Source organism: Arachis ipaensis, chromosome B7 (genome assembly GCF_059453495.1).
Source record: "Arachis ipaensis isolate K30076 ecotype BB chromosome B7, ASM5945349v1, whole genome shotgun sequence".
NCBI classification, from domain to species: Eukaryota; Viridiplantae; Streptophyta; class Magnoliopsida; order Fabales; family Fabaceae; genus Arachis; species Arachis ipaensis.
Genome location: NC_142442.1, coordinates 125,711,169 through 125,783,257, shown reverse-complemented (window position 1 = coordinate 125,783,257; position 72,089 = coordinate 125,711,169). Strand labels below are relative to the sequence as shown.

Genomic DNA, 72,089 nt, shown 5'->3' with positions numbered 1-72,089 from the left:
TTAACTTTGCCACTATGATTAAAACTCAGTTTTCTAAGGTCATTAAGGTTTTTCGACGCGATAATACTATGGAATACCGTGATTCCAAACTTTTAACCTTTCTTGCAGAAAAGGTACTTTGTTTGAGTTTTCTTGTCCTGGTACATCTCAACAAAATGGACGAGCTGAACGCAAATACCGTCACATTCTTGACTCTATTCGTGCAATGCTTCTTTCTTCTTCGTGTCCTGAGTGTACTTGGGGTGAAGTTGTTCTTACTAATGTTCATGTTATCAATAAACTTCCTTCTTCTGTTCTTAGTAACGTTACTCCCTTTGAGCATCTTTATCATACCTTTCCAGATTATAGTTCTCTTCAAGATTTTGGTTGTGTCTGTTTTGTTCTTCTTTAGCCTCATGAACATAGTAAACTTGAACCTCGGACTCGTATGTGTTGTTTCCTTGGTTATGGCACTGAATACAACGGTTATCGTTGTTGGGATCCTCTCTCTAAATGTATTCGTATATCTCGTCATGTTGTCTTCTGGGAGCATAACATGTTTTCTCGGTTCTCCTCCTTTGAGTCCATTCCTCCTACTCAATCACCTTTTTTCACTAACCTCAATGTTTATCTTTTTCCTAGTGATGATTCTACAGGTTCTATCTTGAGTCACCCCTACAGCCTCCTGTTCTTCTGCTTTTTCCATCTCCCGATGATTCCAGACCGAACGACGATCCTACTTCTACCGTCATGGCTCCTCCTTCCACTCGTTCTACTAGGGTAAGAAATCTACATCCTCATCTTCTTGATTATCATTGTTTTTCTACTATTCTTCATCAACATGAACCTAAGTCATTCAAAGAAGCCTCCACAAATTCACACTTGGAATTTTGTTGATGCTCCTTCTAATCAGGAAGTTGTGGGCAGTAGATGGGTATACAAGATTAAGACTCGCTCTGATAGTTCTATTGACCGTTATAAGGCATGATTGGTTGCTCAAGGTTGTACGCAAGAGTATGGTATTGACTATGAAGAGACTTTTGCTCCTGTTGCTCGTTTCATATCTGTTCGAGCTCCTCTTGCCATTGCTGGGGTCAAAAAATGGTCTTTCAATTAGATGGACGTGAAGAATACATTTCTTAATGGAGATTTGAAAAAGAAGGTCTATATGAAACCCCCCTTTGAGTTATCCTTGGCCTTCTAGCAAAGTATGTCTCCTTCGCAAGGTACTTTATGGTCTTAAGCAAACTCCTCGTGAATGATTTGACAAGTTCAGCACCATTATATGCAATCTCAATTTCACTTGCAATCCTCATGAGAATGCTCTCTTTATTCGTAAAAGTGAACGTGGAGTTGCTCTTCCGCTTTTGTATGTTGATGACATGATCATTACTGGAGATGATGTTGATGGTATCTCTGATCTCAAAGCCTCTATTCACCGTATTTTTGAGATGAAAGATCTTGGTTCTCTCAGTTATGTTCTTAGTCTCAAGGTCATATCCACAGATGATGGTATCTATCTCTCTCAAGATAAATATGCTTCGGATCTTCTTGCTTGAGCCGGTATTACAGATAGTCGCACTGAGTCTACTCCTCTTGAGCCTAATGTTTGTTTTACTCCTATGGATGGCACTATTTTGGATAATCCTACTCTTTATCGATAGTTAGTTGGAGGACTAGTATACTTAACTGTTACCCGACTTGACATTGCCTATCCGGTTCATATTCTTAGCTAGTTCTTGTCAGCTCCTCGTACTACTCATTATGCGGCAGTTCTTCGCGTTCTTTGCTACATCAAAGGCACCCTATTTCATGGCCTTTATTTTTCTGCCCATTCATCTTTATCCCTTCAGGTGTACTCAAATGCTGATTGGGCTAGTTATCCCACTGATCGTCATTCTACTACTGGTTATTGTTTGTTTCTTGGTGACTTTCTCATTTCCTGGTGAGCTAAAAAGCAAATGTTCGCTGCTTAACCAAGCACGGAAGCTAAATATTGTACTCTCACTGACACCACTGCTGAGGTTGTCTCGATTTGTTGGCTTCTTGAAGACTTGGGTGCACCGCAGTCATCCTCAACTGATGTTTTTTGTGACAACCATAGTGCTATTCAGATTGCCAATAATGATGTGTGTCATGAACGCACCAACACATTGAGATTAATTGTCACTTTGTTTGGCAATACATCCTTATTGATGCTGTTCGTTTCATCATTGTTGGAACATTGGATCAGACTGCTGATATCTTCACGAAGGCTCATCATCCAACTCGTTTTCGGACTCTAGTATCCAAACTCAAGATGGTATCCTTAGCTCCCACTTGAGCTTGAAGGGGGGGATGTTAGAGAATAAATTAGAATCAATATTAGATCAATTAGTATCATTTATATTTATATAGCATATCTGTATATTAATTATAGGATTGTATACTTTTATTACTCTGTTTCTTCTAACACACATATATACCCCTTATACATTGTACTTTTCTACAAACTGAATAATACACAAACACACTTTCTTCATATTACTCTCTTATTCGTAACATGGTATCAGAACCATGATATCCTCCTTGAAGAGGGTAGATTGCTTTTTTCCTAGGAAAATCATCATCGTATTTTTCATACTTTTCCTCTGTGTCATTTTTCCCTCTCTTTTGTCAATACTTTGATGCTTTCTCACCTCACCGATTAGCTCATTTACTACTTACTTATCCTCATAAAGAAACCATATATTTTTCATCACCTTCTAATAGTTTGCCATCTCTTTGCACTTGGTCACTTTTCAACAGTTTTCCGGCAGTTCGCCATCTTTTCAGGAGTTTTTCAGTAGTTGGCCACTCTTGTGGCAGTTTGGTTTGGGTTTTCTTGTGGTAGTTCCGTCTACATCTCCATATGCGTTTCTTTGTGGCATTTTCGTCTATGTTTTCTTGTGGAAGTTCTGTCTGTACTTCCTTGTGGCAGTTCCGTCTGCACTTTCTTCTGGAAGTTTCGTCTGCACTTTCTTCCGACAATTTCGTCTGCACCCGTTCTACCAGTTTATGCATTTTTTTATTTCGTTGTTTTAAATAAGTTTCAAACTCAAGTTGTCGATTGAGTTTGAGGGGGGTGTTAGAGTATAATTAGGATCAATTAGATCCATTAGCATTATTTAGCATATTTGAATATTTATTGTAGAATATTACGTCTTTTATTATTTCGAATCTTTTAGCACCTATAAATACTCTTCTATATTGTATAATTTTATACAATTTGAATAGACACAAATTTTTTCTCTACTACTTTCTCTTACCCTTTCTAACACAAACTACAAAAGAGATATGATTATCATTCGCAAAACAACTTGAATGCATCATAAAAGTTCACCAAAACACCGGTAATACAACTAGATATTAGTTGTCAAAAAACTATTATTTTATTAAGAAGTTTTGTCTATATAAAAATTTTATATGTACGTTATTGATTATCTCCTTAAATATGAAAAATGTATTGAAGTATTAGAAATTCTCTCTTCTATGTTTGAGTATTATTATAGAGGAGTGCTAGAGGGTCAGCAGAATTTGTGATGTTTAGCCATCAATTAGCCATCATCAATATTTTTAATGGTGTGAGATGACATCTAATAGTGTAAGATTAATCATTTTTCTTTTAATGGTTAAATGCTAGTCAGATTTCAACAAAAGTGCTGGCCCCTAGACTTTTTCATTAGTGAATTTGAGAACCAAAAATATAATAGTGTCATTACGTGAATTAGTGATCTGGGATCAATTCAACCGTAGATTTATAATTATATTTTTTTAATAATTTTAGATTGATATCATATTCTAATCCCACAACCCACAAAATGTATGTTAAAAATTAAGTTGGTGGTTAGATCACTAATTCACTTAAATAAGTATTAGAGGTTTGAATTTTGCATTAATTCGTTGACCAATAACAAATTTTTAAATAAAATTCTAATCTACAATAAATTAATCTTTAATCTATCAGATTAGGAGATACTGTACAAATCTAAAAAAAATTATCTTATAAAAAAATATCATCTTCTCACTCATCTTCTACCTTAAGTGTCTTCTCCATTACACTTTATCAGAAATAAAAAAAAATCATCATTGGCCAAATTTAAATCATACTAATTAAAGACTTCAAATTATATTAGTGCTAGATTTTCTAACAACTATTAAGTCTATAAGATTTTCATTTATTGCAAAAGGCAAAGCCAAAGGAGAGGTTGCCATTATTGCTTTGGTATTGCTATGTTTGTCTTGGTTGAACTTGCAGATGGTATAGGTTTAGATTTAGCTTTCTTAGCTACAGTCGAACAAAAAATTTAAAGTATGAACCAAAAGAAAAAAAATGATCACATGAAAGATAAAATCTTTTTCATTTTATTCGGTCTTCTACTTCAAGTGGTCTCTCTCTCTCAACACAGAGGCTTTGCAACACTAAATTATGAGTAAATGATCAAATTAGTTCTTAAAACATTATTCGTTCTTTAAATTAGTTCTCGAAAGTTTTTTTAATTATATTCGTCCTTTAAGAATTTTAAATTAGTCATGTTAGTCATTCCGTCACTTTCTTTTGCATTGGCCAGATCGTCGAAGTATACCAACGGGTCAGCAACTTTCATCAAGACAAAGGCTAGGCTAGTATGTAACTTGTTTCATTTTGTTATTAAATCCGTTTTGTCTTTGACATTTAATATCATTATTACTTGATTTAACATATTGTTTTAATATGTGTGGTCCAAGTCGTTGGATCGTGATACGACGATGGCAAAGACCTTCAAATATACTCATACCTTGAAGGATAACAAGTTGAGATTTGCTTATCAGCATTTTGCGGATCATTATGTGAGTAAACATCATGTGATATAAAATTTTCAATCAACTATCGGTACTAATAATAACATTGCTATATAGAAGTCCTATACGCAGAGACTGGAGGCCGCAACCCAAAAATCTCAGCATACTAGAGAGGATGGCAATAACTCCGCAGATTCAGTCGTCGATCTTGACATGGTTTGGCATGAGACCACATCTGAGCCGTACAAGAATCACGTCTATGGGTTGGGATCATTCGTCGCCAACAACCTTCACACCTCCACATTGAAGGCTTCATCCGCCTCTTCCACTAGCACTATTGAAGCCGAAGATAGCATCGATTTGAGGGCGTAGATGCAGAATCTCACCCAAAACTTTCACCAACAGGCTCAACAACTACAGCAGTCTGAGGAGAGGTATAAGGAGATCATCGCACGTGTGTCAGACACATATTCTTTCAGGATGAAGCTTAGCATGCAGGAACTGGAGCAGATTCAGCGAATGCAACAATAGATAACGATGTACCACGAGCAGATACGCACTGGTGGCAACAGCGCTTCTGGAAGGGCACCGACATCACCGCCTAGTCCGTCGACTTAGCAAGACCAGGGGATGACAACGAGAATATCAGGATCCATAGTGATTAGGATTTTGTTCTAGACTATTTGATTATATTTTATTTATTTGACTTTTTATTCTATACGTACACTTAATATTTAATAAAATTATTATTTGGTTTCTATTATTTAGAATTTGACTACTAATTGTGTTAAAAAAATTAAAAAACAAAAAAATTTATTGGGAGAAAAATCCGACGATAAGTCGGCGCAAAATAATATAGTGTGGTGCCAAAATTACTAGCAAAAATTTTCCGCCAATAACCAAATAGAATTTCGGCAAATTATTCGCCGTAAAAATCGATGGTAATTGGTTATCGGTGAGGGTTATACCATCGGATTGTTTTCGGCGATAAATCCAACGATAATATGTTTACTAGCAGATTATTTTTGTTATTCTACCGGTAAATCCGATGGTATTCAACGTTTTTCTTTTAGTGTTTGCGGCAGACTCTAACAGATGATAAAATCTAGCCACATCTGGGTTAGGCTCTTCTCGACACTTTCCGTAACTTGAACTCCAACTGTATCGAAGAGCATCTTATTGTATCTCTCCTGGTTACCCTCCCAATTCACATCTTCCATAGTTGCTTCTCTAACTAAGTTACCCCTCCTTGACTGGCCTTCGGCCCAATTGACAATAGGTGTAGACCGATTGATTTCCTGTTCATCAATTTCTCCGTGTTCAGCCCATACCCACTACCCATCCTTAAACCCATTACAATAAAAGTGCAGGGTTATATCAGAAGCTTCTAACCACTTAGTCAGTCGACATTTATAACATGAAGACCTAGGTACTCCTTGAGATCTATAAGGTTCTACATTGAACACATACACTACGAAATTGATCAACTCACTCAAAGAACTCAGGTTTTATCCCCCCATTACCCGTTATCCATATCGTACATCCACAAACGATGGTTTGGAATCATTTTGCCACAAACAACCTAGGATTCAACCAATAACAAAACTTAATTATTAAAATTTTTAAAAATTTTGCCAGAGTTTTTTCTCAATTTAGAGACCTCCACCAAAATAATGATTAGTTTTCACATTTTAAACAATCGCAATCATGTATTAAACAAACAATCAACACATCCTTGTTAAAATATTTAGAAGTTTTTGCAGAATTTCGCCTATTACTACTGACCTCCTCTCAATATAATTTTTAACTTTTATAAACCAAAGAATGTCTTTAAACAAATTTAACAAAAATCGGCAGAATTTTTTCTTAATTTAGAGACCTCTACCAAATTTTTTTTTTACAGTTTTCAAATGAATACAATTGCAACCATATATTAAAACAAAAAATATTCAAGCAAACATATAATTCTAGCTGTTCTTGTGCGCAATCCCTTATTACTCTATAATTTTTCAACAAACAAGGGTTTCGAGAAGGCGCCACTAGGCAACCTTCTCCCACTTTCGTCCTAAAACTGTACCTTAGAAAAGTTTGTCCAATATAAAACATAAACAATTTAACAAGTTAATAAAAATCCAATTTTAGCGCTGCACGAACAATCCAAGTATATAAGCAGCACAAAAAACCCACGATAATGTTATACAACATTAAACAAAAAAAGAAAATTCTAAAACAGAGACAAAGTTAATTAGTAAAAGTTAAAACTTAACAAAAAAAATTAATAAAAATTCTAATTAACCCTAAATAAACTTACTTTACCTAAATTCAACCTCATTTAATAAAGAATTTAATAACAATTTGGATAAAACTCTAAGTTAATAAAAATTGAAAAAAAAACAATTTATCTAATTAATTAACTTAATTTAAAACTTACCCAACCTAAATCCTAACCACACATTTTATACAATAATTAAATTTTAATTAGACAAAATTAATCTAAAAAATATCATATTAAAACCCTAACCACACATTTCAAAAAAAATAAATAAAAATTTAATAAAAATTATAATAATACCTTAACTTAACAAAAAATTATGTAAAAAAAGTTGAAAGAAAATATCTCTAATAATGGTGGTGCAATGGTGATGGGGTAGGGTAGAATCTGTTTAAGTAAAATAAGATTTAGGATTTCTCTTTTCTTGCAAAAAATAAGAAAAATAGAGAAACTGCTTACCTCTAGCGCGATGGACCTCGACAACGCAATGGAGACCTCCAATGGAGATGGCATAGTGGCAGTGGCGTGGGAGGAGATGCCATAGAGCTTGTGGTGGCAACAGAGGAGAACTTGCGGGAGGAACCTTCCACAATGCATTGGCAATTGAGCCAACGACAATGGAGGAGGGTGGCATCAGTGGCGATGAATGAGATGTGAAGGAGAGAGAATAGAGAGGAGATAGAAGAAAGAAGAGGATAAGAAGAAGAGAGGAGGGTGGCAATGGTGGCCACAGAGAGAAGAAATAAGAGAGAAGAGGAGAAGAGAGAGAGGGGGTTCTAAGAATGAGGGAGAAGGAGCTCACATTTTAAATTTACGCCAAAGTTACCATCGGATTTACCAACGAAAAAATCTGACGGTAAAGATCTGTCGATTACCAAAACGGCGCATTTTATTATTGTTGAGTCTTACCTTCGAAATTTTTCACCGGTAACTTTGGTGTCGTTAAATTGCTTATTCGCGCCAAAATTTACTATCGTATTTTGGGGCAAAATGCCAAATCCGATGGTAGCTTTTTGGCCAGACAAAATATGATGACAGTCTCATGTAAAATCCGACGGTAAATCTGTCGATAATGTCTCTTGAAAAATCCGACAGTAATCAGCAAATTTCTTATAGTGTACAGCACGTAGCATTTGGGGATATGTGTGGATATTTTTCTATATTCATGTTGTAGAAATTTTCTTAAAAAATTGTATAAAGAAAATACCAAATTTACAAAAAAAAAAAGAGAAAATACCAAATAAACCAACTTAGGGTACATCTAACTGGTATCAAACTTGTGGATTTGGATTCTCTAAATTTTGAATTTCACTGTAGAAGGGTAAAGAATGATCATACTTTTCAAAGGTGGGACCAAGAAAAAATATGAAAAAGAAACTATTTAAAGGTGAGAGATCATACTTTACTCTCTAAAGTGAAAATTCAAAATTTAGAGGTAGGTTTTAAGTTGGAGACCAGTTGTATTAAGTTATTGAGTAAATATCCAAAATCGTTCCTGAAAGATACCCCGATCTCCATTTTGGTCCTCGAAAGATAAAGTTAATCGAAATCGTCCCCGAAAGATACACGATTGGTCACGTTAGTCCTTCCGTCAGTTGAATGATGATGTGTCACGTTAAGTGCCACATGGCATGATGACGTGGGGGCTAATGCCATGTGTCAGGTAAGTGACACGTGGCATGCCACGTGTTAGATCAGTGACACGTGGCATGCCACGTGGCACTTGACATGTAAAAAAGTTATTTATAATCAAAATAGTCTTTGAAAGTTCAGACGTAAGTCATTTTCATCCCTGAAATTTTAAAAATTAATCAAATTAGTCCTTATATAATTTTTTTATTTTTCTTGATAATATTAAATTTAAAATATTTTTTGATACTACTAATTTTAATAGAAATATAATTGACAATAAAAAAATTAGTAATTGTATCTTTTCTTCTTAAAAATTTTTTCAATAAAATTATCTCTCTCCTTTAATTCTTGTCAAAAGCTCTCTTAAATTTTGATTTTATATTCCAGCAAAATGTAATAATGTAAGAAAAAGGTTTTAGAATAGAAAAGAATAAGAGAGATTTTGACAAGAATTAAAGGAGAGATAATTTTATTGAAAAAATTTTTAAGAAGAAAAGATACAATTACTAATTTTTTGATTGTCAATTACATTTCTATTAAAATTAGTAGTATCAAAAAATATTTTAAATTTAATATTATTAAAAAAAATAAAAAAATTATATAAGGACTAATTTAATTAATTTTAAAAATTTCAGGAATGAAAATGACTTACATCTGAACTTTCAAGAACTATTTTGATTATAAATAACTTTTTACATGTCAAGTGCCACGTGGCACGCCACGTGTCACTGACCTGACACGTGAACCAATCATCTTGTAACACGTGGCATTAGCCCCACGTCATCATCCAACTGACGGAAGGACTAACGTGACTAATCGTGTATCTTTTAGAAACAATTTCGATTAATTTTATCTTTCAAGGACCAAAATAGATATTAGAGTATTTTTCAGGGACGATTTTGACTATTTACTCGTTAAGTTATTCCTGCTGAAAATCTCACCTACCACAACCAAGTGCTGAAGTGCATGACCTGGGTTGGATTTGGGTTTGTCGGAGCAAAACTCCGGATACCAAGCGGGCAGCGAAAAAAAAGGGAAAAAAAGCCCAATTGCATAATGATTAATAAAACCCTCTTATACATTCCAATGATGATGACCATGATGTTGTTTGTATAAAATTATATATATATAAAATATGCATAAAAATATATGCATAAAAATATAAAAAAAATAAAAAATATATGCATAAAAATAGGTAAATACTATTATATCCTTTCTAAAATAACATGTAAATTACTTTTTCTGATGTATCGTATCTTAATAGGTGTTTATTTATTTTAAATTTTTAGTAAAATTTGTTGGATGACTAATTTATCTAATAAAATAAGAAATAAGAAATTGATTTCAGGTCATTGAAATTTGTTGAAAATTTAACAAAATATTTAAAAAATAATATTATATATTACTATTTTATTTTTCACACAAAATCTCTACTTTCTAATAAAATTAAATAAAAATCTAGACCTTCATAAAAAATAATTACAAACTAGCTACATTAATTTTTAAAAAACAAAATATAAAGTGTTTCAATTTCTTTTTTATCATATAATTCGAAACCAAATTGTATAGAATAAATTTTCAAATTTAAAGATCTACTTGACACGATAAATTTTTTAAATTAAAAATTTTTACGGTAACACTAATTTGTGTTTCTATTTTTAATTTGTCACATCAATATTTTAGTTTAGAATTTAGTTAATGGTGTTTGCTACGATATGATGATAAATTCATACGTACCGATATGTTTAAAATATGGACAAATAATAACAATCCACGTGTGATTTATTTTTCACATCAATATTTAATTTTTGTTTTTTTAAATATATATTATATCACCACTTTTACTAATACACCTATTTAATTAAATAAAAATAAAAAAATATTTTTTATTTAATTTTATAAAAAATCTTAAACATCTTTTTTTTATTTGATTAGACAAAAATATCCTTTTAAATTAACAAAATTTTAAAATTTAATTAATTATAATTTTATAGTTTCAAATAATTTAAACAACAAAACAAAAAATATTAAAAAAACAAAAAATTAAAATTTCTTCGCCTTCTCCAATTTCTCTAATCATTCGTACCCCCTCTAAGCAAAACATATCAAAGAAACAAAAAATCAATCGTTCTTCATCTTCTCCAATTACCTCTCTAAAACAAAGCAGTGAAAATCTCAAACCAAAACCCTAAGTTCTTTGCCGCTGCCCTGAAAATGTCCAACCAAAATCCCTTGGCCCAAATGGGTTACAAGCAGAGTGGTCTCTATCTTCTCCTTCAAGAAGAAAAGCCCGCCAATACCAATCTTGATCCTGAAGATTCACGAAATACTTTCCATCAAGCCTTATCTCTGACTCAGTCCTCTTCTCTCCACCGAACAGTAGATAAAGAAGGATGTTACCGAGAACCTCGATTCCCGCCTCCGCCGCTCTCACTGCCACGTGGTGAACTATGTTTCCACCTGAACTGTCACCCGCCATGTATACATAAACTTTTGATTCCGATTCGGATCTTCCGCTCCGGAGCCATTTTCTCGATCTGACCCACTCCAGAGCGGTCCAGCCGTCCTCGTAGGTGCAGGGAAAGCGGTGCTCCAGTGAACGGCGGTAGTTGACAGAGACGACGACGGAATTGCTTACATTGACGAGACCGTGGCGACAAAGAACCTAAGATTTTGGTTTGGGACTTTCACTGATTTGCTTCATAGGGGGTAATGGGAGAAGATGAAAAATGATCAACTTTTTGTTTCTTTGATATGTTTTGCTTAAAGGGGACACGAATGATTAGAGAAATTGGAGAAGATGAAGAAATTTTGATTTTTTATTTTTTAATATGTTTTTATTTTGTTGTTTAAATTATTTGAAACTATAAAATTAGGATTAATTGAATTCTAAAATTTTGTTAATTTAAAATGATATTTTTGTCTAATCAAATAAAAAAAGGATGTTTAAGACTTTTTATAAAATTAAATAAAAATATTTTTTTATATATTTTTATTTAATTAAATGGGTGTATTAGTAAAAATGGTGATATAATATATATTTAGAAAAACAAAAATTAAATGTTGATGTGGAAAATAAATTTCACGTGGCTTGTTATTATTTGTCCATATTTTAAATGTATCGGTACGTATGAATTTATTATCGTACCGTAGCAAATACCTTAGTTAATATAAGAAAATTTTTAAATTAATATTTTAATAAATATATAACAAATGTATTAAAATAAACATCGAATTAGAATATAACACATCAAAGAGAGTAATTACATATTATTTTAGAGAGAGTATAGTAGCATTTCATGTATATAACATTTAAATAAAAGTCTTTCATTACTTAAAGAACAATAATAATTCAGATAAAGCATAATTACATGAGTAATGTCACATGACTAATAAAATTTATTATATTTAGTCAATATTTAATTTAAAATTTAAAATTAAATTTTAAACCTTAAATATAAAATTTTCACTTCTCTAAAATAAGATGCTAATATAAAATATTAATTAATATTAATAAAAAATTTTCTCTCGTTAACATTTTTCTAGTTATATAAAGGGAAGTGGCATGAATAATGATGTTTGCACATTCCGTAGTTGGTAGTTGATAAAATGCTCTGACTCCCAAGAATGGCTTAGCTTGTAGTAGTATATTAGTATATAAATTATTTGTAGTCAACTTGTACATACACGAGAAAATTAATTCCCGTACTCCTGTTAACATAATAAGTAGTTTACTTTGGAAACTATACATCATCACATCGCATTATGACATATTACGTTTAAATTGCAATTAATATAACCAATAATCCACTGAATTTGTTAATGGCCTAATTGGAGTCACGGCATGCTTCATCTTGTATGTCAGTTTAGTCCTATTTGCATTCTATAAATTGCTTCACCGTTATGTCCATCTTGTACAACATTATTCAATTGTAATTTCTAAACACTACTAAACCATGAATATCTCATTTCAGTTAACCATTGTTGCTATTCTGTTATCATTTATATGCTACGCATTTTTGAGCAAGAGAAAGAACAAAGAAAGCGGCAAAGAGGCTCCTGTCCCGAATGGTGCATGGCCAATAATTGGCCATCTACACCTTCTAGGCAGCCACGACCAGCTACTTTACAGAACGCTCGGCAGAATGGCAGATCAATACGGGCCAGCCTTTAATATCTGGCTTGGCAGTCGTCGAGCATTCGTGGTGAGTAGCTGGGAAGTAGCAAAAGAATGCTTCACAACAAATGACAAAGCACTTGCCTCACGTCCCACCACGGTGGCCGCAAAACACATGGGATACAACTATGCAGTGTTCGGTTTTGCGCCTTACAGCGCCTTCTGGCGCGAGATGAGAAAGATTGCGACTCTTGAACTTCTCTCCAACCGCAGGCTTGAAATGCTCAAGCACGTTAGAATCTCCGAGCTCAACATAGGAATAAGGGACCTTTACAACTCTTGGGTTCAGAACAATTCAAATCCTGTGGTTGTTGAACTTAACCGATGGCTGGAGGATTTGTCTCTAAACACGGTGGTTAGAATGGTGGCGGGGAAACGCTACTTTGGCGCCTCTGCTAAGTGTGGTGATGACGAGGCAAGGCGATGCCAGAAAGCTATTAACCAATTCTTTCATCTGATAGGGATATTTGTTGTTTCAGATGCTGTTCCATTTCTGCGTTGGTTGGATGTGCAGGGGCATGAGAAAGCAATGAAGAAGACGGCTAAGGAGTTAGATGAGATACTTGATGGGTGGTTGCAGGAGCATCGAAAGAGTAGGGTTCATGGAGAAGAAGATGATCGAGACTTCATTGATGTCATGTTGTCCCTCCAAGAAGGTGGTCACCTTTCAAATTTCCAATACGATTCCGACACAAGTATCAAATCAACTTGCCTTGTAAGTTGAACACGATGACCACTCACATAAAATCCTTCCTACTAAATTGTTAGTTAAAAATGATTAGATAATTTAATATAGAGGAATGTTAGGGTCAGCAAGTTTTGTAATTTGTAGCTATCAATTAGTTATTATTAGTGTTTTTAATGGTACGAAATTATATCTATATTATATTATGTATGGCAGGCACTTATACTTGGAGGGAGTGATACCACAGCTGGGACACTTACCTGGGCAATCTCTTTGCTTCTCAATAATCCTGACGCATTAAGAAAGGCACAAGAAGAATTGGACCTGCATGTTGGTAAGGAAAGGCAAGTTGAGGACTCAGATATTAGAAATCTTAGATATATTGAAGCCATTATTAAGGAAACCCTGAGGCTCTACCCAGCTGGTCCACTCCTAGGACCAAGAGAAGCCCAAGAAGATTGCACCGTTGCTGGTTATCATGTGCCAGCTGGCACACGGTTGGTGGTTAACTTGTGGAAGATTCATAGGGATCCAAGGGTTTGGAAAGACCCTTGTTCATTTCAACCGGAGAGGTTTCTCACAAGCCATCATGCAGCTATTGATGTTAGAGGTCAAAACTTTGAACTTATTCCTTTTGGATCTGGGAGAAGATCATGTCCTGGCATGTCGTTTGCGCTCCAAGTTCTTCACTTGACGCTTGCTCGTCTGCTTCATGCATTTGATTTTGCAACTATCTCCAACGAGCCAGTTGATATGACTGAGAGTCCAGGTTTAACCATTCCTAAGGCAACTCCACTGGAGATTCTCATTACTCCCCGTCTTCAACCACAACTATATGGCTAGCTACTCATTATAATAATTAAATTCCTCAAGTTTGCAGTAGAATTTCTAGATTAAGCATTGTTCTTGAATAAGGAATTGATAAAATTCTAGTTGTTTGATGTTACAGGCCACTAATCACCGTTACTATGGTAAGAGAATAAAAAAATGTTATTTGTATACTAAAATTAGCTACGAAAATTAGCTTGTATGTATTTTTATATAAATACATGTGTAGTTTAATTCATTTTAATATGTATTTTATATTTTAATGTATATTTTATATTAATAACTAATTTTATTGACTAATTTTAATATATTTCTAACCTAGTTAAAAAAAAAATACTACATAATTATAATTTATTATTTTTTTCAATAATTAACTAATAATATTTAAAACGGGTATAACTATAAATATAGCACTGAACTATTGGGCTAAAACGGTGAGTTACTAGCTAAAGTGTTAGCTAATATAAATTAAAATTATTAGTTCTTAAATTTTAATTTCTCATAAAAAAAAACATTAAAGTGTTTTGAGATTAATGCTTTTGAAATATAAAATATATTTGTAAGGTATATCTAAGATTATGAAAATCTAATAGATAATTGAACCATTTTAGTTATTAGTTCATTAATTTAAATCTTTAAATATAATTTTTAATTGAAATAATTATTTTATAATAAAATAATAAGAATGGAAATTGTCACTTCAATTTTGATCATGACACTTTTTTTTATAAATTCATCCAACATACAATGTAAAAAAAATTATATATGAAGTGATATTATAAAAATTGGAAGTGGAATTATTGTTTCTCTAAAATAATATATAAAAATAAATAAATGCACACAAAATCATAAATATATTATAATGTAAATTTTAAAAATATATAAGTAACTAAGAGTATAACATGAACTAAAGCCTCGTAAGCTCATCAGGGGCAGTGCGGTTTGGTTCGGTTTTTGAAGAAAAAGCCATCCGATCCGATCGTTTAATTAAGCTGCGGTTCGGTTTGGTTCGGTTTTTTTTCAAAGTCATCCGAACCAAACCAAACCAATTAAAATCGGTTTGGTTTGGTTCGGTTTGTTCGATTTTTTCAATCAAAAAAAAATTCTACCATACTATTATGCAAAGTCATAACATTGAAATCGACAAACCGAAATACACAATAGCTAACAAAGTCTTGATCTAATGAAACATAACGACAACAGAATTCAAATACGACAATTAAAGAAGTTTAATAGTTCAACAGTCAACACAACTGAAAATAAAAATAAATTATCATTAAACTGATAGCAAAGTTATGGTGTCTTCTCTAACAAAATAGCTAAACTTCATAATGCAAACGAACCTGAAATAAAAAAAAAACAGTTACATAATAAGAACAACAAGAACAACAACAACAATAATAATTATAATAATAATAATAATATAAGGAAAACAATTATTACCATAACAACTTAACAAGATGTACTTTAATCAGACTCAACACCAGAATCTTCTTCATTGGGATCACGAGTCGGTGCAACTTCTACAAAATATATAAAATAAGAAACAATCATAACAAATAATATATATTAATAAAAACTAGATTAAAATAAAGAAAATTATAAGTAGAAACTTAACCATACCTAATTCCAACTTCTCCAATTCCTCGATGAGTTCCTCAGGGACAAGTTTTGGAGAGTTTCGGAGCCAATTTTGGGTATAAATTAACGCTTCAACTGTCATTGGAGCTAGAGAACTCCTATAATTATTCAACACCCTTTCTCCAGTACTAAATGCCGATTCTGAAACAACTGTAGAAACTGGCATGGCTAAGACGTCTCTTGTAATATGCCCAAGAATTGAAAATTTAGTGGAATTCACTTTCCACCAATTTAGTATAAACAAATACAATAAAGCAAGGACAGAAACCAGCAATAAACAAGCAATAAACAAAACTGAACAAAATTTGATAATCTAAACAAGCAATAAACAAAACCAGCAATAAACAAGCAATAAATAAAACTGAACAAAATTTGATAATCTAAACAAGCAATAAACAAAACCAGCAATAAACAACCAATAAACTAGCAATAAACCAGCAATAAACAAGCAATAACCAGCAATAAAAAAGCAATAAACAAGCAATAAACAAAACTGAACAAAACCTGATAATCTAAACAAGCAATAAACAAAACCAGTAATAAACAAGCAATAAACAAGCAATAAACTAGCAATAAACCAGCAATAAACAAGCAATAACCAGCAATAAACAAGCAATAAACTGAACAAAACCTGATAATCTGAAAATTAAATCAAGGACAGAAACCAGCAACTGAAGTTTAAATCAATAACCAGCAATAAACAAGCAATAAACTTAACAAAACCTGATAATCTGAAAATTAAATCAAGGACAGAAACCAGCAACTGAAGTTCAAATCAATAACCAGCAATAAACAAGCAATAAACTGAACAAAATCTGATAATCTGAAAATTAAATCAAGGACAGAAACTAGCAACTGAAGTTTAAATCAATAAACAAGCAATAAACTGAACAAAACCTGATAATCTGAAAATTAAATCAAGGACAGAAACCAGGAACTGAAGTTTAAACCACTAACCAACAATGCATCAATAAAGTTTACCTGAATAGATGGCTCGGGCTCCATATGCACTTGAATCGGTGGCTGGGTGGGAGACTATGAGGGGCTGTCTTGATCGTGGGTGACCCTACAAAACCCAGAAACGCTGCTAGGTGGAGGCGGCGAGGTCGGAGGTGGCGAGGTCAGAGGTCCTGTGTTGATCGTCACCCGTCGGTGCTGCCTGCTATGCTACCCTGTGGCTTTTGGGTCAGTGGATGACTGGGTGGTGGCGAGCCAGGCGAGGTGCTGTGTTGAGGGATCTTCGTCATCATGGTGCACCGGCGTAGGGGATCTGCTATGTTCGACGGTGGGATTTGGAGGAAGGCTTCGAGTCTCAAGGAGGTGGGTGGCTCAGGCTGGCTCTATGGCTGGGTCTGGGTGAGTGGGTGTGCACTGTGCAGGCCGCAGAGGGCGAGATGTGGTGGCTCAGGCAGGCTAGCTCCGATCTGGGATTTAGGGGTTAGGTACTTAGGTTTCCATGGGGAATTTGGGGAGGGACTCGCGCAGCAGTAAGGAAGGTAATGCGTTTGGGGGGGTGGGGGTCTGGGGGGGTGGGGTAGGTAGTTTTTAATTTTTAGGGTTTTAGGAAGAACCGGTTCGATTCGGTTTGGTTAGGGTTTTGGTGGCAAGAATTGAAAATCGAACTGAACTGCAAAAAATAGCAAAACATCGCTTTTTTTGGTTTTTGATTTTCGGTTTTTTCGGTTCGGTTTATCGATTTAGTTCGGTCCGGATCGGTTTTGAACACCCCTAAGCTCATGTACGTTGGAAACAGGTAGTACGACATCAAAATTAAATAAATTAACAATTCAACTAACAATTAATTCAATAAATAACTATCTGTTTACAAAATTTCGACTGATTGAGATTTCGACATGATATAGCAGAATACTCACTATAGTGTGAGTCAAGTCGAAAATGACATAGGTTGGAATTTGATAATTGCACATGGTTTTATCTGGTAGCACTATACAGGACGTGAGACTTGGAGACTAGAATAAAAATCAAGATGTGAAGTCCACTTTAGAAAACAAGTTCCTTCGCAGTTAAGGTAAGGTTGTGAATTGTGAAAATATGAGAAAAGAGAAGTTAGATTGTGGAAAGAGAAGCATTATATAGTCCATTCTTATGATCCTATAAATAAGAAAAGCTTGGAAGAGCTAAGAGATTTCAATTTAAATACTTCACCAAAACACAAATCTCTACAAACACTACAAGAAAATACCTCAATTATCACGCTTTCAAAGCGTGGCGATAACTTTTTGCCACGCTTTTTGAGCTACCGCTATGCTTTTGAAAAGGTCATATCTGCTAGCGTGGCGGTTGTTCTATCGCCACGCTTTTGGTGGCCTATCACCACATTTTTTTGCCACGTTTTTTACATATTACCATACTTAAAAGCGTGACTGTATGTGGAAAATATAGCCACGCTTTTAAAGCGTAGCTATATGTGAGACATGGCCTTACTTTTGAAACATGCCAATAGAGATATGGCCACACTTTAAAAGCGTGCCAATAGAGAGAGATATGGCCACGCTTTTAAAGCATGGCGATAGCGAGATATGACCATGCTTTTAAAATGTGGCAATAGCGAGAGATACGGCCACACTTTAAAAGTGTGGCAATAGTCTTATCAAATTATAAAAAAAATTATTTTTCTGACTTTACCTTCATCGCTGCACAATGTAAATTTTCAATCCTTTTTTATTACCAAACCTATAAATATAATATGCAATTTTTATTACAAGACAAATCAAATAATAATTAGTGACATATAATTTTTGCTATAATTATTGTATATATTAAAAAACTAATATTCAAATACAAAATAAATCTCGAGTTCAAATAACAATACAAATGAATACAAGCTCTATTCAAACCAAACACATAGCCGTGCAAAAAAAACAAAAAAAAAATAAAAAATATAAAGAATTAATTTTTTACAAACTAGTTATATTTATCTCCGCCGTCAACGTCTTCTTATAGTAGGGCCTATGTACTGCCCTCTCTTAGGGTGTGTTTGTGAAACACGTTAGAGAGGATAAAGGTGCGTTTCAATGCTTTGAATGCTGTTCTTTAATGTTTGGCAATTTTTCTTCTCTGAACGTCAACGTGATTCTGCATCCCAAAAGCTGGTTTACTAGAAGTAAAAAATTATAGCTTCAGCGTTTACTCAACTTACGTTTAGGTTTGTTGCTAGTTATTATTGATTTTTTTTATAATTTTTTCTAAATAAATACTAAGAATATTAAAATAATTATTCTAATTTTTGTGCACTGTTTACTATTTTAATTTTTTATAATATATATTATTGTTCCTATTAGAAATGATAAATTAAATAAAAAATTAATTATAAATAATAATAAAAATATAACTTCTAAAAAATTAGAACCTAAAATAATAATAAAAATAAGATTATTAAGAGTACTAAAATATGTTATTTTATATATTTTTTAATTTAATAAATAAATATTAATTTTTACTATAAAAAATATTTAAAAAGTTATTAATTTTTATATGTTATTTTTAATTTCATAAATAAATATTAATTTTTATTATAATAAAAAATTATAATATACTAAAATAGAATACTATATAAAAAATACTAAAAAATATAAAAAATTAAATATACTTAAAAAATAATATTATAATTTAATATTATATTTTTTTAGTAATTAATTAATTATTTATCTAGAATTGATTTTAACTAATATTATCCAAATAATATTTATTTTATTAAGATCAATTTTAGTAAAAATTGCCAAACATAAATCATGTTGGCACAAACTAACTTCTACTCAAAATCAATTCTACAAAATCACTTTTATTCAAACTCCAGTTTGTCCAACCTAAATCCAAACACACACTTAATCATCAAGTTCTCTAGCAGTTGAGTCTCCTCTAACCATGTCACTTCAGATGCTTTATCTACCTCAACACCTTTTTTATTTAAAAATTAACACATGTTAGGATTTGGCTTTTTCCATTAGGCTTATTATTATTAGGACAAGGAGGTAAGAGAAGTACTTGAAAGATCTTTGATAGGAAGAGACCTTCGAAAATTGGAGCAGTGTGTCACGGCCTTGGACACACTCCAACGCTACCGTGCCGGCACTCGGACTTACTCAACCTCTTGAGTTAAGACCAAGTCAGCCTAACCCTCAATACTTAGCAAGAAAGCTAAGAATACAAGCGAACACAAGAGAAAGGAAGCTTTGGTGGAAGAACACTTTATTGCTCAAGTGTGGTTACAAATGATTCACACACACCCAAACTCTAACTCTCACCCCTATTTATAGCCATCCACCTCCTCAATGGATGGTTAGGATTAAATCTAATCAACGGTCCAGATTAATCATCCAGAACCTTCTTTACAAATATCTATTCTACCACAAATCTCTAAATGTTTCTAGATTATTCCATACCACTCTTTATACTTCTATATACATCTACACTCTTCTAGAATACTCTATGACCTTCCAGAGTCTTCTAGAACCTTCTAGGGTATTTCGGGACCTTCTAGGACATTCTAGAATGTTCCGGAACCATCTAGAGTATTCTCAAACATTCCAGAAAACTATACAAACACTGTTAAATCTAACTTTCTAAAATTTACCGTGACATTTTCCCCCACCTAATGCGCAGACGTCCTCGTCGCGTTCTGTTCATGATAGCGCTCTAGATGTTCTTGAAATTGCCATAGATCTTCGTGAGTTTCCCAGCTAGCTTCGGTTATCGAGAGCCCTTTCCACTTGATCAAATATTGGATACTCGGTGGCACCCCTCTTCGTCGCACGATGCGATTAGCTAAGATCTCTTCGATTTCTTTATCAAAGGATCTAATTACCACGGGCGGAGCGCGACTTGAGTCACCTCTACTCGGTTCGTCTTGGTCTCCATGATATGGTTTAAGCATACTCACATGGAAGACCGGGTGGATCTTCATAGAGGGAGGGAGTTGTACTTTGTAAGCAACCTCCCCAACACGTCCAATGATCTCAAATGGCCCTTCGTATTTGCGGATTAAGCCCTTATGAACCTTGCGAAAGGCTTTGAATTGTTGTGGAAGAAGTTTGATCATTACCTTGTCTCCCACTTGATAGCTTGCATGCCTCCTCTTCTTATCTGCCCATTTCTTCATCCTCTTGGCAGCTTTGTCGAGGTAAGAACGAGTGACATTTGCTTGTTCTTCCCATGAATTAATTATATGATAAGCTCCAGGGCTCTTCCCTGAGTAAGAGGAAGAAAGAGAGTGAGGTGTAAGCGGCTGTTGTCTAGTCACAATCTCGAATGGGCTCTTCCCTGTAGACTCACTCCTTTGCAGATTGTATGAGAATTGAGCAATGTCTAGGAGTTTTGTCCAATCCTTCTGATTAGCGCTTACAAAATGCCTCAAGTAACACTCAAGTAAGGCATTCACTCTCTCAGTATGCCCATCGGTTTGAGGATGGAAGCTTGTTGAGAAATGAAGCTCCGACCCAAGGAGTTTGAACAACTCTGTCCATAGTCGTCCTGTGAAGCGTGGATCTCGATCACTAATGATGCTCTTAGGCAATCCCCGGTACTTCACCACATTCTTGAAGAATAGTCGTGCTGGTTCCTCTGCAGTGCAGTCATTAGGGGCAGGTATAAAGGTAGCATACTTCGAAAATCGATCCACTACCACGAGAATAGATCCAAACCCCTCGGACTTCAGTAAGACAGAGATGAAATCTAGAGAGACACTTTCCCACGGTCGCTCTGATGGAGGCAGAGGTTCCAACAACCCGCTTGGTGTCTTGTTTTCAATCTTATCTTGTTGGCACACAAGACAAGTCTTCACCTAGCTCTCCACTTCATCTCTCATTTGAGGCCAATAATAAGAAGATTCAATGAGTGCCAAGGTCCTTCGCTGACCTTGGTGACCAGCCCACTTAGTGTCGTGGCATTCCCTCACTAATTTTCTTCTTAGATTTTCCCATTTAGGGACGTATAGTCTTCTCCCTTTAGTGTAGAGAAGGTCATTTTCTAACCAAAATCTTTTGGTCTTACCTTCTCTAGCCAATTCCACCAACTTCTTGGCTAATGGATCGTGATGCAACCCTTCCTTGATGATATGCATAATATCTCCTTCAACCATAGAAATGGCCGCTAACTCAGCCTTGCGACTCAGCGCATCTGCTACCACATTAGTCTTGCCTGACTTGTATTCGAATTCAAAATCAAACTCAACCAAGAAGTCTTGCCACCTAGCTTGTTTGGGGCTTAACTTCTTTTGAGTTTGGAAGTAGCTTGTAGCCACATTGTCTGTCTTGACGATGAAGTGTGAACCAAGCAAGTAGTGATGCCAAGTTCTCAGACAATGCACCACCGCGGTCATCTCCTTCTCTTGGACAGTGTATCGCCTCTCTGTATCATTCAACTTGCGACTCTCAAAGGCAATAGGATGTCCTTCTTGCATCAGAGCTCCTCCAATAGCGTAGTCAGAAGCATCAGTGTGGACTTCAAACACCTTTGAGTAGTCGGGTAGTGCTAGTACTGGTCCTTCTGTGATAGCAGCCTTCAACTCATCAAAAGCCTTTTGACACTCCTTTGACCATTCCCAAGAGTGGTTCTTCTTGAGAAGATCAGTTAATGGTGCAGCCTTGGTGGAGTATCCCTTGATAAATCTCTGATAGTAATTAGCCAACCCAAGGAATGACCTCAATTCAGATACCTTGTTTGGAGGTTCCCACTCTTTGATAGCCTTCACTTTTCCTTGATCCATGCAGAGAGTTCCATCTTTAATGATGTGTCCCAAGAAGAGGACTTCGTCCCTTGCAAAGGAACACTTTTCCTTCTTCACATATAGGTTATTCTCTCGCAAGATCTTGAACACGGTTCGTAAGTGTTCTACATGTTCCTCCAAAGTATTGCTATAGACAACAATGTCATCCAAGTAGACCACTACAAACCGATCAAGGTAAGGTCGAAAAATCTCGTTCATCAAGGTACAGAAGGTCGCAGGAGCATTGGTCAAGCCAAAAGGCATCACCAACCACTCATACGATCCATACCTCGTGACACACGTGGTCTTAGGTTCATCACCATCGGCAATTCTCACTTGGTGATCCTGACCTCAAATCTAGCTTTGAGAACCACTTAGCTCTACCAAGTTGATCAAACAAATCGGCTATCAAAGGAATGGGGTATTTGTTCTTGATGGTTACCTTGTTAAGTGCTCGATAGTCGATGCATAGTCTCAATGAACCATCATGCTTCTTTTGGAACAAGACTGGTGCGCCATAAGGTGCCTTTGATGGACGGATGAACCCAGCATCTAGCAAATCCTTGATTTGCTTCTTCAACTCATCGAGTTCTGGCGGTGCCATCCTATAAGGTGTTGAGGCGGGCGGCTTTGCTCCTAACTCCAATTCAATCTTGTGGTCTACCTTCCTCCTAGGTGGTAGTTGTTTTGGCAACTCGGGAGGCATCACATCCTTATTTTCTTCAAGGACTTCCTTGATTTTGGGAGGAAGGTCTTTTCTTTCGGATGTTGACTCCTCTTGTAATAGAGCCAAATATGTAGTCTCTCCCTTCTTGAACCCTTTCTTGAATTGCATGGCAGACAGTATCGGTGGTCCGCCAACTTTAGAGACTGTAGGGACCATGCATGGAGACCTTTTCTCCATGACGCATACTACGTCATAGTATGGCATAGGTATTATATTTTCTTTCCTTTGCAAATCGATTCCGATGACAATTTTAAAATCGTCCATGGGTGCTACTGAGAAATCCACAAGGCCCTTCCAAGAACCAAGAGTCATCTCAACCCCTTTTACTACTCCCTTAAGGGGTTCACCCTTGGTATTCACGGGTTTAAACCAACCATTATTTTCGGTGATCTTCAACCCAAGCCTCTTTGCTTCATCAGGCGTGATAAAGTTGTGTGTAGCACCAGTGTCGATCATAGCCATGACGGGTTTTTTATTGATAAAGGCTTTTACATACATCAAGCCTTTTTTTTTCTGTAGTGCTTGCCTCTTTGCCCTTCACAGCATTCATGTGTTGGATAGATCCAACACACTCAGTTACTTGAGTTTGAGCTTCTCGTTCCTCGGCAATAGATGCCAAAGTCCCTAGCTTGGGACAATCCTTCATTTGGTGTGGTCCCTTGCACACGAAGCATCCTCCTTTGGGCACGAAAGCCTTTTTCTTTTCTTCGTACTCTTTCTTTGAAGAGTATTTTCCTTCCTTCTTGGTTGAGAAACTCTTTCCCTTGTCTCCCCCATCTTTAGTAGAACTAGGCTTGGAGGATGACTTGGGTTTAGAGTCTCCCCTATGATACTCAATGAGTGATTCGGCTACCACGATGACCTCATCGACATCCTTAACATTCCTTCTTTGTAGTTCTTGCTTTGTCCAAGGTTGGAGTCCATCAATGAAGAAGAACAATGCATCCTCTGATGCTAAGTTGGGGATTTGAAGCGTGAGAGTAGTGAACTCCTTTACATAGTCGCTAATCGTACTCTTGTGCTTCAACTCCCTCAACTTCTTCCTTGCTTCATAAACCACATTCTCAGGGAAGAATTGTCTTTTCAACTCCCTTTTGAAATCTTCCCATGTGGCTATGTTGTAAGTACCCTTTTCCATATCTACGGACTTTCTCCTCCACCACAAAGTAGCATTATCAGAAAGGTAGAGAGCTGCAATGCGTACCTTTATTGCTTCTTCGACCACCCCTTGGCCTTCGAAGTACCTCTCCATTTGCCATAGGAAGTTCTCCACCTCGTGAGCGTCCCTTACGCCCTTGAACTCCTTTGGCTTGGGGAGATCAATCTTTGTCGTCTCCCTTATAATAGTTGGTCGAGATTTTGCCTCCTCGAACCAAACTCGAACTTCCTCAAATAGCTTTAAGGAATTCTCAAGCTTCTCTTCGATTTGGAGCATGCTTTCTTTGAAAGCATCTAGTTCTCCTAATACGTGAGCCTCGAGGGTCTCTTTATCATGTTCTATCCTTTGGAAATACTCATCCATAGAGGATAGAACATTCTCCAACACAAAAACTCTCTCTTCTAGGAAGTTAGAGTCCTTACCTCTAGGCTCACTTGAAGAACGGACCTTCTTGCCTCCCCATTGAGAAGGAATAGCATTCCTTCCCCTTTGAGACTCAATATGCTCCATGGTGATACTAGAAGCCATACCCACAAATCACTTGTGCTCCTTCTTGAACCTTGCTCGGATACCAAATTGTCACGGCCTTGGACACACTCCAACGCTACCGTGCCGGCACTCGGACTTACTCAACCTCTTGAGTTAAGACCGAGTCAGCCTAACCCTCAATACTTAGCAAGAAAGCTAAGAATACAAAAAAACACAAGAGAAAGGAAGCTTTGATGGAAGAACACTTTATTGCTCAAGTGTGGTTACAAATGATTCACACACACCCAAACTCTAACTCTCACCCCCTATTTATAGCCATCCACCTCCTCAACGGATGGTTAGGATTAAATCTAATCAACAGTCCAGATTAATCATCCAGAACCTTCTTTACAAATATCTATCCTACCACAACTCTCTAAATGTTTCTAGATTATTCCATACCACTCTTTATACTTCTATATACATCTACACTCTTCTAGAATATTCTATGACCTTCCAGAGTCTTCTAGAACCTTCTAGGGTATTTCGGGACCTTCTAGGACATTCTAGAACGTTCCAAAACCATCTAGAGTATTCTCAAACACTCCAAAAAACTATACAAACACTGTTAAATCTAACCTTCTAAAATTTACCGTGACAAGTGTCTTCCATTTTCTGTTGAGTATGGTGGGGAAAGTTCAAAGTGCCAATGGTAAGTTCCCGGTCAACTGATTCGATGACAGTACCCTTCAATGGTAATATTCAGAAACAGATTTTAAGAAATAATTAAAATCAAGAAAAAATCATATCATTAACAAGTATAAATGAAACAAAGGTCTTACAAGGTCTGCAAGTTGATAAGCTTCCCAAATTAAATTTTAACAAGCTTAAAAATAATCCTAAATTAAAATTTACAATTAATGTATATAATAGAATAATTATTTTCTTCATTGATTCATTCTCACAATGCCAAAAATGTCTCCCCGGGTTGACAACCCTTGTCATTCATATCAATTGCAAATGTTTTCTCCTAATTCAAATTCAGAATAATGAACATTTGGTTCTTGGTTTAGACTCATAATTATTTTATCACTGAACTTTATGCACTGATATTATTTTCAATTTAATCACACACCCCCTCAACATCTCTATAGCCCAAAGAAGAGCCACACACCTTATTCTTCACTGAATAAGACCTATGACCATGGCTCTAGTGTCTTTCATGCACATTTTCTACCCATACATCAAAACCTTGATCTACAAGGATAAAGCCCAATGATTGTTCAGGAGTATTTAGATAGATATATAATCACAAAGATAGATATTAACATAAAAAAATACTAAATAAATAATAGATAGATATATAATCACAAAAAAGGAACTAAACTCACCCTATTCTCCAAAAGACTATCCCAGACCTTGACACTAAGAGCACATCAGATTACAAATTTAAGCAAATCAAGAGGCACATAGGTCACTAAACTGTAGAGCCAGATTACAGCAGCCCAATTACAGAAAAATTTTTAGTTAAATAGAAGAAAACTAAGCCAACACATATCTTTACATATTAGGTTACTAAGAGGAGAACAAAAAGAATTAAGATTACCAGCTGAGTAATCATGAAAGAACCTAGTAAAAGAAGACCAGGTCCTTCAACATAGGACTAGCTTCAAGTCCTAGTAAAGAAAATTAGTGCCTGGCTAATAATACTGAATTGTAGGTAAAGGCTGCTATCGTTTCTACAAGGCTGTGTCTCAAAGACCTTATGCATACAACAGTCTTAATTAAAGAAAACTTGCACTATATTAATCACTACAGAAGACAGTATATTAGGCATATGCCATCAATTCTTATATCTACTTGAGTAATTAAGGCCTCACACAGAAGAGCTTCTGATTGAAAAAAGTGGTTCAACGTAAGAAATGACATGTTTTCCCACACAAGTCACAAGGTGTCTCCACACTCAAAAGTGTAGGGCTAAGCTAATCCTTCTGAGGCATCTGACATATTTTGGACTCTGGTAGTCAAATTCAAACCTTGGTTCTGAAAGAACAATTAACGTAACTTCATTTTTATATTGCTTTTAGGTAACTTATATTTAGAAAATTATCATCCTTAATTTTTAACCATTGAATGCATCATCTCTTATCAAGTAAACAGAAATACATTATGAAATGAAAGCTTACTGCCGCCAAATTCCAGCACCAATGCAAAAACATCCACAGTTGTCTTGGGGAAAAATTCCAATATTATTGCACCCTCCAAAGCTTTATGAAGCAGTGCAGTGTATTCTTTGTGGTCTGAACCCTAACTTTGTGAGATTTGAGATATTAAATGCTTAATAGAGCAATATATGAAACAAGGAAAAAACAAATATAAGAAATTCTTTTTTTTTAATACCTGTCCACGAACTGGACTTGTAAATATTGGATACCTAACATTGCAATTTAAACACCCTATATCACAGCACCAGTCCTGAAAACTGCAACATGCAAGCATTTTCCCATTAGGTGTATCAGCTACATTAATATTTTGATGCCCTTGCATCCAATCATAAACAATGCCTCAAATGAGATATCACAAAGCAAGCAAAAGATTCCGAAGATAACATACATTATCAACTTTCAAATTTCCATAAACTAAGTAAATTAAGATCCTGTGTTTTTGGCAAGAAAAAAAATAAAGCAAAAGAGTAATTTGAAACCAAATCAAGAAGAATAAGGGGATGGAATTAGAACCATTTAATGGAGAAAGAAAACTGAACCAAATTGAAAGAGGGCTTTTTTGATAACATTAATCTGAAGCAAGAAGCCTGGAAAAACCTAAGAACGGGACCAGTGTTAGAGGAAGGAGGAGCAGATCGGGGATGAACACAGCAAAGGGAAAGACGTAAGACCTGGAATTGAAGGAGGGGAGCTACACGGCGGCGAGGATTCGTAGAGGTGTGGTTTGCGCCACTATCGAATCAGTCAACAGAATCTCCAAAAAGTGCAGTGACGGTTCTGAAAATGGTTGCCAGTGCTGCCAACAACCTCCGCGCCATGCCAAAAATTCAACACATGCACATTATTCCATAACATTCATTTAAGAATCTCAACACATGCACACAAACATCGTTTCTATCGAAACACAGACCCAATTTGTTCACATTTAATGATAAATTTGAGTTATCAAAAAGATAAATATTAAAGATAAATGCTCAAATTGGTAACTCAGAAAAAATGCTAGACATAAAATGAGTCCTTATCATAAATTCAAGCACTAAATTCATTTCCATATATATCACCGATTTGAGGGCAAATGCAATCTTCCTAAGTTCGTCAGAACATAACATGCATCGTCTTGAGTACAAATTTGAAAATTTTACTCTAAAAACAAGCTGATAGAATCACGAAGCTCCATTTTCATTTTCAATTAACCCTAGCTTTTAAGAAATGTTTTTATTTGGGGGAGAAATAAGTGAAACTTACAGAAAGTGAAGGATTGAGAGAAAGAGCAGAAGAGAGCTTTGGATGAGTAAGGATTTGATTGCAGACAAAGCACCATGATTTGCTAACAAAAGCAGTGGAAGTGAACCAACAAGTCGGGAGCCTTGCCAGAATATTTTGAAGAAGGTCCTCGTTCACCGAACTGAAACTTCCACCATTCCCATTGGCTGAAAAGGCGGTAGAGCAGATAAGAAGAGACGATAGAGGAAGGAGGGCAGAGACTGTCGGTGCGGAAGACGGAAAGGTGACCTCCATTGGCTGACCGACGCGGTGATGAGTAATGAGTGCCGAGGGAGCGCTGGCAGATGAGAGAGTGAAAGTGCTGACAATGAGCTCTGTCTGAGTGTTAGGGTTTTCAGAGCGTTAGTGTAATAGTGTTATAGGGGAGAAGAGTAGAAGTTTGATGAGTTAGTGTAGTGCGTTTGGGACTTGGGGTTTCTTATTTTTTTTAGTGGAAACCTTCTTGCATTGTTTTGATCGTCTGCCATTCTCTCTTCTTCTTGTCTTCTGGCTCTCGCTTTCTTTCTTAATCGAAATAGAGTTAACTCTATCTCAAGATCATACTAGAGAGGAGGTGTGGAATCTCCTCCTTCGTGCATGTAAGACAAGAGTGAAAACAAGATTAAACGTACCTTGTGGAATAAAGAGGAGAAAGAAGTAATTTAAACAGGATAAGGTACTAAAAGAACGTTAAAAGAAAATAGAGGCAAAGAAAAAGAACGTGAAATCTAAGAAAACTAAAGAAAAAGGAATTTGAACCAATCAAAAGAATGCCAATAAATAAGGAAATAAAACATGATCTAAAAACTTTTTTTAAAGGAAGTTAAATGGAATTAAAAAAAGAACAGGAAATTGGGGTGAATGAAAAGAAGATAAAAAGAAAGTAAAAGGAAATACAAAAAGAACATAGAAGAGAAATAAAGAAATTAAAATTTAAATAAAAGAAAAGAAGTAAACAAGATCTAAGTTAGAATTTAACTGGACGTTATATTGTCAATTTCAATTAATCCCCGGCAACAGTGCCAAAAATTTGATGAGCAAAAATTAAAGCTCACAGATACCGACAAGTGCACTAGATCGCTCAAGTAATACCACGGTGAGTGGATGTCATTCTCACGAGGATTAAAGGATTGAAAAAGCAAATATCAGATTAAATACTTAATTAGATTAAAAGAACCTGGAATTGAAGAAGGCAAGATTGTGTCTTGCTGAGAGCTTGAAATCCTTGAGTGCTTGAATGCTTGAATGGTTACGGACAAAAAGCTTGAGTGTTGATTTGAGAGAAGGCAGTGATGGTGAGAGTAAACGGCTTCGGAGATATTTATGCTTTTAGAGAAATCAAACATTGTTTACCTATCTTGGAGTTTGTAAAGATCTTTCACAACAAATCTTTAGTAACTGGTTTCCAATTCCTTAGTTCCTCAGTTTCTCAAGCATTAATTAGTCGTCAATTAATCAATCAAGAGATTAAGCATAAAAACTGGTTTAGTTTTCTAATAAGATTTAAAAGTAGTTCTTAGGTCGAATTATATGTCATATATTCAAGCTAGTCTTGTCTAGTTAAATCTTTAAAAGAAAAACATAATTTTCAAAACTTGTTCTAATCCGAATTATATGTCACTTATTCAAAATTCGAGTAATTGAAAATCATGTATGTATCGCACACTAATTGAACTACTATTCCTAGCCAAATTCAAAGAGTCATGTGAAAGTGTTTTCAAGCTTTAATTTAAATATCAAATTTTTCAATTATAATAAAAGAATTCAAAAGAGATTAGCATACCTTTCGATACCACTAATCCGAATGAAGAACGAATAACTTAATCATGAAATAGATCAATTCAAAACTTCAAAATAAAATAAACGTAGATTAATAACCCATAGAAAACATAAACAGAGCTCTTAACCCTTTAATAAGGATTAGTTACCCATAGAAAAAGAAAGAAAATAATAAAAAGAGATTACAGAGGAGCTGAATATCCTCTTTGTGAACAAGATTCACTTATTTATGTTCTAAATTCTAGAATTCAAACTCAAACTTTTCTAATCTTATCTTTCGGAGAGAAAAATAAGGTAACTACTTACTGATTTCAATTTCAAATTCAAAACAATAATTCAAATCAAATCCTAACAACTAAATCTCTTATATTTCTAGAAAGAATTAATAACTAATCTTCTAGAGTCTTCAATATTTTGGATGTGATTGAGGCTTCTAATGATGTAGATAAATAAGCTTGGGCATTAATCGTCACTTTATGAGAGTGTAATTATGTTTAATATGGGCTTGTATTAGAGAAAATTGGGCAAATATCCCAAAAACACACTTCCAAGATGTGCACGTACGTCGGGCGTGGGGCCTAGGCCGCCGAGCGTGGAGTGAAGGCCGTTGGTCGTAAGTGCAGTCCGCCAGGCATGGGGTCTTCCGCCGGGCATGGAGCTGGTCTGCCACGTGTGCTCTATTTCCTTACACCATACTTTTGCTGTCTTTATGTTTTCTTTATGAAAAAGCTTTCATTCTTGCTTGTTTTAGAGCCGAAAACTCCTGAAACATAAACACTAGCCTAACTCTAAATATTTGATTATTTATTAAATATTCTTAGAAACATAAAAAATTTGATTAAAACCTAAGAAAATAAATGAAATAGAAATAGAAAAATTGGTTAAGATGATGTATCATCGGGTACAAAATCAATATTGATAGTGGATCGTTGAAAGTGACTAATGGTGCTCATGTGATCCTGAAGGCAAAACGATTAACAACCAAACTATACTTGCTTTTTGGAGATATAGTTTGAGATACAGAGGCATCGGTAGCATCTGCAAATCAAGAAGACACAATGGTGTTGTGGCATCATAAATTAGACCACATGTCAGAACGTGGTCTACAGGTTCTTTAACGAAAGAAAAATGTCGATAAAGATTTTTACAAAAATATCACGTTGCAAGTATAGTTCTAAACCGACAATTAAACCTCAATCAACGTTTAGATTGTTTGTCACTTAAGCAAACTCGATAAAATTAACCGAAGTATTTAAACCTTGAGTCATCTCTCAAGAAATTGCAGGGAAGTATGGTTATTATTGGCTATGGAAAAGTATATTCTTGGATTTTGTAATAAGAAACAAGAAAGTAAAATGCAGAAAATAAACTAATAACTAAGAAAGCTCTTAGCAAGGAAAGAGAATTAGAAGTCCTATCCTCATTATCATTGTCAATTGTGATGGTAAATGTGAATTGCCTTCACTTAGTTAACCTCTAACCAATGGAGGAAGGTCAAGCGCATACAATCAGCTTGAGTGCGCAAATCCTAGTCAACTCATAGTGAGAGGCTAGATTTTGTGAAGTTCAAGCTAACCAGCGATCTTCAATTACCATTCAACAAGAGACTTTGACAATTCAATAGTCTCTAATTAATCAATCCAAGTTAAGAACATAAAAATCTAATTTAAAATCCACCCAAGCATTTTATCAAACACTTGAAAAGCACAAAATAAAAGCATAGAAAAGTAATGAGAGAATGTAGAATCTAAGACTAACAATTGCAAAGAAATAACAATAGCAAAGCAATTGAATAATAAGAAACATGAAACATAAATTGCATTAATATGGATTAAAGGAAACAAGAGGAATTCATAAACTAAATTGGCAACATAAAGGAATCAACAAGAGAAGTAGATAAACTAAAGTATTAGAACAAATAAAAGTAGAAGAAACCTAAATTAAAATAAGGTAGAAATCTGAATTTGAGAAGGAACAAGACTAAAAACCTTAAAACCTAGAGAGAGGAGAGAGCCTCTCTCCCTAGAAACCTACATTTAAACCTAACTAATGTGAACGAATGAAAAGTGAATGATTTTTGATTGATTCTGCTCCACTCCCAACCTCTAATCTGCATTTTTCGGGTCTGAAACTGGGTCAAAAATAGCCCAAAAATCGCCCCCAGTGTTTTCTGTTAATTGCAGCATGTAGCGCTCTGTCACACGTACGCGTCGCTGAAGAAATTCCTAGTCATGCGTACGCTTCGCCCACGTGTACGCGTAGCTTGCCTGCTGCACCGGTCACGCCTATGCGTCGCTGCCAACTTCCCAAAACTTCAATTTCTTGTGTTCTTTCCACTTTTGCATGCTTCCTTTCCATCCTCTAAGTCATTCCTGCCCTAGAAAATCTAAAATCACTTAACGCACATATCACGGCATCGATGGTAATAAGAGAGGATTAAAAATTAGCAAATTTAAGGTCAAAGAAGCATGTTTTTAATCATAGCACAAATTAGGAAGGAAAATGTAAAACATGCGAATTCTATGAATAAGTGTAAGAATAGTTGATAAAATCCACTCAATTTAGTACAAAATAAATCATAAAATAGTGGCTCATCATTCTTTTAGAACGTAATCTCCTTCCAAGAATCAAAATAGTGCATTTATCTTTTTGTGAGCACTGTGTAACAAACAAGCAGCATAGATTGAAGTTTGAAAGATTAACTGCTAAAAGAAAGCACATACTAGACTTGATTCATTTTGATGTGTGAAAAGCACTTGAATTAACACTATGAGGATCAAAATACTTTGTTTTCTTCATAGATGATTACTCATAAAGAGTGTGAGTATTCCCCCCATTAAGAAGAAGTCAGGTGTATTTTCAATATTCAAGGAGTTTAAAGTACGAATAGAGCTTGAAATTGGAAAAAAAATAAAGTGCTTGAAGACAGACAATGAAAGAGAATACAATGATGGCAATTTTATTCCATTTTGCAAGCACGAGGGTATTTGGAAGGCAATTCACAATTTTATATACACCTTAGAAAAATGGTGTCACAGAGTGAATATACAGAACTCTTCTGTAAAGAACTCGAGCTATGTTTCGGACTACAAGATTAAAGTCTTTTTTGGCAGAAGTAGTCAAAATAGCCTACCACATGATTAACAAATCACCATCAACTACAATTAGGTTGAAAACACCAATAGAGATGTGGCAATGTAAGCCACCTGATTATTCTTCTCTACATATATTTCGATGTCCAGTTTATGTGATGTTCAATTTTCAAGAAAGAACAAAACTTGATCCTAAATTAAGGAAGTGTATCTTCTTGGGATATGCTAACAATATAAAGGGGTATCGTTTGTGGGACCCCACTGCTCACAAAATTATTGTCAATAGAGATGTTATAATTGCTAAAAATGAGTTGTAAAAGGAGCGAGAAAACAACAATAGCACTGAAGAAATACTACAATATACATGCACGACAAGTCTGGAGAAAAAGACTCTTTTGAAGCAGAATCAGAGCAAGTTGAACAATGTCCAGTTGAAGCTCACAAAACAACACGTGGAATAAGAAGGCCATGATGGCATGCCGACTATGTCATGACTTGCCATGATGCATATTGTTTTGTTACCGAAGATGGAGAGCCATCAACTTTTTAAGAGGTCGTAGAAATTCCGGATTCTTCTTTATGAATGACAGTCATGCAAGAAGAAATGGAAGCACTACACAGAAACAAGACATAGGACAATGTCAGTTCGAACATTCTCCCCAACCTATTCTGACTGGGTTGTCTGAGTTTGATGTCGAAGGTTTGTCATTGAGACGGGATGACGATTTAGAAGAACCAACCACTGATGCCATCGATAATTGCGAAGAGGCTGCCTATGTATAGATGTATTTAGATACTAATTTAGGACATGTTGACTATTATTCTGTGTATAGTCCTGTTGAGGGTTATAAACTTGCATAATTATTAATTAGCAACTAGCATATAATAGAAATTAGAACATGGAAAAACTTGATGTATATTGCTCATTAGTTACAATTGTTCCGCCTGGAGAATCTGATTTTATTTAATTATTTTGTCCTCAAGTTATCTAATTTAGTAACATGTTAGTATACTGTAATTGACGTTATATATTGACTGACAAGATCGGACTTACCAGGAAAATTGGAAGAGAGGGACCTCTTTCTTTGTGCCTCTAGCATCTTATTTTGCAAGGCGATGGAAGAGGCCTCCACGTTCTCTTCGCTGGAACACGCAACATCATTCGCAAGAGACCAGTGGTTCAACACGTTGCCAATTCAGTCATGGCTGGATACATTCTCAGCACAGAGGCACAAAGGTGATGCTATTACTATTGCGCATGGAGATATTAGGACGGTACGTTGTCATATGTCTGCTCGTAAAAAGGCTGTTTGGCTATATTTCAACCTGCCATAGTCAATCCAGATGTTTTATTGTCTGTAATTAAAATGCACTTTCGAAAGGCCTAACATGTTTGAAACCCTGAACATTGCAGGGATTGCTTCAATTCACAACAAAGTACCGCAAGAAATTCGGCTTCGGGTTCGTCATTATCACAAACCTGTTTCTTTCGCAACAAATACTAGAGGAGGTGCAGGTAAAGTTTGGATTTTTTGTGATTTATTTAGCCATCTAGTTGGGTATAATTGTTTAACTCAATGGTGATATATATGGCCAGTTGCTAACCTGTATTTTGTGAAATGAGGTACTGAATGGGTAAGTAAATAAATATATGCATGTTCCTAGAGTAAATGTTGAATAATTGACTCTCAAATATGAGCAGGCACGAGAGCATGTTATAGTAAATTGTTATTTAGTCCAATAGGATCATAGCAATTTAAGTTAGTATACCTCAAGTCATTCCCTTTTCCTCTTAGTTTGTTCTTTTTTTTTCTTTTTACTTCCTAAGGATATTTTTTGGAAAAAGAAAGTTGAAAACCAAGAACTGGATGTGTGGTGCAGAATTTATAACCACAAACTAACCGGCAAGTACACCGGGTCATTCCAAGTAATACCTCAGGTGAGTGAGGGTCGATTCCATGAGGATTGATAGATCAAGCAACAATGACTGAGTGATTGGCTTAGTCAGACAAACAAAAAGTGATGTTTGAGAGTTTAAAAGTATTAAACAATAAATTCAGAAAATCAGAAAGTAAGCAGTAAACAAGTTGTGAATAATATATGGAGAAACAGTTAAGGCTTCAGAGTTGTCTATTTTTCGGATTGACTTTTCTTACTAACTATTTTAATCATGCAAGATTTAATTCATGGCAACTATATGTGACTAAACCCTAATTTCTTAGACCTTTTTAGTCTCCTCTAACTCTCATCAACCTCCAATTCCTTGGTCACTTGATTCCAATTAGAGGGTGAAGTTCAATTCTAGTTATATGCCACAGAAATCCTAATTAACCAAATATAAGAGGGTTATATGTCACGTATCCCGTTAAGTCCAGATAATTAGAAATTTAGGAGAATATGTTTTCAAGCTGTTGTTCAAGTAAAGCGCTTTTCCAAGTTATACAAGAACTCAATTAGAACAAGGGTCATACTTCTGTTCCACCCAAATTCATAAGATAAAGAACGAAAATAATTCTTGAATTATAAATCAGTACATGAATTAAAATAGAAAAATAATAGTATCAATCCATACAATAGACAGAACTCCTAACCTTAACAGTGGAGGTTTAGTTGCTCATGGTTCAGAGAGAAAAATAAGGATTCAGGTAAACCGTAAAGTGCGGAATGAGGTAAGAGAGAAGAGATTTCGAAGGGCTGATTCTTTTTCCTTTTATATTTAATCCTAATTAATGTAAAATATATTTTCTAAAACTAAATAATATCTTTTCCTATTTTAAAATAAAAATTAAAGTTTAATTAAAAAATAAATCAATATCTCGTGCAAGCCTTGAGGGCGGATGGGGACCACTTGTCTCTTTAATATTGGCACCTTACTTAGAAGGGGGTTGTGCCTTACTTGAAGATTGCAGTGAGTATTGGCATGGAATGCTTGCTTAGGCGCCTAACTTGAGTGGGTAGTGCGCCTAACTTGAATGGTGGAGCATCACTTGCGTGTTGTTGTTGTGCCTTGCGCCTAACTTGAAATTTCTCAAGTTAGGCGCAACCTTGGCAGACTTAGTGGAGAAGAAGTATGGACTATTATACATCGTTGGAAAGCTCTGAAAGTTAGCTTTCCAACGCCACTCAAATCACGTCCATTGGATTTCTGTAACTTGAGTTATTCAGGTTTGAGTGCAGAGAGGTCAAGGTTGACAGCATCATTCGCCTTCTTCTCTTTTTTTGCGGAAACTCTATCAAATCCAGCCGAATGCTACCTAAAATAAATAGAATTGCACACTGATGAGCGGATAATTTATACGCTTTTTGACATTGTTTTTAGTATGTTTTTAGTAGGATCTAGTTACTTTTAGGGATGTTTTCATTAGTTTTTATGTTAAATTTACATTTCTGGACTTTACTATGAGTTTGTGTGTTTTTCTGTGATTTCAGGTATTTTCTGGCTGAAATTGAGGGACTTGAGCAGAAATCAGATTCAGAGGTTGAAAAAGGACTGCTGATGCTGTTGGATTCTGACCTCTCTGCACTCAAAGAGGATTTTCTGGAGCTACAGAACTCGAAATGGCGCGCTTCCAATTGCGTTGGAAAGTAGACATCCAGGGCTTTCCAGCAATATATAATAGTCCATACTTTGGCCAAGAATAGACGACGTAAACTGGCGTTCAACGCCAGCCTTCTGCCCAAATCTGGCGTCCAGCGCCAGAAAAGGATCCAAAACCAGAGTTGAACGCCCAAACTGGCACAGAAACTGGCGTTCAACTCCACAAATGGCCTCTGCACGTGCTACACTTAAGCTCAGCCCAAACACACACCAAGTGGGCCCCGGAAGTGGATTTATGCATCAATTACTTACTCATGTAAACCCTAGTGACTAGTTTATTATAAATAGGACCTCTTACTAGTCTTTTTGACCATCTTTGGTCTCAGTTTTATTCCATTGTTTATCTTAGGAGACTATTGATCACGTTTTAGGGGGCTGGCCATCTCGGCCATGCCTGGACCTTCACTTATGTATTTTCAACGGTAGAGTTTCTACACTCCATAGATTAAGGTGTGGAGCTCTGCTGTTCCTCAAAGATTAATGCAAAGTACTACTGTTTTCTATTCAATTCTTCTTATTTCTCTTCTAAGATATCCATTCGCACCCAAGAGCGTGATGAAGGTGATGATTATGTGTGACGCTCATCATCCTTCTCCCTTAGGAACGCGTGCCTGACAAACACTTCTGTTCTACATGAATTAAGCTAGAATGAGTATCTCTTAGATCTCCTAACCAGAATCTTCGTGGCGTAAGCTAGAATGATGGCGGCATTCAAGAGAATTCGGAAGGTCTAAACCTTGTCTGTGGTATTCCGAGTAGGATTCAATGATTGAATGACTGTGACGAGCTCCGAACTCGCGATTGCAGGGCGTTAGTGACAGACGCAAAAGGATAGTAAATCCTATTCCGGCATGATCGAGAACCGACAGATGAATAGCCATGCCGTGACAGGGTGCGTGAGCATATTATTCACTGAGAGGATAAGATGAAGCCATTGACAAGGGTGATGCCTCTAGACGATTAGCCGTGCCGTGACAGGGCATTGGATCATTTTCCCGTGAGATGACCGAAAGTAGCCATTGACAATGGTGATGTATCACATAAAGCCAGCCATGGAAAGGAATGAGACTGATTGGATGAAGATAGCAGGAAAGCAGAGGTTCAGAGGAACGAAAAGCATCTCCATTCGCTTATCTGAAATTTCTACCAATGATTTACATAAGTATCTTTATCCCTATTCTATTATTTATTATTCGAAAACTCCATGATTATTTTATATCCGCCTGACTGAGATTTACAAGGTGACCATAGCTTGCTTCATACCAACAATCTCCGTGGGATTCGACCCTTACTCACGTAAGGTATTACTTGGACGACCCAGTGCACTTGCTGGTTAGTTGTATCGAAGTTGTGACAATTATGAATTAAGATCAAAGCACCAAGCTTTGGAGCCATTACCAGGGATTGTTCGAGCCTGGACATCACAATTTCGTGCACCAAGTTTTTGGCGCCGTTGCCGGGGATTGTTTGAGTTTGGACAACTGACGGTTCATCTTGTTGCTCAGATTAGGTAATTTTCTTTTTGTTTCTTTTCAAAAATTTTTCAAAAATATTTCTAAAATTTTCTCATCTGTTTTCGAAAAAAAAAATATAAAAATGTTTTCAAAAATAAAATTTATTCAAAATTTTTAAGGATGAATTCTAGTGTTTCATGAAGCATGTTGAAGCCTGGCTGGCTGTAAAGCCATGTCTAAATTCTTGGACTGAGGCTTCCAAACCATCAGCATAGAGGCAAGTTACTTTGATAAGTAATGAGCAGTATATTCTCTTATGTTGCATGCTGAAGCTTGGCTGGCCATTGGCCATGTCTAGTGTTTTGGACTGGAGCTTTCATTGAAAGCTTGGCTAGCTAGTGAGCCATGTCTAATTCCTGGACTGAAGCTTTAGACTAATATGGCAAGATTCCTGGAATTCATATTAAAAATTTTGGAATCCTTATTTTTCTTTTTCATATAATTTTCGAAAAATATAACATAAAAATCCAAAAAAATTAGAAAATCATAAAAATCAAAAATATTTTTGTTTCTTGTTTGAGTCTTGAGTCATATCATAAGTTTGGTGTCAATTGCATATGCATCTTACATTTTTTTTTCGAAAATATCATGCATTCATAGTGTTCTTCATGATCTTCAAGTTGTTCTTGGTAAGTCTTCTTGTTTGATCTTGATGATTTTTTGTTTTGTGTCTTTTCATGTTTTTCATATGCATTCTTGAATTCTTAGTGCGTAAGCATTAAAGAATTCTAAGTTTGGTGTCTTGCATGTGTTCTTTGCATTAAAAATTTTTTCAAAAATATGTTCTTGATGTTCATCATGATCTTCATAGTGTTCTTGGTGTTCATCTTGACATTCATAGCATTCATGCATGCATTCATTGTTTTGATCTAAAAATTTCATGCATTGCATAATTTTCATGTTTTTCATAAAAATTTCAAAAATCAAAAAAATATCTTTCCCTTTTTCTCTCATCAAATCCGAAAATTTGGATTGACTTTTTCAAAAATTTTTAAAATCTAGTTGTTCTTATGAGTCAAATCAAATTTTCAATTTGAAAATCTTATCTTTTTCAAAATCTTTTTCAAAAATCAAATCTTTTTCAAAATTCATGGTTATTTTCGAAAATTCCAAAAATAATTTTCAAAAATTTTTTTCTTATTTTATGTCATAATTTTCGAAAATAACATAAACAATTAATGTTTTGATTCAAAAATTTGAAGTTTGTTACTTGCTTGTTAAGAAAGATTCAAACTTTAAGTTCTAGAATCATATCTTGTGATTTCTTATGAATCAAGTCATTAATTGAGATTTTAAAAATCAAATCTTTTTCAAAACTAATTTCTATCATATCTTTTCAAAAAATATCTTCTTATCTTATCTTTTTCAAAAATATCTTTTAAAAATATCTTTCCTAACCTCCTAACTACTTATCTTTTCAAAATTGGTTTTCAAAATTTGTTTCAACTAACTAACTAACTTTTTGTTTGTTTCTTAACTTTTTCAAAACCACCTAACTAATTCTTCCTTTCTAATTTTCGAAAATATCTCCCCCTTTTTCAAAAATTTCTTTTTAATTAACTAATTATTTTTTATTTCAAAAAAAAATTTTCGAAAAAAAAAATACTAAATATTTTTCAAAAACCATTTTCGAAAATCACTAACTCTTTTTCAAAATAATTTTCGAAAATTATCCCTCCCCCATCTCATTCTATTTATTCATATCCTAACATCTCATCTCACATCTCTTCCATCCGTACAGTTGTGTTTCTTCCTTTACATCACATCCTTTATCTCCCCCTCTTCTTCTACTCACACAGGGATCCCTATACTGTGATATAAAGGATCTCTATTATTATTATTATTTTTTTCTGTGCCCTCTTCTTTGTCATATGAGCAGGAGCAAGGATAAGAACATTCTTGTGGAAGCAGATCCAGAACCTGAAAGGACTCTGAAGAAAAAATTAAGAGAAGCTAAAATACAACAATCCAGAGATAACCTTTCAGAAATTTTCGAACAGGCAGAAGAGATGGCAGCCGAAAATAATAATAATGTAAGGAAGATGCTTGGTGACTTTACTGCACCTAATTCCAATTTACATGGAAGAAGCATCTCCATTCCTGCCATTGGAGCAGACAACTTTGAGCTGAAACCTCAATTAGTTTCTCTGATGCAGCAGAACTGCAAGTTTCATGGACTTCCATCTGAAGATCCTTTTCAGTTCTTAACTGAATTCTTGCAGATATGTGATACTGTTAAGACTAATGGAGTAGATCCTGAAGTCTACAGGCTCATGCTTTTCCCTTTTGCTGTAAGAGACAGAGCTAGATTATGGTTGGATTCTCAACCCAAAGACAGCCTGAACTCTTAGGATAAGCTGGTCACGACTTTCTTAGCCAAGTACTTTCCTCCTCAAAAGCTGAGCAAGCTAAGAGCTGATGTTCAAACCTTCAGACAGAAAGAAGGTGAATCTCTCTATGAAGCTTGGGAAAGATACAAACAGTTGACCAAAAAGTGTCCTTCTGACATGCTTTCAGAATGGACCATCCTGGATATATTCTATGATGGTTTATCTGAGCTATCAAAGATGTCACTGGACACTTCTGCAGGTGGATCCATTCACCTAAAGAAAACGCCTGCAGAAGCTCAAGAACTCATTGACATGGTTGCTAATAACCAGTTCATGTACACTTCTGAAAGGAATGCTGTGAGTAATGGGACGCCTATGAAGAAGGGAGTTCTTGAGGTTGATACTCTGAATGCCATATTAGCTCAGAACAAAATATTGACTCAGCAAGTCAATATGATTTCTCAGAGTCTGCATGGAATGCAAGCTGCATCCAACAGTACTCAAGAGGCATCTTCTGAAGAAGAAGCCTATGATCCTGAGAACCCTGCAATAGCAGAGGTAAATTACTTAGGTGAACCTTATGGAAACACCTATAACTCAACATGGAGAAATCATCCAAATTTCTCATGGAAGGATCAAAAGCCCCAACAAGGCTTTAATAATGGTGGAAGAAACAGGTTTAGCAATAGCAAGCCTTTTCCATCATCAACTCAGCAACAGGCAGAGAACTCTGAACAAAATGCTTCTAATTTAGCAAATCTAGTCTCTGATCTATCTAAGGCCACTGTAAATTTCATGAATGAAATAAGGTCTTCCATTAGAAATTTGGAAGCAAAAGTGGGCCAGCTGAGTAAAAGGATCACTAAAATCCCTCCTAGTACTCTCCCAAGCAATACAGAAGAGAACCCAAAAGGAGAGTGCAAGGCCATTGACATAAGCGCCATGGCCGAACCTGTAAGGAGAGGAGAGGACGTGAATCCCAAGGAGGAAGACCTCCTGGGACGTCCAGTGATCAATAAGGAGCTTCCCTCTGAGGAACCAAAGGATTCTGAGGCTCATCTAGAGACCATAGAGATCCCATTGAACCTCCTTATGCCCTTCATGAGCTCTGATGAGTATTCCTCTTCTGAAGAGAATGAGGATGTTACTGAAGAGCAAACTGCCAAGTTTCTTGGTGCAATCATGAAGCTGAATGCCAAATTATTTGGCATTGATACTTGGGAAGTTGAACCTCCCTTGTTTATCAATGAACTAAGTGATCTGGATCAACTGACATTGCCTCAGAAGAGACAGGATCCTGGAAAGTTCATAATCCCTTGTACCATAGGCACCATGATCTTTAAGGCTCTGTGTGACCTTGGTTCAGGAATAAACCTCATGCCCCTCTCTGTAATAGAGAAACTGGGAATCTATGGGGTGCAAGCTGCTAAAATCTCACTAGAGATGGCAGACAGCTCAAGAAGACAGGCTTATGGACAAGTAAAAGATGTATTAGTAAAGGTTGAAGGCCTTTACATACCTACTGATTTCATAGTCCTGGATACTGGAAAGGAAGAGGATGAATCCATCATCCTAGGAAGACCTTTCCTGGCCACAGCAAGAGCTGTGATTGATGTTGACAGAGGTGAAATAGTCCTTCAATGGAATGAGAACTCCCTTGTATTCAAAACTCAAGGATCTCCCTCTGCAACCATGGAGAGGAAGCTTGAAAAGCTTCTCTCAAAGCAGAGTCAACCAGAGCCCCCACAGTCAAACTCTAAGTTTGGTGTTGGGAGGCCACAACCAAACTCTAAGTTTGGTGTTGAACTCCCATATCCAAACTCTAAGTTTGGTGTTGGAGAGTTTCAACAAAGCTCTGCATATCTGTGAGGCTCCATGAGAGCCCACTGTCAAGCTATTGACATTAAAGAAGCGCTTGTTGGGAGGCAACCCAATGTTTATCTAATTCTTATTTTTATTGTTTTTCATGTTTTCTTAGGTTCATGATCATGTGGAGTCACAAAATAAATATTAAAATTGAAAACGGAATCAAAAATAGCAGAAGAAAAATCACACCCTGGAGGAGCATCTGTCTGGCGTTCAAACGCCAGAACAGAGCATAGTTCTGGCGCTGAACGCCCAGAATGGGAGCATCCTGGCGCTGAACGCCCAGAACAAGCATGGTTCTGGCGTTCAACGCCAGAAATGGCAGCAAATGGGCGTTGAACGCCCAAAATGGGCACCAACCTGGCGCTGAACGCCCAGAGTTGTGTGCAAGGGCATTTTACATGCCTAAATTGGTGCAGGGATGTAAATGCCTTGACACCTCAGGATCTGTGGACCCCACAGAATCCCCACCTACCTCATCATCTCTCTTTCCATTCATGATCATCCCTTCTGTTATCCATTTACCACTCACATCCATACACCCACTACCTTCAAAATTCAACATCTCTCCCCCACCCAATCCCACCCATATGGCCGAATACACACTCCCATCCATCTCCTCCATATCTTCTTCATTCTTTCTTCTTTTGCTCGAGGGCGAGCAACATTCTAAGTTTGGTGTGGTAAAAGCATAGCTTTTTTGTTTTTTTCCATAACCATTGATGGCACCTAAGGCCAGAGAAACCTATAGAAAGAGGAAAGGGAAGACAAAAGCTTCCATCAAGGGTCTATAGCTCAGTGGTAGAACATTTGACTGCAAATCAAGAGATCCCTGAGATACCTCAGGGGATACATTTTCTTCCACACAATTATTGGAAGCAACTAAGGGTGGAACATCAAGAGCACTCCATCATCCTTCATGAAATCAGAGAAGATCTAAAAGTAATGAAGGAGGAGCAACAAAGACAAGGAAGAGACATAGAAGAGCTCAAGGACATCATTGGTTCCTCAAAAAGGAAACGCCACCATTACTAAGGTGGATTCATTCCTTGTTCTTATTTCATCTGTTTTTCGTTTTCTATGTTATGTGCTTATCTATGTTTGTGTCTTCATTACATGATCATTAGTAGTTAGTAACTATGTCTTAAAGTTATAAATGTCCTATGAATCCATCACCTCTCTTAAATGAAAAATGTTTTAATTCAAAAGAACAAGAAGTACATGAGTTTCGAATTTATCCTTGAACTTAGTTTAATTATATTGATGTGGTGACAATGCTTCTTATTTTCTGAATGAATGCTTGAACAGTGCATATGTCTTTTGAATTTGTTGTTTAAGAATGTTAAATATGTTGGCTCTTGAAAGAATGATGACTAGGAGACATGTTATTTGATAATCTGAAAAATCATAAAAAATGATTCTTGAAGCAAGAAAAAGCAGCAAAGAACAAAGCTTGCAAAAAAAAAAAAAAAAAAAAAAAAGAGAGAAAGAAGAAAAAAATAGGCGAAAAAAAAATAGAAAGAAAAAGAAAAAGCAAGCAGAAAAAGCCAATAACCCTTAAAACCAAAAGGCAAGGGCAAATAAAAAGGATCCCAAGGCTTTGAGCATCAGTGGATAGGAGGGCCTAAAGGAATAAAATCCTAGTCTAAGCGGCTAAACCAAGCTGTCCCTAACCATGTGCTTGTGGCGTGTAGGTGTCAAGTGAAAACTTGAGACTGAGCGGTTAAAGTCAAGGTCCAAAGCAAAAAAAAAAAAAACAACAAAGAGTGTGCTTAAGAACCCTGGACACCTCTAATTGGGGACTTTAGTAAGGCTAAGTCACAATCTGAAAAGGTTCACCCAATTATGTGTCTGTGGCATTTATGTATCCGGTGGTAATACTGGAAAACAAAGTGCTCAGGGCCACGGCCAAGACTCATAAAGAAGCTGTGTTCAAGAATCATCATACTGAACTAGGAGAGTCAATAACACTATTCAAAATCTGAAGTTCCTATAGATGCCAATCATTCTGATCCTCAATGGATAAAGTGAGATGCCAAAACTATTCAAGAGGCAAAAAGCTATAAGTCCCGCTCATATGATTGAAGCTCTGTTTCATTGATAGTTTGGAATTTATAGTATATTCTCTTCTTTTTATCCTATTTTGATTTTCAGTTGCTTGGGGACAAGCAACAATTTAAGTTTGGTGTTGTGATGAGCGGATAATTTATACGCTTTTTGACATTTTTTTTAGTATGTTTTTAGTAGGATCTAGTTACTTTTAGGGATGTTTTCATTAGTTTTTATGTTAAATTTACATTTCTGGACTTTACTATGAGTTTGTGTGTTTTTCTGTGATTTCAGGTATTTTCTGGCTGAAATTGAGGGACTTGAGCAGAAATCAGATTCAGAGGTTGAAAAAGGACTGCTGATGCTGTTGGATTCTGACCTCTCTGCACTCAAAGAGGATTTTCTGGAGCTACAGAACTCGAAATGGCGCGCTTCCAATTGCGTTGGAAAGTAGACATCCAGGGCTTTCCAGCAATATATAATAGTCCATACTTTGGCCAAGAATAGACGACGTAAACTGGCGTTCAACGCCAGCCTTCTGCCCAAATCTGGCGTCCAGCGCCAGAAAAGGATCCAAAACCAGAGTTGAACGCCCAAACTGGCACAGAAACTGGCGTTCAACTCCACAAATGGCCTCTGCACGTGCTACACTTAAGCTCAGCCCAAACACACACCAAGTGGGCCCCGGAAGTGGATTTATGCATCAATTACTTACTCATGTAAACCCTAGTGACTAGTTTATTATAAATAGGACCTCTTACTAGTCTTTTTGACCATCTTTGGTCTCAGTTTTATTCCATTGTTTATCTTAGGAGACTATTGATCACGTTTTAGGGGGCTGGCCATCTCGGCCATGCCTGGACCTTCACTTATGTATTTTCAACGGTAGAGTTTCTACACTCCATAGATTAAGGTGTGGAGCTCTGCTGTTCCTCAAAGATTAATGCAAAGTACTACTGTTTTCTATTCAATTCTTCTTATTTCTCTTCTAAGATATCCATTCGCACCCAAGAGCGTGATGAAGGTGATGATTATGTGTGACGCTCATCATCCTTCTCCCTTAGGAACGCGTGCCTGACAAACACTTCTGTTCTACATGAATTAAGCTAGAATGAGTATCTCTTAGATCTCCTAACCAGAATCTTCGTGGCGTAAGCTAGAATGATGGCGGCATTCAAGAGAATTCGGAAGGTCTAAACCTTGTCTGTGGTATTCCGAGTAGGATTCAATGATTGAATGACTGTGACGAGCTCCGAACTCGCGATTGCAGGGCGTTAGTGACAGACGCAAAAGGATAGTAAATCCTATTCCGGCATGATCGAGAACCGACAGATGAATAGCCATGCCGTGACAGGGTGCGTGAGCATATTATTCACTGAGAGGATAAGATGAAGCCATTGACAAGGGTGATGCCTCTAGACGATTAGCCGTGCCGTGACAGGGCATTGGATCATTTTCCCGTGAGATGACCGAAAGTAGCCATTGACAATGGTGATGTATCACATAAAGCCAGCCATGGAAAGGAATGAGACTGATTGGATGAAGATAGCAGGAAAGCAGAGGTTCAGAGGAACGAAAAGCATCTCCATTCGCTTATCTGAAATTTCTACCAATGATTTACATAAGTATCTTTATCCCTATTCTATTATTTATTATTCGAAAACTCCATGATTATTTTATATCCGCCTGACTGAGATTTACAAGGTGACCATAGCTTGCTTCATACCAACAATCTCCGTGGGATTCGACCCTTACTCACGTAAGGTATTACTTGGACGACCCAGTGCACTTGCTGGTTAGTTGTATCGAAGTTGTGACAATTATGAATTAAGATCAAAGCACCAAGCTTTGGAGCCATTACCAGGGATTGTTCGAGCCTGGACATCACAATTTCGTGCACCACACACAAATCAAAGTAGCATCTATAGTGGCTAAAAGATAATTAATTCTTGATTAAACTCAACAAATTGAATGCAAATTCACTAGGAAAAGATAGAGCAGATGCTCACGCATCACAACACCAAACTTGAATTGTTGCTTGTCCTCAAGCAACCAAAATCAGTACATGATTAAGATGTGAATTTGCATAAGAAGTAGGAGTTTAGTTATGCTTATGTCTCTCCTTAAAGTGGGGTTTATCTCCTACAATTCTGAACAGTTCTGGCATCTCACTCTCTTTTGAATCAGAGGACTGTCACTGTCATTCGGAATTAGAATCCGGATTATATTGTGAATTCTATGATCTTTCAACATCAGTTTAATCCTTGAACACAGCAAATTTCCTTTAATTCTCTTTTCTTTGGTGCTTTGCACCTTGAGCCTATCCGTGACTTTAAATGTTTTGTCTCAAGCTTCACTTGACACAAAAACACCACAAGCACTTGACTGGGAAACTCTCTTTAAGTTCTGATTTTTCTTTCAGTCACTCTCAAACAGTGGTGCTCAAAGCCTTTGGCATACTCTGCTAAATGCATTTGGTCTCGACTCTAGATATTCTATCTCAATGATTACTTGACACAAGAACACCACAAGCATATGACTAAGGAAACAATTCTTTGAGCTTTTAATCATGTCAGACTTCCTTAGTCATTGATGCTCAGAGTCTTGGACCTTGCTTTTATTTTTCTTTTGCTGTTTCTTCTGCTTCAAGGATTAATTTTTTTTTGTTATTTCAAAGAATTCATAATAGTTCTCTAAATTCTTGTTCCTTATACATCAACATCCCTTGATTCAAATTCAACTATGCACTGTTCATGTCATTCATTCAGAATCACAAATAATATCACCACATTTAAGTAATTAAGACTATTCTTAAATATAACTCAATTTCTCATGCAATACATCATTTTTTTTCTTTTTAGATTCAAGCTCAGTGAGCAATACATGAGATAAATTTTTTTTGTTTTTTTTTGTTTTTTTAATTAAAAGCAAATGACAGAATGAAACTAAATCTAAGAACTGAAAGTATTAAAGATTATGCAGGCAATCAAAACAACAGAAAACAGAAGACAACAAAATAAGAACAGAAGAGAAATAGAATGAAAGGAACTCAACCACCTCAGTTATACTGGTGGCCATCTCATTCCTCCATGAAGAACATTCATCTCCCTTTGGTGCTATTAAAATAAACAGAAAAGGCCAAAAGCGAAGCGACAACACCAAACTTAAAAGTTTGCTTGTCCTCAAGCAAAGATAAGTTGAAAACAGGGTGTCAAAAATTCTTCATAATTGCTCTTGTTCCTGTTCTAATCATTCTTGTAACACCCTAACTACCAAGGTTCACACTTCCGGCTGCGCGACTCTGATAGCTCGGACATTACGACGACACTTATACTACTTAATACTAAAATATGAGCCTGTTTAAAACTTTAAACCGCAATACCGCTCCCAAAAATACTTTCGTTTGATAACGTACCTCCATAAATACCATACATATTACAAAAGCTCATAAAGAGTACATCCATATATATATACATAAAAATATATATAAGTAATATTACAAGTAATAATCAATACAATTCCTATCCCTCTTACAGATTATATCAAGATAAAGGCGAGGGTACAATAAACCATAACTAAAACAATACAGAGCATCACAACAACAATTAAATAAGCTCTTCGTAACTTCTGCGCCCATATCCTGAAAGGGGAAAAATGTAGGGGGGTGAGAACATCATCCTCGAAAGGGTTCTCAGTAGAGGGTTTTTGGGAATTACTTTAATAGGATACATGAAGATAAACCGTACCAGTGATTCATAACCGTCTTATGCCTCTTTTCAAAAACAACGGTTTACAATGAAAGTAAAGTCGGAAATCTTTTCGGAAAGAAGAACCGTTCAATTCTCAAAACTCAAAAGCCTTTCAAAACGGTTTATCTATGCGGAACCAAAATAGCCTTTCATAATTTTATTCCAAACCAAAAACACAAAACCGAAATCAACCATCAGTTCATCTCATTCCAACCACGGCCTTAGGCCCAAACAATCCAACCAACAACCAATCACCACAATCCAACAGAGTCCCAGATGCAAACACAGATAGGAAGTTCAAGCACAAACAAACAGTTATTACAAGTAGAACAGTTAGCAATTAATCACAAAGGCAAACCAAGTATAATATGCACACCCAACCAATGTCACACAAATGCATATGATGCATGCCTGTCCCTAGTGGCTGATGATGTCATCTGTCGGTTATAGAGCCAACCCGACAAGTCCTGGTAGCTAACCATTGGACTGTCCCTCTGTCGTGCATCCCCAACTCGAGTTATACTCATCATAAACTTGATCATAATCATGATCCATATCCATCACCCTCACTGGTGAATATTTATCCATCACCATCACTGGTGAATATTTATGGGGGCGAGCTCATCCGGGCCTTTCACAGTGCCCGGCCACACTTACGACATAGGGTCAACAGAGTATCAAGTCTCGACCTGGAGCACGTGGTGGCTAGCCACTGCTACTACCCAGGGAACTCGTATCTCAGATAGTGGAAGTGCAACATTCACATTTATCAATGATTCAGCATAAACATGCATTCAATCTCATCCATGGATCAACATCCATCTCAGCCATCCGGCTCACGGTTCAGTCCAGAACCAGCCAATATTCATATCATACACAGCCATTCCGGCTCACGGTTCGATCCAAAACCAACCAATATGTATAATCATACACAGCCATTCCGGCTCACAACAAAACAGCACTTCCACCATTCAACATCATTAAATTCATAAAGTCGGCATTTAAGCCATAAATCATTTTCTCAATTCATTTCACTTTGAAATCGAGTTTCAACTCTTTTCAGCCTTGGCTTTAAAGATCTCATTTCTCAAATCATCTTAGGCTCATAAGCCACTTTTACTCAAGGTAAATTCCCCTTTGAAAACAATGCCACTCTCGGCATCCTCTTTCCAAACTTCCATAACCATGGCAAGTTAAAGATTTATTTTGAAACATTCAAAATCATCCATTCAACAATGGGATTTTATAACAAAGTTTCTCGGCAGAGTCCCAAGTCTTTAGGGGAGAATAACATATCTCATTTCGCCAAATTCATTTAAAATCATTAAAACATTGGCTTTCTGATTTGAGTAAGAAAATAGGATCTAAGCCAAACCGAGTCACGTAATCTTTACTTCTTTCAAAACCATTTCCTTTACTTAAACAAAGTCGGCTTCAATTCCATAATTAAATCTGAAGCGTTTCAAATTGATAAGAGAATCATTTTTGTTGTGTTAAACTAGAGTTCAAAAGATACTTTGAATCTTATTTAAAACGTCAAAATAATGAGGCTCATCAATCGAAATCCAATTCCTTTTAAAATCATGAAAACTCTCCCAAGGGACAATCTTTGTGTTTAATAGAGAAAAACATAAACCCGTTTTACCTTTTAAAACAGCCTCAAAGCAAAATTCTCTTTCGAATGACTTGTACCCAAAGACATACTGTTCTTCTTGGAAAATAAGGAGAAATCATGATTCTCTTTTCAATAATTCTTTCAAAGCATAACTTCATTGCTTTCTTAATTGTTCTAAGTAAAGGTAATAAAAGAAGCCATAATTTCACAATCCTCAAAATAGATAGGAAAGGCATTAAACTCAAAATTTCCCCAATTAACATTTCAAATAAGGACTCGGATTCTATAGAAATTTCGGCAGCACCTCCCCTAAAACTTGGACTTTTGCCACCCGGTTCGGGTCCCAACTAAACCGTTTCTCATTCCTTTTCAACAGCTCAAAACCAGAAATCAATTCAAAAGCAAGCTAAATCCAACAGTCGCCTCAGTGGCATATCTCAAGGAAGCCATTTCAAAAATCAACTCAATATCAACCGATTTAACTCATTTCTAAAGCTTTAAAGAATCGGTTCAGCAATAAATCATTTATCAAAACCAAATCAATTAAAGCAACCCAGGCTGAATTTCAAGAGTATTCTATCTTTCACATCATCAAAATAATTGACTCAATTCAAACCAATCCTCAACGGATTAAACTCATTTCAAATCTTTAAAGAATCAACTTCAAACATTACATTTCACAAGCCACACAACAATTCGGCCAAACCAACATCCATAGTCATTCGAGTCTATCAAATAATACATAAGGCAGATACAATCACCAAATACACAATATCTCACATCAGTACCCATATGTAATAATTCCAATAATAAACTATAGTTTTTGGAAAGCGCCCCTACCTCAAAACGCAAATTCCATAACTCAAACGTCTCACGGAGTCCTTTCCGCCTCAACTCGAAATCACCGGCAACCAAAACCTCAGCTCCCAGTCACTTTCGCAATAACCATAGCAACACTAATCGCAACATACAATAATCAGGACTCGACCCCACATTACCAAAACTCATATTCATTAATCAAACACAACCGAATACCAACGCGAGGCTTTTTGAAACATAATTTACTTACTGAGCTAGCGAAACAAAGCAGCCGCAGCTCCATATCAACCCGGCAGCGACTCCGTCAGCCACCTCAAGCGGCAGCGGCGATGAAAGACTCCGACAACCGCGGCTGCACAACAACGTCATAGCGATAAAACCCAGGAATAGAAAGGAATGAAGACCAAATGCAAGGACCCTTACCGGCAGTGGTTTTCCGGCGACTAAGCTGCGTTCTCCGGCGGCAGAGATGGCGGAGCAGCTCGAAACGGCCAGCAGCAGTGGCGGCGTTATCCCAGCACCAACATCCACCACCGTTTTCCGGCAACCAGAGGCACTGCGGGGTTTCATGGTGGCAGATCTAGCAGGAAAGGGACCCTCGGCGCGGTGAAACGACGGTGGTCAGTGGCGTGTCGGCGGCGACTGGACGCAACTCCTCCAGCTCGCGTCTCCTTCTCTCCCAGCGTCGCCCATTCTCGGCCTTCCTCCTCCTTCGAGTTCGACAAAAAGGGACCCACGGCGGCGCTGTGCTTCCTCCACGATTGCGGACCCGACGATGGCGCAGCAGTGAGGACGACGGAGCTGGCGGCGAGTCCCTCTCTGCGCGACACTGACAGAGCGGCTTCTCCCTTCCTTCGACTCGGACCTGACGGCAGACCCCAAGACGGCGCGACGGCTGGGCGGCGATCACAGCGCAGCCCTTCCCTCTCTGCGCGATCTCCCTTCTCAAGCTCCCTCTCCCTCTCTGCCTCAATTTCTTTCTTTCATGGTAATGGGAAGCCGTGTGGGTGTGGGCCATGAAGCACAACTCGCAGTGAGGCGGCTGAGGACGATGGCGGCGCGGTGAACTCCCTTCCCTTCCCCCTTCACGCCGGCGACCCCTTCTTCCTTCTCCCACAATTTCACTTTCTGCTTCTGTTTCCTTCCTTTCATGAAAAGGAGAAAGGAAACCGTGCGTATTGTGGCTGCTGGGGTATGGGCAACAACGGGTAACCGGGTAGGGTTTCAGGGTTAGGGTTTTACTTTTGAAACTTAGGGTCAGGGGTAATTTGGTAATTTCAAATAAAATTGGGTACAATATAATAATTGAAATCCAAATTAAATCCAACGCTAATTATATATAGAAAATACTATTTGCTCATCAATTTCACAAATTATTTTCAATAAAATGTCCCAACCAAATAATTAGAAATAATATACTTAATTTCTTTATTTTCCAAAATAACAATATTAATATTTAAAATATTACTTATCTAGTCCAAATCATATAAAATCCTTATTATTTCATAACTATCAACCTTATACTTTAAATATAGAAAGTAATCCAATAATTATAAAATTGGATAATAAATCATAACTTGTCTCAAATTCAATAAATCAAAACTTGCCTTAATTATCCTTAATAAATGATTTCCGAAATTAAGGCTATAAATAACTATATGATTTGAGACTTATCATAAAAAGACTTTTCAAAGATTCCGGGTCTTACAATTCTGCATGACCAAAACACATGTTAAACAAGAAAAATTCTAAAAAAATGAGATAAAGTAATTTAAAACCAAAACTAAAATAACTATAATGGTAAAATCAAAATAACTATAAAATTAAAACTAAAGTAACTGCAAAAACAAGGATACTAGTAGTTGGGTTACCTCCCAACAAGAGCTTTTTTTAATGTCACTAGCTTGACACTTGATTGTTGAATTTTCTTCCTCTTCTTCCAGTTGGTTAAAATAAATGTCTCCAAGGGGGGAGCGGTGAAAATTAGTGCCCTCTGATATAAATTCCTCCTAACAAGCTTTCTTTTATTGTGATTAGCTTGATTCACCTTGCTTGTTGGTGTAGAGGTTGGATTATTTTTTTTTACCTTCTCTTTTTCATGGATATTTTCTTCTGTTTCTTAGTCACAATCCCCTTTTCAGTGCTTTTCTTGGTTGCCTTTGCTTCTTTGATTTTAAAATTTGGGTGTTGTGTGATGGTTGGAGTGTACCCTTCATCAAGAACTTCTTGAATTGGTGGTTCAATAAACTCACCCTCTATGCCACCCTCTGCTTCATTGGAGTGTAGATTCCCATAATTTTTTTCATCCCTTACAACCTCCTTTGTTTGTGCATCTTCCTTCTTTGTTGGTGCATCTTCCTCCTTTGTTTTTGCATCTTTCTCTTCTTCCATGTGTGAGGGTGGAAAATTCTCTAATTCACTGGAGTATGAACTCCTTTGATTGATTCCCTCACTTTCTTCCATAGGATCTTGCATTATATCTCTTTGAAAGGAAGTTGCTTGTTCCTCTTTCCGGGGCTTGATAATCAACTGCACATATTTCTCTGCATTTTTTACACTCGTCCTTATATCATGTATGAATTCTTTCATGAGAAGCTCAAGAGCTGATGGTTCTTGATATGAATAAGGAGATGGTGGCTCCTGATATGAATAAGAAGGAGATGATGGTTCTTGATAAGAGTAAAAAGAGGATGGTTCTTAGTATGAATAGGTAGATGGTGGCTCTTGATATGGGTAGAAAGATGATGGTTCTTGGTACGTATATGTAGATCGTGGTTCTTGATATGAATAGGAAGGTGGTGGCTCTTGATAGTTGGAACATGGAGCACTGAAGTTTCTTTGGTTTTGACTTTGCCAACCAAAATATGAGTTGTTCCTCCATCCACAATAATGAGAATCACTCCTTGGGTGTGAGTAGTAACCCATGTGATCTCTCTCCATTATTTTTCTTAGCACAAAATACCAAAAAAAAATTAAACGCACCATGTGGTAAATAGGAAAGTAAAAAAGAAAAAACATATTTTTTTAAAAGAAATAAAATAAAATAAATAAAAATAAAAGAAGAATTCGAAAATAAATGAAAAGAGGTGAACTAAAAATTCAAAAATTAAACAAAAAAAATACTAGTATTTTAAAAAGATATTTAAAAAAAATTACTATGGAGACACCAACTTAATTTCAAGAATTGAAGAAAAATATATGATGCAATTTTTGAAAATTAAAGATAAAAAATCAAATAAAACTAATAAAATATAAAAAAATAAAAATAATGGAAAGAAAAAATAAAAAAATAAAAGAAAATAAAAGTAAAAAGGAAAAAAAAGAAAAAAAAAAGAACGAATGAAAGTTTAAGGAAAAAATAATAAATAAAAATTAAAGTCAAAGAAACTAAAAAATGAACGAAACAGGGGGAGGAAAAGTGCTAACGGAAAGAAAAAAAATAAAAAATAAAAATTAATAATAATAAAAAAATTAATTAAAAAAAAATTATCTAATCTAAGTAATAAATAATTGAGGCAACACTAAATTTAATTTCAAAAATTAAAAAAAAATAAACTAGGTTAAATTAAAAAATTTAAAAAAATAAATCAAATAAAAAAAATTCTATGATGAAAAATTCATTGATGTTAACACAAGAAAAAAACATGCTACAAAAATTATACGTGTTTTTTTTTTTTTGAAAAGTGACGCGTGGCTCTTCTTTTATTATTTCTGTCACAATTTTTTTAATTAATTTTTTTTTTCATTTTTGCACGTATGGTTAATTAATTTAGCCATTTATACGGGATTAAACATCTAAACTTTTTGGCTTTTTTTGTGTATTATTAATTTATTATATCTTCGTGTAAGTTTTTGGTTTAGATTTTATATTTTCTTTTATATAGACTTCTATCTAACTAAATTGGAATCACACATTTTATTTATTTTTAATATTTTAACTTATCACAACAATATTTGTTTAGCTTTATTTCAAGAAAATAAAACGTATTACACCAAAGATAAATCTATATGTTTTGTTAATATTAATATAATTGCAATGGTAAAATAAATAATATAAAACATATTTATTATTATCGTAATATATTTAGTTTCTTTAAATTATTTAATCATTAATATTAAAAATAAGTGTAAAGTTACGGAATAAGATTCACACTATATGTTTAGAAACATTTTGGACAAAAATACATTACATCAAATAAATTATGATTTTTAAAATAATAGCTTAACGGAGAATATTTATCTTACATACGCATATTGAAATATCCAAAATAAAAATTTGTTAAGAATTATTAGAGAAAATTATTGCTTATCTTAGAAACAAAATTGTTTATGAAGAGAAGAAAATAAAATACTATTTTTTATGATTATCATTTATGACCAATAGAAGAAAACAATATATATTTTTTATGATTGTATTGATAGTTTGAAAATATAAATATTGAAATAAGAATGGATTAATAATCGTGGTTATAGGGGTAATCTCCAAAATTTTGTTAGCTTGTGAAAATTAAAAGGCATAAAAATAATATAATATATTTACTAAGTGAATAAAAGTCCCAAATAAAAATTATAACTTGATATCCAATTAAATATGAAAAAAACCTATTAATATTTTATGCATGGATGAAAAAAATGAGAAAAAAACTATTAAAAATGGGAAGTTTTTTAATAATGCTGGTGTAATACATTTTATTGGCTTGGAATAAAAAGCTAAATAAATATTTTTATGATAAATTAAAATATTAAAAATAAATAAAATTTGTGAATACAATTACTAAGAATTTTAATTAAATAAAAACCAACAAAAAATAGTCTAAAGTCCAAACCAAAAATTTATACAAAGGTATAATAAAAAGACCAAATTCTTCAAGCGTTTAATACAAATAGCCAAGTTAATTAACCTTACAATTATCTTCCTTTAATCTCACATAGGTCGTGACGAAAAAAAAAAAAAAAAGCCCTCACATAAGAGAAGGGAAATAGGAACAGAAAATCAATTAAAAAAAATTGTGACAAACAATAAAAGAACAGCTACGCGTCACTTTTCAAATAAAACACGTATGATCCTCATAGCATGCTTTTTTCTTGTGTCAGCACCATAGAATTTCCCATCAAATAAAAGTAAAACAAAAACGCCTAATCTAAGTAATCAAACAACTGATAGTTGTCAATCACAGTCAATCCCCGGTAACGGCGCCAAAAACTTAGTGCGAAATTTATAACCCAAAAACTATTCGGCAAGTGCACTGGGTCGTACCAAGTAATACCTCAGGTGAGTGAGTGTCGATCCCACGAGAATTGATGGATTAAGCAACAATGATTGAGTGATTGGCTTAGTCAGACAAACAAAAAGTGATGTTTGAGAGTTTAAAAGTATTAAACAGTAAATTCAGAAAATCAGAAAGCAAGCAGTAAACAAGTTGTGAATAATATATGGAGAAACAGTTAAGGCTTCAGAGTTGTCTATTTTTTGGATTGACTTTTCTTACTAACTATTTTAATCATGCAAGATTTAATTCATGACAACTATATGTGACTAAACCCTAATTCCTTAGACCTTTTTAGTCTCCTTTAACTCTCATCAACCGCCAATTCCTTGGTCACTTGATTCCAATTAGAGGGTGAAGTTCAATTCTAGTTATATGCCACAGAAATCCTAATTAGCCAAATATAAGAGGATTATATGTCACGTATCCCGTTAAGTCCAGATAATTAGAAATTTAGAAGAATATATTTTCAAACTGTTGTTTAAGTAAAGCGCTTTTCCAAGTTATACAAGAACTCAATTAGAACAATGGTCATACTTCCGTTCCACCCAAATTCATAAGATAAAGAACGAAAATAATTCTTGAATTATAAATCAGTACATGAATTAAATAGAAAAATAATAGTATTAATCCATACAATAGACAGAGCTCCTAACCTTAACAGTGGAGGTTTAGTTGCTCATGGTTCAGAGAGAAAAATAAGGATTCAGGTAAATCGTAAAGTGCGAAATGAGGTAAGAGAGAAGAGATTCCGAAGGGCTGATACTTTTCCCTTTTATATCTAATCCTAATTAATGTAAAATATATTTTCTAAAACTAAATAATATCTTTTCATATTTTAAAATAAAAATTAAAGTTTAATAAAAAAATAAATCAATATCTCGTGCAAGCCTTGAGGGCGGATGGGGACCACTTGTCTCTTTAATATTGGTGCCTTACTTAGAAGGGGGCTGTGCCTTACTTGAAGATTGTAGTGAGTATTGGCATGGAATCTTGCTTAGGCGCCTAACTTGAGTGGGTAGTGCGCCTAACTTGAATGGTGGAGCATCACTTGCGTGTTGTTGTTGTGCCTTGCGCCTAACTTGAAATTTCTCAAGTTAGGCGCAACCTTGGCAGACTTCGTGGAGAAGAAGTATGGACTATTATACATCGTTGGAAAGCTCTGGAAGTTAGATTTTCAACGCCACTAGAATCACGTCTATTGGACCTCTGTAGCTCGAGTTATTCATGTTTGAGTGCAGAGAGGTCAGGGTTGACAGCATCATTCGCCTTCTCTTTTTATGCGAAAACTCCATCAAATTCAGCAGAATGCTACCTAAAATAAATAGAATTGCACACGACTCAAAGTAGCATCCATAATGGCTAAAAGATAATTAATTCTTGATTAAACTCAACAAATTGAATGCAAATTTACTAGGAAAAGATAGAGCAAATGCTTACGCATCAATGTGGATGTAATTTAGTAAGTTAATTTTCTTCATTGAATCTTGCAATAAGCATGATTTGTACACCGAAACATGATGATGGATTTTCCATATTATTAATTGTAGTAGTACTGTATTAGTGCCATATTTTCTTGTTTCAGTTGGAACATTGTTAGTGCAATGAACGTGATTGAATATTATAAATATGTGGAATTCTAGCTCTTGTTGACTGTATGTAGTTGCTGACAGCCTGGTAGCTGACCATGGAATAAGATATTTACAATGGTTGTTCACCGATTTTAATTCCAAAAGCTTTTTTTAAGGAATGGATTTTAATTTGCCAGCTGGCACCTGTTATTGCTTCATTTGTATTGCATACTTTTTAATTTAAATTTTATTTTTAATTCTTTTTTAGTGTGGGATTCTATATTCATAGTAAGGTTTATTTGGTACTTTATTAGTTAATTAGATACCATGATGTCTATTTGGCATGTTCTTAAGTTGACATGAAGCATGAAATATTGCTGAAGTATCTAGAAAGTGCCTCTGATTAGTGTTGTTGATGACTTCTAGCTACCAATTACTACACCTTTTCAGCTGGAACCTCTTTAAATTTGTGCAGGCACACTATGAGAATAGTCTGTATGTTGAACTTGAAATTACGTCCCGAGAGAAATTCACTCTTATAGAAAGAGGTCTTACAAAACTTTGGGAACGTAAGCCAAACCAGGAGTTTATAACATAGAGCTTAATCATGTTTGTTTTTTGTAAAATTTGTAAATTCTAAGAACTTGATTGCTTATGGTGTATCCGTCAGGTTTGGCTCGAGAAAAGATTCAAGAAATTATGGAAGAGACAGGCGAGATAATTCAAGATTCAATGCTCGAAGAAGACGTTGTGCCAGATAGTTCTGATGAGGTTGTCTCTAAAGGACACCAACATTCCATCCTAACCTTTTGACCTCAATAAAATTCCAGAGGAGAATGATATCTGTTGACTCAACTTTTTATTATTAGTTTGACTTATCTTTTGAATTATTGGGACTAAATTAAACAAAGTGACTGTTTGTGTTTTTTTCTTTGGATGTTGAATTTGATGAAGTAGCAATGAATTTGGAGGAGATTAATCTCAACTTAGTATATATCTCTTAAATTAATTTATACTATGACTTGTTGGATTAATGGTTCGTACGAATTCAAGACTTATATTACCGATTTGTCGTATATATACGTATTTAAAGTAATACAAATATAAATGTATAAACCCAGGTGGTGAAACTGCTTAATGAACTACATTCTATAATCATGACTATCATATTGACAAAATAACATGAATTAATTAATAGGCATGAATTGATTAATTAAGATCTATAGTTATACACTGCATCCATAACCTAAAATGTCAAAATAGTTTAATTTATCCAAATAATTTACTAATTTATTTTAACCCAAATTAATGCACTCATATTAATTTATAATTAGTAAATATTATTACATTATAACTGTAAAAAATATTAGTATCACCGTTACAATAATTGTTATTATTATTATTATTATTATTATTATTATTATTATTATTATTATTATTATTATTATAATAAGTAGTATCATGATCTATATATTAGTAATAACATTATGATATTAATTAGAAAAATTTTTATTTTTTTATTTAAATTTATCTTCAAGTAAATTAAAAATACAACAATAATACTCATTAGTAAATATACATTTTTAAAATGAATTTTAGAGATTGAATTTTGAGAAAGTTTTTGGCAACGATGATTATAAAAATAAGATATTATTATACATAAAAATTAGTGATTTTTCGTTAAGTATATATTTTTTTATAATTTTTTTTGTATTAATGTAACACCCTAATATTCAAATCCTTATGCTCGAGTCATAAGTCAATGATATTACGGTGGTACGACTCTCAGGTGGATTTTTAATAAATAAATATAGGTAATTTCGAAAAGAGTATTAATCGAGAAGCCTGAAAAGAGTAGAAATAAAATTGCGAAGACGTATCTTTCACGTTTCGACAACAAAAGATAAACCGTGAAGCCGAAAACGATATACGGACAAGGCATAGAGGAGATTAAGAGATAGATAACAGATAGATATATATAACATAAGTAAATAGCCACTAGTCGTGACCCGCGAAGTTTAGGTCGGCTAGGGTACATTATGAAATTAGTTGACAACAGTATATCCTAATCTCTCCCGAAGGAAACATGAGAGCCTCTATAGGCAAATTCAAAGAGTTTAATACATAATATAAACTTTCCAAAACAAAGGTGGAGAGATTCTAATCAAAACACAAAGTAGAGGAAATAAAGATCTTTGCCGTCTCTCAGACGACCCACAACTCACTTCTGAGCACCTGGACCTGTATCTGAAAAACAAGAGATATATACGGAATGAGAACCCCGGGCCCATGGGTTCCCAGTACGGTAAAAGTGCCAAATAAATTCAATGTACTGCAATAAAAACTCACTAAGCATCCTAAACTTCTTCACCAATTATTCATCCTAGGTTCTCGCTAATCCATGAATAGGCAACTGTCATAAGGGAGTGCTAAATTCAATTCATGTTTCACATGTTTCCCAACTCGCTGACTCTTCCACGAATCAGACTCAGAATCATAAGCAAAACCATCACCAGTTGTTCTACCTCAGCAGTTCTATATCAATACATCATCATGCAATCGCATCATCAATTCATCCCATCAAGAACAGCCCTCACACCCACCGACACCAGCATGAGGGGCCTCTCAGTTGTACAAACACAAGCAATACAGGCAAGTAATACACAAACATGATACAAGTAGAACAAGTAGCATATAGTCAGGTAACATGGCATACATGATGTAGAAATCCAAGACAAATGGCAAACCCAAACAATTCAAACATATGCAAATGATGAATGCCTGCCCTATGGCTGATGATATCATCTGTCGGTTATATAGCCAACCCGACATGTCCTGGTAGCTAACCATTGGACAGAAACACCCATTGCGGAGCAAGTAGGTTTGAGCTACAACCCCCTTGCTACTACCCGCTCAACCCAGAGCCAGTGGAATAACCACTACTGCGGCTACTACCCAGGCGGGTGTTTAAAAGCTCAACCTGGAGCGAGTGGATTCACCACTACTACCGCTACTACCCAGGCGTCACAATCTCTGACCTGGAGCAAGTGGGACGAACCACAACCCTTGCTACTACCCAGGTATCTCAAGCATTGGCCCGGAGCAAGTGGGACGAACCACAACCCTTGCTACTGCCCAGGTATCTCAAACATATATTCATTCAATCTCAATTCATATTATCAACATTCATTGTTACCAAATCTCAAACATTAACTTGGAGCAAGTGGGACGAACCACAACCCTTACTACTACCCAAGTATCACAAATAAACATTTATTCATAATCACCCTTCATTATTATCAATTCTCAGACAATGACCCGGAGCAAGCGGGACGAACCACGACCCTTGCTACTACCCAGGTATCACAAATACACATTTATTCAAAACTCCATGATTAAACTCGTCTATCATAATCCTCCTTTCCCGTCTCATACCTGGAGCAAGTGGACAACGCCACTGCCTACTACCCGGGGTCGCACATCACATTTCAATATTTTTTTCATTATTATCCATTTAACATATTCATTCATTAATCATATATGCATTTATACTCAGCCATAAACAATAATGGCTTTGCCGTAACCCGGCAATAACTCAGCCATCCGGCTCATGGTCCAATCAAGAACGGGCCATTTATCAATAAATATAGCCCTCCGGCTCATGGCATACACAGTACTTCCACCGTCATCCTCCATATCTCATATAATCATCTTTGATCATAACTTTTCCCCTTGCTTCACTCGCAAGTTACCACATCCCCTAGCTCCTTTCTCATTGCTAGGCATATCATAATGATTTAATACATAAGAGGTGAGATCGGAGGCTTAGAAGTATGAGATTTGGCTTTAAAAACTCAAAAATCAACTTTGGCATAAAAACAGGGCCACGCGTACGCGCACTCCACGCGCACGCGTGGATGGCCAAAAACTCATCGACGCGCAAGCGCCATATGCGCGAACGCGCGGGTTGAAAAATATCCAAACGCGTACGCGTGGGTGCTCTTGCGCCCAGGCACAAAACTGGCACAATCCTGGCACAACTCTCTGGAAAATGGCTGGGCAATTGGTGCAGCGCATCGACGCGCCCGCGCACGCGTGGATGGTGCTTTCTGGAAGAACGGCGCGCACGCGCCAAGTGCGCCTACGCGTGTAGGGTCGTTCTGCTAAAAATTTTCTATGTTAAAAGCTGCAGAATTTACAGATTCAACCCCCAATCTTCCGACGGTCATAACTTTCTCATTTTAAATCATTTTTCACCCGTTCTTCGAACGGCATGGACATCCCGGATCCAATTTCATTTCTAAACAGATTTGGCAGAAAACAGAGATTCGTAGTCCAGGTTATGTCCCGTCAAAGTATGCCCAAAAAAACCATGTTTTCATACAAAATCACAAGTGCCATTTTCAAAACAAGCCATTTTCAACTTTTTCCAAAGTCAATCAAAACATGCCAATTTCAACCCTTTTTGAAATCAATCAAAATGTACCAAAATCAACATCAAGCCATCCTCAACTCACACATTGACACTTTCTCAAACTCAAACACATTTACATATCATATACTCTTCCTCATGCCAAATTTCAACAACACTATTTCCAATCAACCATCATTATACATAATCAATATCATACTCACTATCACGTGGTTTCACCCACAAATCAACCTTAATCACTCCTCAAGTATATATCACAACATACATATCTCTAATGCATCATAATACCACCAAGGCATCAATAATCATAATCACATATATGACCACATAATATATCTCAACCAAAACCAAACATGCCTCATCTATGTAATTTCACCCAAATTTACCAAATTCCACACTTCAACTCCTCAAACTTTATTGTTCAATAACCAACCCAATCATTCATATATTCATTATCTGAAATTCATCCAATCACTTGTGTCATCATACAATGCACACATCACTTGGGCCAAAACCTTTAAGATTAGCGCTCTAAATCGCACTTTAAATATTTCTACCTTCCCTAATTATAATTCCTCATTTTTTAATCTCATTTACTCATAATCAATTTCCTTAGCTGTAGTACCAGACAGATCTCAGCCGGTACTGCCGGTCAAAATTCCACTGCGCGCTTTTACGCAGAAAACTATGTTTTCCGACTCAGAAAAATTCACTGAATCTAAATATCATATTTAGATGATCAAATTCCAATTGCCGAATCTTCCAACAATATTCGCTCCCATTTAACTTATTATTTAATTAATTTTGGCTAGACCGGGTATTACAGTTAACAACCAATAATATTCTTAAAAAATCACAAAATAATATATACTTAACAAAAAATAACCAAATTTTAAGAATAATAATATCACACTTTTCTAATCATACTTACAAAAAATTGCATCAAAATTCAAAATCTGATGTATTTTTTGAGAAATACATATTTAATGTTAGCTTTTTGGCAAGATTATCTAACATTTAATATGTAATTCTCAAATAATACATTAAAGATTGAATTTTGCACGGAGAATTTTTTGCAAACATAATTTAAAAAATTAGATATTATTATCCAAAAAAATTTGGTGATTATTCGTTGAGTATATATTTTTTTTGTAATTTTTTATTAACAACTAATAATGCTTTTAAAAAAATTACAAAAAAAAACTTAAATTTCAAATTAGAGAAGCCACCGCCACTACCATAATCCTTATTCTTCCCCTAATACTAAACCATTTATATTTTCGAACCCCTAGGAAGCTTGCTTCATCTTGGTTCTTCTCCGCATCTGTCTCTGTGGCGAGCCAGTATCCTGGAGCCCCTTCTCTCTCTGCCCGAAACCCGGTGGTTTCTCTCTCAACCTCAATCCAGTCATCTCACTGCGGGTAAGCACCACTGGACACCTTGTGCTCAATTGCTTATTTAGTGTTTGAAAAAGAGGTCAATAATGAGTTTAAAGTTGACATGCAAGTTTCTCCTAATGTTGTTAGCTGAGTTAATTTGTTAATGGAAAGTGAGTTTTGTTGATGAGGAGCATGATTCCATTAATGATGGATTCTGAGTTAGGGTTTAATTCTTAGTTTGACTGTGTTTTTAATATTCTCAATGGTATATTTGAATCTTGTTGCTGATAATGGTTGCCTGTGAATGACACGCATGTATGTCTTAATTCATGTAGAATTAATTCCCAATAAGTTTTTCATTAGTTTCGTTAAATAGAAAACAAAGAGAGGACTCAATGAGGTAGGTAGTGGATAGAATTAGTACCATGTATGAAGCTTAGTAGAAGATATCACACAAACAAGCAAGGACTCAACAATTGACTGTCCTTCTCTAGTCCAAATTAATTCAGTTAAACTAATATCCTAGTTCCTCCATTCAATATTCACAGCATCCAACTTAGTCAATACTAATAATGCTATTCCCATTATCATTAGACTTGATGGAACCCCTTAGCAATCTTATCAAATCTTTGATTAAATTGATTATCCATAAAAATCTATTTTTGGCTCTAATCAGATTCTATCAACTAATAGTGTTTCAAGTAAACTGCAGAATTTTATATTCACAACTCCTACTTCAACTGAAAATACCACACCAGATATGAATATGTCCCCTACTACTATTTGTTACATAATTGCTAATTTTAAGCAATAAGACTGTTATAAGTTCTAAGACTGTTACATAATTGATTGCAACTATTATCGAATTTAATTTTATTATAACTAAACATGATATTTTTCTAATTGTTAAACATGCTACTCTTAAGTCTCAAGTCTAAAATTAACATCCAATAGTGCAGAATATTATGATGATTCTAGGCATTATAGAGAAATTATGAATACATCAATGGTTAACCTTTTTAGACCCAACTTTGATTTCTTTGTTAATAGAGTCTCTCAATTCATGTACTCTGCTATCATTGATCATTGAAGGACAGTAAAACGCCTATTGAGAAATGTCATAGGTTTTATACCACTTAAAATTGGTTTTATTTTGTTTCACTTTTCGATGCACTCTTTACTATATTTTTATTTTTATTTATTATTTTGAGTTTTAGATAATTATTTTTACTGTTCCTTTCATTTCAATTATTGACTGATTTTTAACTTAACCAAACTGAATAAAGACGACTTCCTATAATTTTTCCATATAAGATTGTTAATTCGTTATAATTCATCTATATATGAGCATGGAATGAATTATTGAATTGTGAATTGCACACGCTATATATTATTCTCATTGGAGTTTATATGTATGTGTGTTGTTTGGTGATGACACGCTATGTCCTACCATTACTATAATGATCTATATGATGATATATACAATTGCAATAGGAACGAGTTGGTAGTGTATTCCAAACCACAAATTTGAGCATAATTCCTGTATACCAAGTAAGCTTAGTATCACATGATATTGATTTACCATAACTATTATTACTTATTAATACCTTTAATTGTTAGTGTATTTCAAAATTCTAATTAAATTATCTATTATCACCCTTAACTGCGGTCTTTGGTCTCATACTATAAATTGTTTAGTATCAATATGTCATAAATACCCGAGTTTAATTAATATTAACTGGGTTATGCCAATGTCCTTTTTGCATGTTAATAAATATTATTATCTATATATTAATTATTATCACTTTGTTTTGATCCGAATGCAGTTAGGAAAGATGCCCAGGATAGGTCATTTCACGAAGAAAGCCCGTGTAGACACATCATGTCAGCAGCCGAGAGGAAGGATTTGATGCTTCAACTTCACATCAAGCGGACTGCCCAATTCCGCCGCCCAGTGGCAGTGGTGCCCCCGCATCCTCGTCTTTGCGCCCCTTTCGTCCGCCCGGTAGTGAACCACTGTCTGCTCCACAGGCTTGCACGAATGATGTTCAAAACTCGGAGCCGGACGCCAAAGACTTAGATCCAGAGGATAAAAAAAATAACAAAAAAAACTAGTACATACAAAAAAAAGGAGCATTATTTTTCCGGCCATTTAGCCGAAAAATACCGACGGTTGCAAAATAGCCATAAGAAATCTGAAAAAGCAGGCTAGGAGATAGCGGCAGTTTTAAACCGCCGCCTATTACATTTGAAAAAACCGTGGCGGTTAAAAAGTAGCAGTTTCAAACCGCCAATGAATACATTTGAAAAAACCGTGGCCGTTAAACAGCAACGGTTTCATACCGCCGGTCAATTCGTGTGCATCACTGTTGTGCAGATCGCGGCGATTTTAAACTGACTCTAAACATTGCGACGCTATTTCTCGATTTTGCGGAGGTTGTGCCAGCGGTTCTTGAGAACCACCGCAAAATCATAACCACCCCCTAATAGGCGACGCTTAACAAACCGCTGGAATCTCGTTTCGCAACGGCTAAAAAGCATCGCAAATCACTCCAAGAACCGCCGCAATTTCCCATTTCCTTTGTACAATATTGTAAGTGTTGGAATTGGCTGAGAATGGTGTTATTATTAGTTTTTTTGTTTTTGTTTTTTTTCATGTTGCTAAGGTTTTTTACTTCAGATTTTGAGAATTTTTTTGTCAATCTCAAATAATAAGTATCAATTTCATGTATATATATAGCGAAAGTCTGGGTCTTGATGATGTTGTTACTATTACTCCAATGACACCACTGGTGCCATCTTCTGGCCACTGAAGTCAAATGAATCCTATAATGTGGAGGGTATGGACAAATTAATAAATTTAGGTGAATTCTACCATGTTTTCTCTAAAATAAAGGGTAAATTATTCCTTGTGATATATATAATGATTATTGATAAATTATCTTTTAAACAGAGTTTCAAGGTTCGAATGAGATCGTCAAATCTGATCACTATCTCTAATATGATCGAAAAAAAATCTTAAGAAGGAGAGAACTGAAAAAATGATAAAAATTTGTGATATATTAGTTAAAAATGATGGTAATTAGTACGTGAAAGGAAACACCAAGGTATTTTGTTTTTTGTTTTTTATCTTTAATTACTTTTAAATTATCTTTCAATCATTATTCAGATAATAAAAATCTTAAGATGGTAATTATTGACTCATTATTTTATGACTAACTAATATTTTGGTTTGTTTTTATTATATAGTTATACAAGACTATGGGAGTTGGTTACATAAAAAGAAGTACTATTGTTGATCAAGCTGAATTTTAAGAAAAATACTAGGAAAAAAATCTTAGGAAGGAGAAAGTTAAAAAAAATAGATGTACTCGTTGAAATTGGAGATTGAAAATGTAAGCACAAGTTCAAAATTTTAACCTAATTGATTGAAAATGGTGATTAGATTTGAGAGAAATTAGGGTTTTAAAATTGGAGAAGAAGAGGTGTATTTGATGGAGATGATAAAAATGATATTGTTATCAAGTTTCAAGAGAAACATAGCGTTAAGAAAAAAAAAGAAGATAACGTCAATTTTAGAGCTCTAGTAGAAGGATAATTTATCAATAATCACTGTATATATTACAAATGATAATTTATTTTTTATTTTAGAAAGGGTAGAGTAAAATTTACCATTTGTATATAAATACATGTGTAGTTTAATTTATTTTTAATATGTATTTGTATTTCAATATGTATAGGTTAATTATACTATACAGATCAATATGTACACAAATATTTCATCTGAGTTGATGAAAAATTGACACGTATCTAGATAGTAGTTGAGCTGTGTGCTAAAGTGTTAAACTATTATGTCAAACATATTAATGTTTCTGCTGGGAATGTGGGTAGAGGCTCGCATCGCTTCTGTTGAGCCAGCAATGAGCACGATAATAGGAAGAGTTAAATTGAAAAAAAAATCAAATATTGGAGAGAATAAATTAGAAGCAAAGTGGAAATTTGTAAGGTATACATATACTAGTAATGATTTTCTTTTAGAAAATAAGGGATATATATAATGTGAAAACCCATTTTGGTGTCCAATATTTTTTTTCATTTTTATCCTTTTTAATAACTTACTTCCAGTTACAGAATTCTACTACTTCATTTCCATTCACGTTCACGTCAATATAACTTCTCCCGTTAATTTCTCTCACATCACGTTACTGCATCAGTTATAGAATTCTCACTACTTAATCTTCATCTTCATCTATAATAACTAATAGGATACCAATTTCTCCTCTTAATCTCTCTCACTTCACTGGTTACTCCATAATAGAAAAAATTTCCTTTATTTCTCCTCCATCTTCTCCACATTCTTCTCACTTCGCCTAAATATAATGTAAAACCTACTGTAATTTATTTTTCGTCATTAAATAAAAGTGTAGAACTATTTTTATATGTTTCTTTGATTAATTATAGTTGACAACATACCAATGGAAGATTCACGTGGAAGTGGTCGACGAACTTGGCAAGACTATGCCACACAACGAAGACAAAATATGAGTGAAGAACAGAGGCAGCAACACCTTGTCAGAAGGCGTGCCAGTTATCGAGAGAGTATTAGACGAGGAAAACAAATCGATATATCAAGTGGACCAACTAACATGGCAACACCATTACAAGATATCACAAATATACCCCTCAACAATACTCTATATCAGGTACTCTAAGTTATACTTCCCATTAATAAATTTATGTTGTTAGTTTATCATTTAATATGAATTATTTTTTACAATATATCTATGTTACTGGACTCTTAGTACGTACCAATTATGTATAATTTATTTCTTGAGTATACCCTTAAATTATCAAATTACATTATTTTCATCTTAATAATGAATTTTTTACATATACAGATACTCACAATAACACCGGAGCTGGTTCAAGTAATATACCAAACGGTCCAAATATGGGTAGGAATCCTATATTTATATTTATTTAATTAATAATAATTTATTTTTTCTTAAATTTTTATTCAATAAATCTTTTATTATTGGCCAAAATAATATTATTATAGATATTATTATATTGTATTGTCTTAAATGTACTTTACATCATTATAATCTCAATTATTAAATAGTGTTACGACCTGGCCCAAGATCCCGCGGGTCGACCTGACCCGAGCTCCACCCGGTCCGGCCACGCATCCTGTAACCTACCCGGACACGCGTCCTGTACGGCTCGCACACAGCTAGGGGACAGCATCCTTTAGAATATGGGCCTGTCCCCATGGGGAGCCCACCACTGACCTGTATATAAGGGGAAGACTGGTTCTTCCCCTGAGGTACGTCACATTTTTCTACATCACCCCCTTTCTCCGCCTGCACATTGTCTGACAAGAGCGTCGGAGTGTCTTTGCAGGTGGCACCCCCCTCTCCACACGAAGTACTCGGGACCTCGCATCCATCTGACCGAAGAACCGTGACCTGACGAGTCCCTCCTATCACCCAGAATCTTGATCCGAATCGTCCGGTAACCGAGATACCGAACATTGGTGCCGTCTGTGGGGAGTCGTCCATGGACTTCGTGCTAGTCCAAACTGGGACAGGCTGCGAGGCCGCGCCCCCCGTGCCTGGGGGAGGCGCCGTTGCGACGGAAACTCGACAAAAACAGAGGTCGCCTCCAAGGGACACGACGCAAACTCACGAAAGACGCCCCTTCGGAGGGACTGGCGACAGCCACGCCGGGATAATGCAAGAGCTACGCCACAGGATGCAAGACTTGGAATGCAGGCTAGCAGACAGGGAACACGACCAACGCACTCTGGAGCAAAGCCCCTCCAGTTCCCACTCGAAGAGCCGCTCAAGGCGCACACCCAGCCCCCAGTATGAGTCAGAAAGCACAGGGGGACGGGGACGCGCCAGAAGAAGAAGTCGAGACCCCATCATCTACGCCAGACGCGAGAGGCGACGCGCATCGAACAGGGGCGACGAGGACGCGCGTCGGGAGAACGTCGAACTGAGAAGAACTACCCAGGGACCCGTGATAATAGGAGCGACCCCTTTCCACTGTTCCGTACTCGAGGTCCGGCTGCCAAAACACTTTGACAAGCCAATGGACATGAAGTATGATGGAACACAAGATCCCCTGGAACACTTAACGGCCTTTGAGGCCAGGATGAACTTGGAAGGAGTAGGTGACGAGGTAAGATGTCGCGCCTTCCCGGTCACCTTGGCTGGCCCAGTAATACGGTGGTTCAATAACCTCCCGCAGGGATCGGTGACCCAATTCTCCGACATTAGCCATGCTTTCCTAGCTCAGTTCACGACCAGGATCGTCAAAGCTAAGCACCCGATCAATTTGCTGGAGGTGACCCAGAGAGCCGGGGAGCCGACCAGGAAATACTTGGATCGCTTCAACGACGAGTGCCTCGAGATTGACGGCTTGACGGACTCGGTGGCGAGTTTGTGTCTGACGAATGGCCTCTCGAATGAGGACTTTAAGAAACATCTTACCACAAAGCCCGTCTGGACAATGCAAGAGATCCAGTGCGTGGCCAAAGAGTACATCAACGATGAGGAAGTTAGCCGGGTCGTGGCTGCCAATAAACGGCAACCCGCGTACAACCAAACCCGGCACTACAAAAGCAGAGAGAGGCCAAAGGAACACACTAGGGACGGCGGTCCAGGCAAAGCACCCAAACCTGTCCCCAGAGTCGGGAAGTTCACTAACTATACCCCCCTCACGGCGACGATCACCGAAGTTTACCAACAGATTGCAGAGAAGGGGATACTGTCGAGGCCCCGACCTCTGAAGGACAGGACAGGGGGAAACAAGAACCTCTACTGCGACTATCACAAGGGTTACGGGCACAAGACCCAAGACTGCTTTGACCTAAAGGACGCCCTGGAACAGGCAATCAGGGATGGAAAACTAGCCGACTTCTCACACCTTATAAGGGAGCCGATGAGACGTAATCGGGACCACGATGGCGAGGACAGGTCCCGGTCAACAAGGCGACGCCAAGAACCAGAGGGCGACGACCACGGCCTCACGGTGGTAAACGTAGTAACGGCCAGGAATACCGCCCCAAGGTCAAAATTGGCACAGAAAAAAGACGCCAAGGTCCTAACGGTCTCCTCCTCGTCTTCTAGACATTCCCGGAGTCTCCCATCCATCTCCTTCGGCCCAGAAGACCAATGGTTCGACGAGGTACCAGAAAGCCCACCCATGGTCATTACGGCCAGGATCGGAACAGGCCTCGTCAAACGAATCCTGGTAGATACGGGGGCAGACTCAAACATCATGTTTAGAAACATTTTCGATGCCCTGGGATTGAGAGACGCCGACCTGGCGACCCACCAGCACGGTGTGGTAGGACTGGGAGACCACTTCATCAAGCCGGATGAAATCATCTCGCTCTCGACCTCCGTGGGTCAGGGGCAGAGATGAAGAACAGTCATGGCAGATTTTGTAATCTTACGGAATTCCACAGCTTATAACGTTATCTTGGGGAGGAAAACCATCAACAACCTGGGGGCTGCCATTAGCACGAAGCTGCTCGTGATGAAGTTTGTTGCTGATGACGGATCCGTAGGATCTATCAGAGGAGACTTGGAAACGGCGGTTGCCTGCGACCACGCCAGCCTCTCTCTCAGGAAAAAGTCCAAAGAAGCTTCAGGAGTTTTCCTCGCCGACCTGGACGCCAGGATAGAAGATAAGCCCAGACCTGAGCCAGAAGGGGATTTGGAAAAATTTAGGGTCGGTGATGGGGACGAGAAATTCACGTTCATAAACAGAAACCTTCCCCATGAATTAAAGGAGCCTCTGATGGAGATGATCAGAGCCAATGCCGACCTCTTCGCTTGGACGCCAGCCGACATGCCAGGGATAGATCCCCAGCTCATGTCACACCATCTGGCCGTCAAACCAGAAGCCAAGCCAGTGGCCCAGAGGAAGAGAAAGATGTCACAGGAACGGGCAGAGGAGGTGGCCAAGCAGGCGGCCAGCCTCCTTGAAGCGGGGTTCATCCGGGAACTGGACTACTCGACCTGGCTGTCGAACGTAGTTTTGGTGAAGAAACACAATGGGAGGTGGGGAATGTGTGTAGACTACTCTGACCTCAATAAGGCATGTCCTAAGGACTGCTACCCCCTGCCCAACATTGACGCGCTCGTCGACGCGGCGGCGGGATACCGATATCTGAGCTTCATGGACGCCTATTCTGGGTATAACCAGATACCGATGCACCGACCCGACGAGGAAAAAACGGCGTTCATAACGCAAGGAGGGACCTATTGCTACAAAGTAATGCCATTTGGTCTGAAAAATGCTGGCACCACATACCAGAGACTGATGAACAAAATATTCAGTGAGCTTATAGGCAAGACAGTGGAAGTCTACGTGGACGACATCCTCGCAAAAACCACACGGCCAGACGATCTCCTGAGTGACTTGGGAGGCGTAT

At 36.2% G+C, this 72,089-nt stretch overlaps 2 protein-coding genes across 2 annotated transcripts; both read left to right on the top strand.

The window, feature by feature from the left end:
• The first annotated feature begins 12,615 nt into the window (after window positions 1-12,615).
• Window positions 12,616-14,499, top strand: LOC107610187 (xanthotoxin 5-hydroxylase CYP82C4). The gene is made up of 2 exons (XM_016312288.3): window positions 12,616-13,575; window positions 13,762-14,499. The coding sequence occupies exons 1-2, from the start codon at window positions 12,640-12,642 to the stop codon at window positions 14,386-14,388; spliced, it is 1,563 nt and encodes a 520-aa protein (XP_016167774.1). The 5' UTR covers window positions 12,616-12,639; the 3' UTR covers window positions 14,389-14,499.
• A 20,068-nt stretch (window positions 14,500-34,567) lies between these two features.
• Window positions 34,568-58,642, top strand: LOC148554036 (uncharacterized). The gene is made up of 4 exons (XM_088494954.1): window positions 34,568-34,709; window positions 37,594-37,610; window positions 58,305-58,398; window positions 58,500-58,642. The coding sequence occupies exons 1-4, from the start codon at window positions 34,568-34,570 to the stop codon at window positions 58,640-58,642; spliced, it is 396 nt and encodes a 131-aa protein (XP_088351080.1).
• Window positions 58,643-72,089: the final 13,447 nt, after the last annotated feature.

What these genes read in the sequence shown, in the direction of transcription:
- LOC107610187 (XM_016312288.3), top strand. Translation starts at nt 12,640, where the DNA reads ATGAATATCTCATTTCAGTTAACCATTGTTGCTATTCTGTTATCATTT. An exon ending in GTATCAAATCAACTTGCCTT is followed by an intron (nt 13,576 to 13,761) that starts GTAAGTTGAACA and finishes TATGTATGGCAG; the next exon opens with GCACTTATACTTGGAGGGAG.
- LOC148554036 (XM_088494954.1), top strand. Translation starts at nt 34,568, where the DNA reads ATGGAAGAGGCCTCCACGTTCTCTTCGCTGGAACACGCAACATCATTC. An exon ending in TCTTACAAAACTTTGGGAAC is followed by an intron (nt 58,399 to 58,499) that starts GTAAGCCAAACC and finishes TGTATCCGTCAG; the next exon opens with GTTTGGCTCGAGAAAAGATT.